At 36.1% G+C, this 72,089-nt stretch overlaps 6 protein-coding genes across 6 annotated transcripts; 4 read left to right on the top strand and 2 right to left on the bottom strand.

Moving 5' to 3' along the window:
• The first annotated feature begins 1,320 nt into the window (after window positions 1–1,320).
• LOC122587871 lies at window positions 1,321–2,238 on the top strand. The gene has a single exon (XM_043760031.1). The coding sequence runs from the start codon at window positions 1,321–1,323 to the stop codon at window positions 2,236–2,238; it is 918 nt and encodes a 305-aa protein (XP_043615966.1).
• Window positions 2,239–6,196: 3,958 nt separating this feature from the next.
• LOC122587872 (receptor kinase-like protein Xa21) lies at window positions 6,197–9,499 on the bottom strand. The gene is made up of 3 exons (XM_043760032.1): window positions 6,859–9,499; window positions 6,385–6,771; window positions 6,197–6,299 (listed from the first exon to the last, which is right to left on the bottom strand). The coding sequence occupies exons 1-3, from the start codon at window positions 9,497–9,499 to the stop codon at window positions 6,250–6,252; spliced, it is 3,078 nt and encodes a 1,025-aa protein (XP_043615967.1). The 3' UTR covers window positions 6,197–6,249.
• A 10,435-nt stretch (window positions 9,500–19,934) lies between these two features.
• Window positions 19,935–31,037, top strand: LOC122587873 (mitogen-activated protein kinase kinae kinase MCK1-like). Its single transcript, XM_043760033.1, has 3 exons — window positions 19,935–20,418; window positions 30,405–30,679; window positions 30,846–31,037. The coding sequence occupies exons 1-3, from the start codon at window positions 19,935–19,937 to the stop codon at window positions 31,035–31,037; spliced, it is 951 nt and encodes a 316-aa protein (XP_043615968.1).
• Window positions 31,038–33,273: 2,236 nt separating this feature from the next.
• LOC122589829 (pentatricopeptide repeat-containing protein At1g62930, chloroplastic-like) lies at window positions 33,274–35,091 on the top strand. Its single transcript, XM_043762150.1, has one exon. It carries the CDS (start codon window positions 33,366–33,368, stop codon window positions 34,980–34,982), a length of 1,617 nt encoding a protein of 538 aa, XP_043618085.1. The 5' UTR covers window positions 33,274–33,365; the 3' UTR covers window positions 34,983–35,091.
• Window positions 35,092–41,890: 6,799 nt separating this feature from the next.
• LOC122587875 (protein FAR1-RELATED SEQUENCE 5-like) lies at window positions 41,891–43,204 on the top strand. The gene has a single exon (XM_043760034.1). It carries the CDS (start codon window positions 41,891–41,893, stop codon window positions 43,202–43,204), a length of 1,314 nt encoding a protein of 437 aa, XP_043615969.1.
• Window positions 43,205–47,107: 3,903 nt separating this feature from the next.
• LOC122587876 lies at window positions 47,108–48,387 on the bottom strand. Its single transcript, XM_043760035.1, has 2 exons — window positions 47,765–48,387; window positions 47,108–47,447 (listed from the first exon to the last, which is right to left on the bottom strand). Exons 1-2 carry the CDS (start codon window positions 48,385–48,387, stop codon window positions 47,108–47,110), a joined length of 963 nt encoding a protein of 320 aa, XP_043615970.1.
• Between the last annotated feature and the right edge of the window lie 23,702 nt (window positions 48,388–72,089).

The following is a 72,089-nucleotide window of genomic DNA, read 5'->3' on the forward strand; positions in this document are numbered from 1 at the left end:
TAGTACGTATAAATAGATAATATAATTTCGAATGGGCCCTAAAACACAATTGAGCCGAAAGTTATAACCAACACAAAGTCCAAAAAAACCGAAAAAACATATAAAAATGTCCAAAGGTCATAGAAAAAGGCTGTTTCAGGGCTTAAAGGTCGACCCAAACCGCCGGAGGCCATTTGCAACTTGATGCGTCTTGTTTCTACGGTTGTTTTGACTGGTTATACGCCCAAAACGAAGCCCTGTAGCTCAAGTTAGCCCATTTTAGTGAGGCACCTTTTGAAGCCTTGTCTTGGGCTTTCAAATACAGCATGGTCTGCTCATCTATACTTGGTCCCGCATCAATACTTTCATGGAAGGTATAGAACTATAGATTTTATGCGGCTTGAAAACTAGCTTCTATTTCAACACCAAATATATAATCAACTTAAGTTAATGATTAACTTGGAACTGTTAATTAACTTGCAGAATACTTAGTTTTAGAAGTTATGAATTAGCCCAGGTACGGATCAGCTTGCATACACGTCAACGTGTAATATACTTTGTTTGATTTGATGATACATTACATGTATCAACAGCAGAAACCATCACAGATACACCCAAAGTAAATTCATGTAATACAAGAAGATATAGTACAAAGATGAAAGACTTACTAGTTAGAAGCTTAATTCAATGTAACTTGTTTTAGTAGCAGAATGTAAGTTAAGGGACTAAATATGACAAGTTAGAATAGTTAGTAACAGAATAGTCAAAGTCAAAGAGGCGGTTACTGTTCTTCTTATTTTATATATGTAATTTGTATTTCATTTAGATATATCAAGAAATATTCAGAATTTCTCAATTTCTCACTCTCTCAAATCCACAAATTTAGTTTTCTTATATGGTATCAGAGCAAATCCGATCACCGGAATCGCCATAGATTCAGGCCAACATCTCGATTCATCTTCTTCAAGCTCAATTTTTTTTTTTGGATCAAATTCTCATCTAAAAACCCTAATTTCCTCAATCACAAAATTCCTTCATAATTCACCACAATTACTGATTCTATTACAAGAATCTTTCAATTCAATCACTCCGATTGAAACCCTAAGTAGCAATTTTCATTGAATTTGCTTCATTTTCAAAACCCTAATTTCATCAATTTTCATCATTTTTCATCACAATGCCAGAAGTAGTACCAGATTCAACATTTGTCAATGTTACTGTTGGTGATAACATTGAATCAATTCATCATCCTCTGTATCTGCATCAAAATGACCATCCAGGCTCATTTTGATTGCAAAGAAACTAACTGGTTCTGAGAACTTTAGCACATAGAAAAGATCTATGGTCATTGCTTTAAGTGCGAAGAATAAACTGAAGATTGTTACTGGAGAATATAAGGAACCAGAGTCCACATCCAATCTCAAGCCAATGTGGGACAGAACAAATGATATGGTAATCTCATGGATACTCAATACTATTTCTGATTCTATCAGTAATACTTTGAGCTTTGTTAATACTGCATCTGCTTTGTGGAAAGAGCTGAATGAACACTATGCACAGTTAGATGGCCATAGGATCTATCAAGTAACTGTAGATGTAACACAACTTAAGCAGAGTAACACTAGTGTTGAGGTGTATTATCATAGGCTAAAAGGATTTTGGGATGAGTTAGATGCATTAGAAGCACCTTATGCTTGCACTTGCAACTGTATTTGTGAAAATGGCAAGACTAATGGTGAGAGGGAACAGAGAAAAAGGTTAGTTCAATTCTTGATGGGACTTGATGAATGTTATTCAAACATTCGTGGTCAAATTCTGCTCATTCAACCCTTACCTACAGTTGCTAAGGCATATAGTATGATTAGGCAAGAAGAGAAACAGAGGGAAGGTATTCTGCCTAAACCTCCCACCATTCCAACAGCTTTAACTGCCAACACTCACAAATACACCCCAAACACAACCTATAAGAAACCTACCTACTCTGCAAAACCAAATGAAAGGAAATCACCCTTTAGAAAAGGTATTTTTTGTGATAAATGTCAAAAAGAAGGTCATGTGAAGAAAGAGTGTTACCAAATTGTTGGTTACCCCCCTGGTCACCCACTGTATGGAAAGTTCAAACCTTACACCTCACCAAAACCTTCTGTGCACTCTACCTTCTGTGCACTCCTCTGCTCCATTCCATTGACAATTCTGGATCAATGCACTCACAAGAACCAGCTCTGCATAGCAGAATGGACCAGTTGCAAAACCAACTGAACCAACTAATGCTGATGATGCAACATTCATCACAAGGTCAACATAACTCTTCTCCTATTTATCCTATCTTAACTAACTTGCTTCATTCTTTTATATCTGCATGCACATATCATTGTGTAATGGCCTGTATTTCTGATCTCAAAGATGCATGGGTACATGATAGTGGTGCTACTGACCATATTTGTAATACCCTTTCCAAATTCAAGACTATCAAGACTTGTCCACAACCTATATCAGTTGGTTTGCCTAATGGACAAACTGTCTTAGGTACTCAAATTGGCATAGTGGAACTCCAACCACACATTGTTCTTCACAATGTCTTTTATATTCCTCAATTTGCCTACAATCTCATATCTATTAGGCATCTTACAGCATCCACAAAATCCAGTGTCACTTTTACTCATGACACTTGTTATTTGCAGGCCCATGACAAGATGATCCCTATTGGTTCAATTCTACATGGGCTCTACATCTACACTCCTCCTATCTCTTACTGCAACTCCACAATGCTCAACAACAGTTCCACTTCTCATCTTTGGCATGCAAGGCTTGGCCATCCTTCTTTTCATGTTTTGAAGAAAATAACTTGTGTTTCTCCTTTTATACAATGTAATGATGTCAATAAGTGTTCTATCTGTCCTTTATCTAAACAACAACACTTGTCCTTTCCTCTAAGTACATCATATGCTACTGCTATGTTTGATTTGATACATGTAGATGTATGGGGACCATATAAACATGCCACTATCAATCAATGCAAATACTTTCTTACCATAGTAGATGATTATTCAAGGGCAACCTGGGTATACTTGTTACCTGCCAAGACTCATGTCTCTTCCACTCTCAAACTATTTTCTACCTATGTCATTACTCAATTCAAATCTAAATTGAAGATAATTCGTAGTGATAATGGGACAGAATTCACAAATTTTGACCTCACCTCTTTCTTTCAACATCATGGGATCATTCATCAAACCTCATGCCCCTACACACCCCAACAAAATGCCAGGGTGGAAAGAAAACATAAACACCTCCTAGAAGTGGCAAGATCAATCCAATTTCAAGCCAATTTTCCTATTCATCTCTGGGGTTACTCAATTCTTGCAGCCACATACCTTATTAACAGATTACCAAGCAGCATACTTAATTTCAAAAGTCCCTATGAACTGCTTTACAAAGAACAACCTCCCCTGTCTCATCTTAAAATCATTGGGTGTCAATGCTTTGCCTCTACAAATACCACTGATAAGTTTGCTCCTAGGGCAGTTCCATGTATTTTACTTGGCTATCCACACAACCAAAAAGATATATTCTTTATAACATGGATACCAAAACTACTTTTGTCAATAGGAATGTCACCTTCAATGAATCTATTTTTCCATTCCATGAAAAACCCTCCAGAACTTCTGCAACCAACACATTTAACTTCTCCCCTATTTACCTTCCACCACCTCCTCCCATAGCTTCACCACCAAGTTCTCCATCAACTTCCACACACACACACACACTTCTGATCACCCTCCTTCTACTACAGAATCCTCCAATGAACCCTCACCCACAGAAACTTCTCCACCCACTTCATCACATCTATCCACTACTCAACCAACTTCCCCAATCCTTAGACAATCCAAAAGAACCAAAACTGTCTCAACCAAACTTCAAGGATACTCATACCAACTTCCCAAAGCTAACATCAATTCTATTTTCTCCAAATATCCTCTCTCAAATTACCTCAACTACACAAATCTTTCCCAACCCACTCTCAATTCTATAAACACAATAGACAAAATCACTGAACCTAAAACTTACCACCAGGCTTCCAAACACCCAAAATGGGTAGAAGCCATGACACAGGAAATCAAGGCCCTGGAAAGCAACCACACCTGGATTCTAACCACCCTTCCTACAGGAAAACACCCAATTGGATGTAAATGGGTTTATAGAATTAAGCACCACTCTGATGGCAGCATTGAAAGATTCAAAGCTAGGTTAGTAGCTCAGGGATTTACACAACAAGAGGGCATTGATTATAAAGAAACCTTTGCCCCTGTGGCAAAAATGGTGACTGTTAGGACCATGTTGGCTATTGCTGTCCAAAGAGGGTGGCACATTGAGCAATTAGATGTAAATAATGCTTTTCTCCATGGTGACTTACATGAGGAGGTGTATATGGCAGTACCCAAAGGATTCTATCAAAATCTGCCACCCAACACTGTTTGTAAGCTTACCAAGTCACTCTATGGTTTAAAGCAGGCAAATAGACAATGGTTTAACAAACTCACAACCTTTCTGTCCACTCTTGGCTTCAAGCAAAGTTATGCTGATACCTCCCTCTTCACATATTCCTACAAGACAGATTTTCTATCCCTTCTAGTGTATGTAGATGACATACTCATATGTGGCACCAATCAGACCCTCATTGATGATGTCAAGGCTCAATTACACAAGGAATTTAGCATTAAAGCTCTTGGTCCTTTACATTATTATCTTGGTATTGAGTTCCTTAGAAACTCTAGTGGATTGGCAATGACTCAAAGGAAGTATGCATTAGATCTTCTTCATCATGCAGGCATTGAGGACCTCAAACCAGCAGTTACTCCCATAGATCCCTCAATCAAACTTACCACCAACACTGGTAATCCTCTACCAGATTCTACCCTGTACAGAACCCTTGTTGGCAAGCTCATTTATCTCACTATCACTAGGCCAGATCTTGCATTTGCTGCCCAGCACTTAAGTCAATTTACACACTCACCAACTACTGATCATATGAAGGCCCTTATGAGAGTTCTAAGGTACATCAAACTCAATCCTGGACAGGGTCTTTTCTTCCCAACCTTAAACAGTCTTGAACTCACAAACTACTATGACAGTGATTGGGCTAACTGCCCCTTCTCAAGAAGATCTGTATCTGGTTTTGCTATCTTCTTAGGTACCAGCCATCACAGATACACCCAAAGTAAATTCATGTAATACAAGAAGATATAGTACAAAGATGAAAGACTTACTAGTTAGAAGCTTAATTCAATGTAACTTGTTTTAGTAGCAGAATGTAAGTTAAGGGACTAAATATGACAAGTTAGAATAGTTAGTAACAGAATAGTCAAAGTCAAAGGGGCGGTTACTGTTCTTCTTATTTTATATATGTAATTTGTATTTCATTTAGATATATCAAGAAATATTCAGAATTTCTCAATTTCTCACTCTCTCAAATCCACAAATTTAGTTTTCTTATATGATTGTCGATACGATAAGCTTGGAAGTACAGATCAACTTAGGTTAGATAGTTCAGAGTACATAGTATCAGCTTAGAAGTGAATCTTATGGAAAAATACCAAAGTTCATAACATCTTATTTTGAGTTTTACCTTTGGTAAATATCCAAGAAAGCTATTAACCCCCTACCTATTTTGAAAAATAGTCAGATCCTTGATAGAAATTTCATTTGCATAAGAAACACACGACTCAGAAGTGAATGCCCGTTTGACAACAACTAAAATTTCACAAAACACCCACTACTTAGAGTTACTGGTGGGAATTTGCTTAATCAAAAACTTTTCAAAAAGTTCACATCAATACTGATAATTTAACTTTGACCTCCAATAATTCTGACATCTCTCACCACAAAATAAAGACTTTCACCCATGTTAGTAGCATGCAACCAACAAGATTACGAAGATACGAGAGTTATTTGTCAACGATGAGTCTTAAATCTAATGTGCTCTATAGGTATAAGCCCCCAACGTACCACTCAAAACAACTTGAAGAAGTTTGTAATCATCATAGAAGAATCCATATTGAAAAACCAACAACATTCTTAAAAAAGGGAATCGAACATTATTATATACTTGTAAAACTGTTAAAGCCACTTAATGTTTTAATTTCAAATAGATAAAAATATACTTATTTATTACAGAATGAAACTCGTACACTTATGTAAAGAGGTAATTAAAGCACATTCACACACACACTAATAAAATAAGTTACACTTATTTAAGTATCGCATTCGTCACTACTCCTTGCAACTTTTTCCAACTTTGCCACGAAAGAATGGCGCGGAACCTGAAAAGGTGAGGACATAGATCAAAATTTCTTACTAATTTAGGTGGTTTTCTAACATGATAAGTAAAAGTAGTGAGCATGGTACCTGAAAGGCTTTGAATAGTATCTAGAATATGCACTAACTCCTGGATAACAATCTTGATATTCATCCTTTGTGATGGGGCATCGACAGAGCATGATACTCCAATCTTCAAAATTGAAGCCAAACACTCATCCAGTTCTCCTATATTGAATAATATTGAATCCGAACACTCATCCGAAGCATTTGCTTCATTACTTGGCATAACAATTGTGCCCTCATCAATAACATCAATTACACGGTTTGGCAAGGCTGCACAAACAAACTTATGAAGGCTAAGCCCTTCATCAAAGATGCTATCTGTGGGTGTTTTCCCAGTCATAACCTCCAATAATAATATTCCAAAACTATAGACATCTCCACTAGTAGTAATCTCACTCCCCACGCCATACTCTGTGATTTATAACAAGAAATTAATTACTTAATAAAAGATAATAATTGCAAAGTAACATTGAGCATATAGAAATGCATTAACTTTACCAGGAGGCGCATATCCAATCGTTCCTTTAACACCGGTCGAGCTATGTTGGTTTGAACTTGTTCCCAAAAATCTTGTCAAACCAAAGTCTCCAACATGGGCCACCATATCATTATCAAGTAGAATATTGCTTGGCTTCAAGTCTCCGTGAGCAATGCTTATCAAACACTGGTTATGAAGATAATCAATTGCAGATGCGACATCGAGGAGAATATTTACTCTTTGAATTAGGTTGAGTCTAGATGCACTTGCACGTGCATGCACCCAATTATGTAAACTACCATTTGGCATGAACTCGTAAACCAAAGCCTTAAAATCATTGCCTTGAAAGTCAATACTTGAACATGAAGTTATTATCTTCAACAAATTTCGATGTCGAATATTTCGCCATGCTTCACACTCTGCTATAAAGCTTTTGTGAGCTCCTCGAATTAGAAGATGAAGAACTTTGACTGCGATAAATTTGTCTTCATGCTCAAGGATTCCCTTATAAACGGAGCTAAACCCACCCTTGCCAATTAAATTGGCTTCGGAGAAGCCATCGGTGGCCTTATGAAGTTGATTATATGAAAGCTTTAAGAATCTTTCATCATTTGATGATTGAGACAATTGTCTATTGTTTTTTTTCTTACGCCAAGCATACATAAAAAATAATGCGCCAAGAAACATTAATGTACCTAAAATGACTATGAACAGGTAGAACCTAGGTTCACGTTTCTTTGTCTCCTTGCATTTGGGTAACCGAAGTTCAACCAAGCCCCCACAAAGCCTACTATTCCCCAAAACAGAGAAAGCACTTGCATTGGAAAACACTCCTACAACAGGTACATCACCCTCAAAATCATTAAAAGATAAATTCAGAAATTGTAACGGAAGACTTTCTAAGACTTCATGATCAATTCGGCCTGATAAGTTATTCTCAGAAATATCGAGTACCTCCAATCCTCTCAACAAACGTAATGATGATGGTATCATGCCTTGAAGAAAGTTCCCTTTGAGGGATAAGAATGTAAGACTTGTACAACCAGCAAGCCCATCCGGAATATTACCTGATATATCATTATTAGATATATCTAGTGCACTCAGCATTTTGAGGTCTCCAAACTCAATTGGGAGTGAACCAGATAAGTTGTTATTAGAAAGGTCTAATGTTTTAGAAAGAGAGGGAAGTCGGAGAAGTTGTTTGGGTATTGTGCCACTAAGTCTGTTGTCATGTATGTACAACTCTGATAGCTTTTGACAACCTCCTAAGCTTGTTGGAATATGACCTTCTAGTCTATTGGAACCTAAAAGAAGTTTAATCAATGAAGATAAGTTCCCAATTGCTTCTGGTATCATGCCAGAAATTTGGTTTTCATCTAATTCAAAAACCCCTAGGTTTTGGAGTCTACCAATGGTAGAGGGGATTTTTCCGGAGAATTGATTAGCTCCTAAAGATAACTGTTCCAAGCCAAGAAGATTACCTATACTTGAAGGGATGTCTCCATATAACTGATTTCCTCCTAAACGTAGCCTATAAAGTTGATGAGAAAGATTACCGATTGATGTTGGAACCACTCCATGAAAGTTGCATTCTGTAAGAACCAACATCTCTAAGACGCTGCCGTTTTTCAAAGTATTGATAAACTTCATGTCATCCGCTTCTCCACCTCCAAAGTTATTACCATATAAGGCTATTCTGCGAATATCTCTTAGTTTTGCAAAGTCAACATTAAATTTCCCAATGAAATTGTTGCCACCTATTTCAAGTGTATCTAATTTGGAACAATTAGAGATAGAATCTGGAAAAAGTCCAGTCAGTTTGTTTTTTGATATCTGAAACCATACAAGATTAGGGAGTAATTCACCTATATCTGAAGGAAGGCTACCAGTAAGGTCATTCCCAGGGAAGGATAAAATTTGTAAAAGCGAGAGATTGTAAACGAATTGAGGGACGTTTCCATATAAGTTGCATTCACCAAAGCCAACTTGCATCAAGTTTTTCCAATGACCCAATGTCTCTGGAATGATCCCTCCAAATGGATTTCCTCCGGCAGAGAACGATTGCATCAAAGTAAGATTCCCCAAGGAAGGTGGGATTCCACCTGTTAGCCTATTTTTCGTAATTGAAAGATTTGTAAGTTTCGAGAGGAAACTTATCTCCTCGGGGATGCTTCCAACTAGCATATTGCTACCAAGTAAAAGCGTTTCAAGGTTACGAGACAAGTTAGTTGGAATGGTTCCACTAAAATTGTTTACGCCAAGATTGAGGACACGTAGCCTCAATAGACGGCCAAATTCTTGTGGAATGGTTCCTTGAAAGCTGTTATTTTGGAAAATAAGATGACGGAGGAAGCTGAGGTTCCCTATATGAGGGGAAAGGGAGCCTTCTAGACCGGTCGAGTTGAGTTCTAGAACAATTACCCTTTTGTGTCGCTTCCCACATCGAACACCATTCCAAGCACAGAAATGCAAGGAATTGTTCCATGAGGTTAGAGCTCCATATGGATCGCGAATAATCATCGACTTAAATGACAAAAGCGCAGCATGATCGCTTATGTTTCCGGCAGTGGAAGTCGAGTTTGTGGTAGTAGTCAAAGTTATAAAAATAGCATAGAGCATGAAACAAATACAAGAGGAATAAGATGGTTGTGTTGGGTTCATTTTTGGATATGAATTTCGTGTCAATTTGTTGGCTTTTTATCCTAAGATTTTGCATGTTAACGTAGGTGGCATGCTAAGTAGTGATGTGAAATTGTGAATGTCACTCATATATTCCTTTTCACATTGACCAAGACAAATTGAATTGACAAGACTTATAAAGTCTTTTGATGACCCAATAATTAATTAAGTCAAAATTAAGGGATAAGATTAAGAACGGAAATTAATAGATAATATCTGTCATGTTTTAAGATTCATAAGAAAATTTTTAAGCTAGTTTTTAAGAGGATTAATAGGATTAATGATATTCCATTAATTGAAACTCATATATTAATTAAACTAGCAATCCTTTTTGCGTTTTTGAATTTTCAAGTCGCGTATTTTATTTTCATATATTTATTAAAGTTTAGACTCCTATATATGTAAAGAAAATCATTATTATTTAGTTGTGAAACTCATATAATACCGTATGAGTTTCACTACAAGTTAAAACATTGAATAATTTTTATTAATATTTATTATGTAAATAATACGGTATAACAGTTTCAAAGTGATGACATGACTTAATATTTTCAATTAATTCATTATTATGATTGATATATTCTAAATGAATGATTGTAAATCTAGGTATTCATCCAATATATATGAAGGGCTAATTGCTTGAAAAGTGCTCCAACTTTGACACTTTTGTTTTTAGGGGGCTCTAACAAAAAAAAGTTCTATTCGAGGGATTAAAACCGGCTAGAATCACTTTTGTGGGGTTTTTTTTTGCAAGTATCCGGTATTTTGACATATTTTTAATCCCTCTAATTCCTATGTGGATTTTCCATTTACTCTCCATTTATTCGATTATTAATCTTCAATTTCCACGTAGACCTTCCACTATCAAATTAACACCTTTATATATATATATATATATATATATCGATTTTGTTGGATCCGATAGACAAAACACAAAAACCCTACAACCCCCTTTTCGTCTGGAACCCTAAATCGATTGAAACCCCACAACAAATCATCCATTGTCTCTGAAATCCATAGTTTTAGCCCTCTTCAGACGAGCACCAATAGAACCGCCAGGGGTAAGCACATTAACTCTCTTCTTTCCAGCATCAGGAATTGCATCAACATCAATAGCATCAACCAGGGGAGGGGGACGACTGATAACTTCACCGGTTTCACCAGTAAATTCACCAAAACTTCCACCACCAGCAGAGGCATTTGGATTGGGCATTTGAGAAACTTCTTTGGTACCTTTCTTCACGTACTTCAAATATGACATTTCTGCATATAAAAAACAAAAAACGATGAAAAAGCATGCAGGAAAAATATAAAGTTCATATAATGGGAGCATACCATCAAACTTTTCCTCTCCCTCAGCAAGAGCAGAAATAAGGCCAACCCTAAACAAAATCTCGTCTGGATATTGTTAAACAACGAAACCCTCCTCCTCCAAAATATCATAAACCTCACCACAATCATCATTAGGAATTGGATCGCCATAGAAACCTTTTTTCTGAATCCTAAGCCTACTCTTTTCATACAAACACTGACATTGTTGGGGAAAAAGACTATGGTGCATAAACACAAACTCATCTTTCCAGTCACGGATATCGACTCCGCCTTTAATGACACATTCAATACCTGGCCTATTGGCAATGGTAATCCAATCGCCGGCGGCGGAAATATTCAACAACTTTCTAAATAAAGTGACAGACGGATCGACCCCATAAGCATGACAGACAATTTCAAACGCAACAATCCTAGCACAAGCTAATGGGTGCATCATAGAGATATAGAGATATGACATTTATAGTATTTAAGGACTTCAAGGAAAAAACTGGAAAAAGGATATCTCAAATTCCCCATGGTAAAAGATTTAATATATATATTCACAAACCCATTAGGGGGTTTTAGAGCACTTTGAGAATGAGTGGGAAGACGAAAAGATGAATGACGGCCGGGAAAAATTGATCAACAAATGCCCTAAGGGTATCGGCATCAACAACAAATTTAGTGTTCCCAATACCACGCTTCGCCATTTTACCTAGGGTTTTATTAAAGACAAAAGAAGGAAGAAACAGAGGATCGTACCTTTCAAAGGAGATGACTTTCTCTCTCTAGAAGCAGCACAATTTTGATCGGAAGCAAATAATGGTGACAATTAAACCAAAAAAGATATTTATATGCCACTTCAAGGAGAGAGCCGTCGATCACCGTTTGAAGCCTTGAGATACGCGTCCTCTAACTCAAGAAATTAATACTCCAAACCTACCAAGGCAGTTTTCAAAACAACCCCTACACTTTGAACCAGGTAACCAAAAGGAACGAAGAAAAGGGTGGGCTAGGAGTCTAATACGATGATCTTCGCAGAGTCACCCCATTAGACTGGGGGCTTGATGACGTACCCACCCAGACGTAGGCACGCAGGGTACACCTAAAGGATACGTTACACTTTCGGTAAACAAGGAAAAGATACATGCTTATCAAGAATCTTATATCTTAGGAAAGAAGATCATATCAAATCCCCTATTATCGGAAGTGATATACACGACTCATAAAACCCTATGTGGGGAATAAGTCACGAACCCCCTATAAATAGACGGAAGGATGGCTAGAATAATTCATAATCACACATACACATTCTTGGCGTACAAAAGGCATAGCCTTACCGGAAGGGAACCGCCAAATAACAACCACAATCACCCCATTCCTCCTTTCTAGGTCATCGGATCGGCTGTAGTGCATGCCACCAAGCTCTATGATAAACAAGTCACGCAAGAATGCACAGTACACTTGAGGACTTCCATCAACCACTGCTACAAGTCGTTCCTGGCATAATCAGAAGAGGATTTTTAATCCAATCTTCCCAAGGGATTTTCCTTTTCTTGTTTCTGTTATGAAACCACAAAAAAGAATAGTTAATGATATTATCGACGAGGATAAGGTCTCTTTTTTTAGTGGGATTAAACACCATATCGTTTCGAAATCTCCATATGCATCTCCCACCATGTAACGAATATGATGGAGGTAATGACTTGATTCGTTTGCGGTTGAGTAAAGATTCTGTCCACCAACTCAAGTATATCAAGCGGTTCCATGTTCATCGATCGGAATATTGATGTCCAACCACTTGTTTATTGCTGCCCACACCTTCACAGCAACTCTGCAATTTATCAAAACGTGATGAACAGTTTCCAGTCCGTTTCCACATATTATCAAATTATGTAAATAATCAACTAAGTTTATTTTGATATTATCAAATTATCAATTAAGAAAGTATACACAATAAAACAAATTTTTATAATAATATTTTGTTGTAAACCATACGTCTTAACATTCATCATAATTTTTAATATATTTTTTATTGTGTTCTTCGTGTATTACGCTGGTCAATAATTTAGTTTGATATATAAACTAGGGTCCTCTTGCAATTGTTATGATCAGTAATAATTGTCCCCTTCAAAGACCGAAACAACGTCTTTGTTATTCAACACTATATGCTTTTATTTAGTCTGAATGAGGTGACCCCTGCTTCGGGGCCTCGACTCCTGGAGTCAAATACGAGAATTAATGTGCGACGTTGATAAATAAATTGAATGAGTCCAAGTTTCCCTAAGCACGTTAAAGAATGGATAGTTGTCATGTTTTGTTACAAACTAGTAAAATTATACCCCGCGTTGCGGGGATTCAAGTGTCTCGTTGAAGCTGTTGCATTATTCTAGTGTAATTACGTCGAACTTTTAACCGTCTAATTAAAATTCATTATATGATCGATAAGTTTGTTTCAAATATATATTTATTTAAAGGTAAAACCACATAAGGTTATTTCTGCATATTGAGGAGTTTCACTTATTGTGATTAAGTTTTGTTATTGATGATCTGCACTAACTACAAACGATTTTAAAAGTTTATAGTAACGAATATATATATTTTATAAGTGCAATAAGCTAAAAATAATAAATGAATGAAAAAAATTTTGAATAACAATTTTCAATATATTAGTTAAAAACAACAAAGGGAAAAAGTTTGAGAAAAACCAAATAGTGGTACATAATAGCACGTGGCACATGATGGTACGGGTTATGACGATGAAAAAGGTTGCAATATATTAGTTGGAAGCCCAAAAGTAAAAAATGTGAAAAAAAACCCAATAAGTAACCCGTGTTTGAAAACCCGAATGGAATGCGATGTGGCAAAATCCGATTAGTAGTTCAGGATGTGTGGCGGACGGATAGTAACTCGCCACGTAAGCGGTTACTATTCATTACATAATAGTACGTGGTACATAATGGTACGGGATATGACGATGAAAAAGTTGAAATATATTAGTTGGAAACCCAAAAGGAAAAAAAGTGTGAAAAAAACCAATAAGAAACCCGGGTTTGAAAACCCGAACGAAATACGATGTGACAAAATCCGGTTAGTAGTTCAAGATGTGTGGTAGACGAATAGGAACTCGCCACGTTGGCGATTACTATTCATTAGTTAGTTACTGTTCATGTTTCAAAAGTTGTATTAATATATAGATACAATTTGAGAAAGATTTATAAGAGAAATGAGAAATAAATATTTGCTAACAAGGTTTATTAACTCATTTGATATAAATAAATACCAATAAAATTATTTATTATCTTTTTTTATTTGTTCTATCTCCTTGTGTTATGGTCCATATAAGTTGGTAAGCTTTGTTAATAATTTTTGTTTATCATTCAAGTATTTTTTAATACAATTACCAATCCCACTTAGGATGTTGGTATTGCATGAATGGCAGGCGTGGTGTGAGAATACATGAACACTGTCGCCGTAAAAAAAAAAGTGTAATGTGGTGTGAGTTTGAGGGGTTCTACCCCGTGCGTGATGAAGTGAGGAGTGACTTTTCTTTATTATTATTTTCTTTATTATTTATTTTTTTGCCCTTTTCTTCTTTTACGTTTATTTATTTATTATAAGCTATAGTATGGTGTGAGTGGTGAATAAAAGGAGTTTTGCATTAAAAAAATTAGAAAAATGGAATGAGAGGTGAGTGAATGATGGATGAGGTGGCATAAAGAGAATGGTAGAGAGTGAATGATAAAATTGTGGTGTGGTATGATATGCCAACACTGTTAGGTGGGTTGGTCATAAGGTTTTCCATGTTCCTTATCTGGAGGTGTTGGGTTTCAGACTTAGGGTGTGCAATTTTATTTATTTATTTAAAAATGTGTGGATCATATGCTCGCAACAGTGGATTTAAATTACGCTGTCTTAACTGGGTCCACGCTAGAGAGCCTATCACCCTTAATACTTAGTAGGAGAGAAACCCCTGACTAAACTGCCCGAAATTACGACATTTAGTTGGGGTAAAACATTGTCTCTCTGCAGGACTTAAACATGTTTTACTTGATGACTTTATTTGTGAATATCTTCTAAATGTCTTTCCCATGTCTTGAACTCGATACCTCCAGCATGTAAAGCTGGCGATTAACCACTGAGCTATAATGAGAAGTACTATGGTGGTAAATTATATCTATACAAAAAACCAAGTTGTTTTTTACAACTTTCTATGCATAATATACAACTATACATACATGTAACTATCACTTCTTTATCTTTTAACCCCCTACCACACACTTTTTAAACAATATTAGTCCCTGTTAAATATGTTGCAACAATAGTCCTTACTGTTAAAAAGTCATTAGAAAACTCCAACAAGAGCTAACAGTCGTTAAGTTTTATTTGGGTGTTTAACGGAAATCACAATAACGACTGCAAATCAAGTCCTTTTTCTAACAGGGATTTAGGTATATTTCTCCAACGGGTGTTAATAATCGTTATATGCTATTTTAGTGTCTTATGAGAGTTACAAAAGCTGCTACAAATCAGATCCATTTTTTCGTTGGATTGTGGTTTTTGTGTGAAATTAGTATTGTCTATCGGTCTCCCAGTTTAACAAAAAAAGCATATTTGCCTTCATTTGTTGTAACTTAAATTGTCGTTATTTAAGTTGTTTTGGCTTTTTATAAGTTATTGTACAAAGTTAATTTGGTATCTGTGTTCATTTGAATTTTATTTTCTACATTGATTTATATGGTACTTTCCATTTCTTTTTGTATTTTACGTATAATATTATAATTTTAGTGAGTTTTCACTTTTTTTTAGTTGCTAAATGATTAGCATTCGTATTTTTTATTCTTTCAACTACTCATAGAATTGATCATGTAAATGATTACTGTATGTTACTGTTACACGACAATACATTTCTAAACAGACATTTAAATAAGAAACAAACGAATATATCTTCCGCATATATTTGGTCTGAAAGCAATGTTATGTATCTCGGGGCAAAACCCAGGTAAAAAAACTAGTTACTAACTTATACTAACAATACTAAAAAAAATAATAATAATTCAACTACCAATCTTTTTTGTGTTTTCGAAGTTTTCAGTTTGCTTTTTCATTTTACACCTTTATGGATTGAAAGTGTTCCATTACATCTCAAATGAGTACATGTTAAAAGATTCGTTTCTAGCTTTTAGTATGAAAGTGATATTTATACAACAAAATTTAGTTATCTTCAACAAAAATACAAATTGTATTACATAATGCAAGATTTGTTGTAGATGGCTAAAATTTGTAGTAACAATATCAATTCCCTTTTAGTATATTTGGGTGTCTCGGTTGGGGCAAACATGTCTCGGTTGGACCTCGGAAACCGATTATTGATTTTTTGACTTTCAAAAAAGAAGGCTAATATTCTTGTTTAGTCGGTGTTAGGTTCTTTGGGAACGTATTACATGTCACTTTTTCAAATGCCAACCTTGGTTAATAAGAAACTTGAATCATTCATGAAGAAGTAAAAAAAAAATACATTGGTGGCCATTGCTATTAAACATTGTGCCATTGTGGTGGTCTCGGATTGTTTCTCTTGATGTTTTCAATAAGGGGCTCTTACTCAAATAGAGCTGGCGGTATGTTATTAAGCCAAATTCATCGTGGGTTAGAGTGTTAAAGAATCTTCATAGACCGTCTTCGTTCTGGTCTTGGACTACCGATGGCAATTTCAAATATGATTTGGTATCATGTCTTAAAATTGGCCATGGAAGTAAAATCAATGGAATGTGATTCCACTCCATGGGCTTTCTATTAGCATTGGTAATTATGGGAGGATGACTTCTTTTAGGCACGATATATGATTTGGTCATACTCCGTTGCAAACACATTTCCCTCGCCTTTATAGTGTGGAACAACAAAATGTATGGTTCGTTGGAACAGTGGTCATTTCATTTTGCAATGGCTTAGACCAGTTAGGGGATGTAGAGAATTGTGGATCGACGGGACTTAATTCGGTTTTAAACAACTTTAATTTGGTAGATCGTGACGACAATGGCAGTGGTCTTTGTAGGATTCGTTTGGATATTCTGTAAGGGAAACTCGTATTCTCATTGATGACCACCTTCTTCCGAATAGTTCGTCCATTACTAGATGGTGTAATCACGCATCTAGTAATCATGTACTAAGGAAGGTAAATATTTTGGTTTGGAGAGTTTTATTAGATTTTATGGCTAGGGCCGTCTCATGGTTTTCAAATGTTCTATTTTATATTAAAATAGGCTTCATATTTTAACAATTTCTAAAACGTAAGACATGATTGTTCATACTAATAAAGTCATTCAGTGATTCAGGTTTGAATCATGTAGAGGAAGCAGAATTTTATCCCAACTAAATGTTGTGCCTTCGGACGGTTTAGTTAAAGGTTTCTCATCCTACTAGGTATTGAAGGTGAGGGGGCTCTACTCTAACGTGGACCTAGTTAAGACAAATAAGCTAGATCCCCTGTTGCAAGTAAATGATCCACACTTTAAAAAAAAAAATGATTGTTCATACTATTTTTGTTTATGTAAAATGATAAGAAAATTATTTCATAATCATGATAAATTAATAATCATGATAAATTAAAAATAAAGTAAGAATATTATAATAATGATAAATAAAAAAATAATAATAAATACCCTTGACAATTTATTAGAAGCAATAGGAAAGGACTATGTAATTAAATAAAAATGACCGTAGCTAAGTTAGATTCGAAAGTATGTGCTTAAGAATTGAAAGAAAAAAATTATTACTAATAGGTTAATTTAAATATAACATTTTGTAATATCCTTTTCTGTTTATTTATATGAAAAATAGTATATCCTCCTAACAAATTAGCCTAAAAATCCTCCTAATAGCTTTAGATGGTGACATGTGTATACCATTAATTCTTTTTTCTAATTCACATGTCACAATCCTATTAGTTAGGGGGATTTTTAAGCTAATAACTTAAAAGGATTGATCATTACCCTATTTATATATACAGTTGAAAAATTTTAGGCCCATATAAAACATTAGACCCTACTCGTTTTGAGCGAGTTGCACATGCCCAAATCTTGCCTTGCTTATCCCTTCTCGTTTCAATCTTTCTAATAAAGGTATTATACCTACGTTGATGTGTCCAGTTTAATTGCTAGAATGAGGTTAGACAATTTTCTAAACATGTTTTTTCCAAGTGTATAGTTGCGGACAAATTGTGGAGATTAATTTTCATGACTCGACAACTCTTTTGTTGCATGGGACAACTTGGGCGATGTCTTTCGACCAATTGACAACATGCATAATATCAAGTCAACAAAGAAAATGTGCATTTGTAGGAATTATTTTTTACCATCGAGGTGTTAGCTTAGTGGGTCAGGGGGTTTACCACAATATGGTTTCTTCCTGAGGGTCTCATGTTCGAATCTTACTACATGCAAATGTGCTGAGGCGGTCTTAGCAATGCTATACTCGTCTAATACATGAGAAGGAAACCCTATAGGGCATTGTCAGGAGTCGAATCGACGCGGACGTATCCACGTGTGTGTGTGGAGGAAGGGTGTTAGCCATTTATCCGTTGTTATCTTTAAAAAAAAGCATTAGTTTTTGTATGATTTTGTTTGCTATTTCAAAGCATCGCAATTAGTAAGTTTTTTCGCCCAGTTACAAGCACTCGAATTTCTTGTTTGATATCATTGTGGCTCAAATTAGTGGGTGCATGAAGCTTGGTGTCTCGCAAGATGAGTGGTTTAAAAACCCGCTTCTTTTTGTGTAAGTTAATTTGTTTCGTTCCTTGGAGATTATTTGAGATTTCATCAAAAACACTTCAGAATGAATACTAGTAGCTCGGTTTCTGTCAATGAGAGTTTTTCTCATGTATTGTCTTGTAATTGACACGAGGTTTTTGACCCTTTGTGCAATAGCTTGCAGTTCAAGCCTTTAAGACGTATGAACCTACTATTATCATTTATTTTTCTAGATGAATATAACATCAAAAAAGTATTCCAAAATTAGATGTAATGCATATTTATATATAAATAAAAATTATAAGTTTTTAACTAACCAAAACCGAACCAAAAAAATGATTCAAAGTTTCTATCTAACCGAACTATTTGCAGCCTATCAGGAAAGAGCCTCGTCGTACGACTTCTTATTTGCCTCACCTATTTGTCGACATGGATAGGTTGCGAAACCGTTTCAGATTTGTTCTTACTTCCAACTAGTTCGGAGTGACTTAATTAAGACCATAGTTTCTCACGTCACCGTAAAGACAATGATTCCCAAACGAAATCGATTTTAGGTATTCTCCGCGTTATCTACCTTGATGAACCTCACGAGCCCGAACCACTTTCCAAGTTTCAAGAGACGATTAGAGATAAAACCGAAGATTTGTTGCCTCTCCATGCTCTAGGCATCTCCGCCACATTTCCTATGATGTGACATTTTTAGGGATATTGGTGATATAAAATGACATTGTCATTCGATTATTGTTTTTAGAGTTAGGATATTTGAGTGAATATCCGCTATTCCCGTGCACGACATCAGGATTAAGGTAAGTCGATCCAGATCCGGGACATGCTTTCATCCTTCTTCTCCATCATCTTTGTTTGTGTTTTCTTTGAATTCGGCAACGGATGGATAAACCTTACGAAGAGTAAATATCTAATGATTTGTCTCATATGTGCCTTAAGGACACACACAAAGTGCATTTAATGTACTAGACATTCCTTTGAAAATTTAGATTTACCTTTTTTCATTTTACGAGAAGAATATCTTGAATTACATCTTAGGGGAGAGGAGTGGTGGGTGGCATGTGAAACGGCATGCCATGTCGCTGGGTCAACACCGGCGCTGTTATCACGGCATGAAGCCGGCATGAGAGTCGATGGGCTTTAAGCCCTGGGAGGCATGGGAAGGAATATGACCGTTAGGAGCGTGGGAGGTGAGTCCATTTAATCGTTTTTTATCGTTTCAACATAAAAAAAAAAAAGAAAAATTTCCCTCCACTAGCCGTTGGTAACCAGATTTTTCAAAAACAAAAATATACCCCTTTCATACAACCACTTTCAAAAAACCATTTTCATATATAATTTCATATACACCATCCATGGAACCAAGGAGGGGGAAAAATGTTCGAGGTCCACCGGCACCGACACGAGGCAATTTTCGTGCACCACGAAGAGTAGACACGGCTCAATATCAACCTCAACAAGTCGACCCCTCACAATACTATATTCCCGACCCACCACCGACTACTCAACCTCAACAAGTCGACCGCTCACAATACTATATTCCCGACCCACCACCGACTACTCATCCTCAATATCATTACGCCTCACAATCTCATACGTCGTATTTTCCCCCTCCTCCATGCGCAATGCATCCCCCTCCCCCGCGCGCAATGATTCCTCCTCCAAGTACCCACGTCCAAGATTACGAGTGGTACCAAACGACCGAGATTGATTTGGAGTCGTTCGGTCCATTTGATAGCTCAACGAATCCTCCTCCCCCTACCCGCTCGTGTCCACCGACTCCCCTCCCCACCGATGATGAGCATGACGCCATTCCCGATACACAAGAAGTTCAAATAGGTATTAAACTATGTTTCTAAACTTATATAGGGGTGAGTTATTTTAAAAACTCACAAATAAAAAAGAATGCGAAAACAAATCTGGATCATTCATTTTCTATCAATTTCTCTCTCTTCAATTAAATAATAAAATTCACCTAAATATTTCAAAATGTTTTATCTCACAAACCGTAAATCGTTAGATGAAACAAAAAGCATGGGTAGTCTTAAAATTTCGTCATCTTTCATTAGAGATACAATTCAATATACTTTTGACGACTTTTTAGTTTTCGTTTTTTTTTGTTGTACTTACACTAACTTACACATGTGTAGATTGAACTTACACATGTGTAGGTTGAACAAAAAATTATGATTCGGAACGGGCTTCACCCTTAAGGATATTCATAAACCAAAGCTAGTGGGGGTGATAGGTCATAGAGGGTGATAGGTCATAGGGTGATAGGTCATAGTAGGTGATTAGGTCATACGGGGTGACTGGTGATGGGTGATCTACCTAACAGGCTCCGCCATTAGCCGCTATGGCTCCGCCATGGACTGACAGGCTCCGCCCTTGGCCACCATGGCTCCACCATGGATTGACGGGCTCCGCTCTTAACCTTCATTGTTGTGTACATATGTTCATTTATTAATTTACATGTGAAAACAATGATCCTACACATGTGTAGGTACATGAGTACAAGAAGAAAAAAACGAAAATAAAAAAGTCATCAAAAGTATATCGAATTGCATCTCTAATGAAAGAGGACGAAATTTTAAGACTACCCATGCTTTTTATTTTGTCTAATGATTTACGGTTTGTGAGATAAAGCATTTTGAATGATTTGGGTGAATTTTATTCTTTAATTGAAGAGAGAAAAAGAGAAAAAAAAATGAGTAGTCCAGAATGGTTTTTGAGTTCTTTTTTATTTGTGAGTTCTTAGATAACCCTTCCTATATAAATATATATATATACATAGAGGAGGGGTTATTTGAGAACTCCTAAAAAAAAGGAACTCAAAAACTCCTATACACCCTTGGATTAAAGAAAATGGATGGACAAGATTAAAAATAAAAAAACTCCTCTCAACACTAGAGGGTATTTTTGTCAGCTCTTTTTTTTTCTCTCTCTTACTTTAATATAATTCTATCTAATTCACTAAAAAACTTTTATCTCACAAACCGTAAATCGTTAGACGAAAAGAAAAGCATGGGTACTCTTAGAATTTCATCCTCTTACATTAGAGATGCGATTCGATATACTTTTGACGACTTTTTAAATTTCGTTTTTTTTTCATCACGTTCATCTTACACATGTGTAAGTTGTACTTACCCATAGGCAAGTTGTACTTACCCCTTATACATCCCGCTCTAGGGTTTAGGGTTTAAAGGTTGAGGGTTAGCCGTAACCCTCGGGCTTCAAACCCTAAACCCTAGAGTGTGAACCCTCATCCTTTTTAGGTTTTTAGGGTTTAGCATTTAGGGTTTAGATTTTCCAGGGTTTTTAGAACGTAGCGTACCCCTCAGATTAGCAATTAAGCTTTAGGGTTTAGGGTTTGAAGTTGTAAGGTTGGCCGTTAGGCTAACCCTACAATTTCAAACTCTAAACCCTAAAGCGTACCGTGTACCCGCTCTAGGGTTTACCCTCGGGCTTCAAACCCTAAACCCTAGAGTGGGAACCCTCATCCTTTTTAGGTTTTTAGGGTTTAGCATTTAAGGTTTAGATTTTCCAGGGTTTTTAGAAAGTAGCTTCCCCCTCGGATTAGAAATTAAGCTTTAGGGTTTAGCATTTAGGATTTTACAATGCGTCCTTATCTTTTTTGAACTTTATAAGTAACTTACCCATGTGTAGGTTGTACTTACCCATGGGCAGGTTGTACTTACGCATGAGCAGGTTATACAACTCACTACTTCCAGGTCTTTCCTACACATGTGTAGGTTGTACTTACACATGTGTAGGATGAACGTGATGAAAAAAAAACCGAAATTTAAAAAGTTGTCAAAAGTATATCGAATCGCATCTCTAATGAAAGAGGACGAAATTTCAAGACTACCCATGTTTTTTTTTCCGTCTAACGATTTACGGTTTGTTAGATAAAAGTTTTTTAATGATTTAGATATTTTTTGATTTAATAAGAGGAGAGAGAAAGAGAGTGATGGACAACTTTTTTAATAATGACAAACATGTCCTTCATGATCTTGATGAATGAAGGGCTGAGATTCTCACGTTCTTTTTTTTAGTGGTTCTCAAAATAACTCACCCATATATACATATATATATATTTATTTATTTATTTATTTACGGTTAATATATATATATATATATATATATATGTTAATATTTATTTGTATGTATATATAAATATACTTTATATATTTACGGTTTATATATAAATATATATATATATGTTAATATTTATTTGTAAGTATATATAATATTTACGGTTAATATGTATATTTATATATGTTAAAATTTATTTGTAAGCATATATAATTGTTGATGCACATTGATGTGACAACAGCAACTTAGATTTGATATGTCGTTTAGATTAAGATATTATGTTAATTTATGTCGTATCTATATATGTAATTGATAGATTATGGACTTTATGTTTTGGTAATGATCGATTACATGTTTTGGTGTTATATATATGTGTTATGTATGATGTTTGTTGTGTGATATACAAGTACAAACATAATATGTGTTAGGATTCCATAAGATGAAACACTTAGGAATATAACCAAGTATTACATCTAACGAAGATAAGGTATATCTTCGTTAGGGGCAAACGAAGATAAACTTCGTTTGGTACAAACGAAGATTAACTTCGTTACATGGGCTGGGCAGCTAAGTTCGTAAGAACAAAGCCCAGCAAGCCCAGTTCGAGCTGAAACAATATATACGAATGAATACCCTAATATAAGAACAATTCGATACACACGTACTCCAAACATCTAAGTTCGTTCTATACCTTATAGAAACGAATATAGCATCATACGGCTGATTATTTACTTGATAATTAGCGATATAACCGTTTACTAATCAAACTAGTTATCTCGTGAGGATTCCGCACTCACGACATAATCATAGACGATCTCGAGAGCGATCTGTAGCTATCGAGGGACTCACAAGTGGTTTCAGAGCCAATCGATATCTTATCGAAGGTTCGAGATCGTTTGTTTGATTTTTTTCTCTAAAAACAACCTCCCGATACCCTAACTGTTGCTAAGTTCGTTTTCTCAAACGAATTTAGCAAACGAACTTAACCTCATGTTCGTTTCAATCTCTTCGGACATATAACTGATTAGTGACGATACTTTAGCTTTTAAGCCTGCTTAATCGTAATATAACTGATTAGTTCAGTGATTACAATTTGGGATATATCGGTAGACACAAAATACCAAGGTTTCCTTCAATCTGAACATAAACTATACAATGTTCTTGTGGGAAACATATTCAGATATATGGCTGAGATTGCTTGCTTTTCTGTAATGAATTGATCTAGTCCTTAAATTTTGTGAAAGATCTAGCATTACTATAAGATTTGTTCAATGAATAGACACGAACCTCAACCAATCATGAGCATAAAAGTAAATGTGATATTGTTATGCAAATCAATTGAATGCAAATTAAGGGGCTAATGTGGTCTTTGAGATTCGGACAAGTATGTCCTCGGGGTATCTTTGTATACCTAGCCTACCTAAAGCTTCCAACTTGGGATAGGTTGTCAGAAAGTTCGCTACATGGATCTCATAGAAAATCACGGGTTTCTTAAAAATCATGAAATGCAGAAGCAAATATGTAAAATCACAAAGTAATTCAATTCAGTTATCCACAAAGTGTCTCATGATTGGTTAAGGATGTTCTTGAATATATTGAATATTTTTTATCTTAGTGCTTGTATCGATTACGAAAGTATATCTGATTGTGGGTTACATAAGTTCGCAAACTATTCAAATGGCATATTAGGCTACTCGGGTTACATGGTGACTGTCCTTGGCCAGGGTATGTCGAAAGTGTCATAACTCAAAGGAAACTGGACGTACCGAGTGTTTAAGAGGACAAATATACCGGTAATCGCTGTTGGGTCACGGTTCATAATGTATAATAAGAGAACTATTTCTCACCTGCAGGCTTATGTAACATGCTAACCTAATCTAATCAGCAGTAATCATGCTTAATGTGAATAATGTATAAAGTCAAGTTAATTAGAATTTAGATTAGTTTATTATTCTGCAATTTTTATTCTGTGTTATTTTTCTTTTTATTGAGTCAAAATAGTATTTTTATAAGTTCTTATTGCACGAGAGACCCTATTCAAATTCTGAGTATATGTTTTGCTGAATTCCTTCATGTGAATTTTTAATAAGGTTGTGTGGTTTGTTTACAAAGAAGATTTTCTAATATGGACATTAATTTGTTTAAGTTTAGAAAATGATCTTTTCAAGTGTTATGTGAAATGTCAAAGTTATTTGAAATATCACAATTTTCGCTTGTCACCAAGTTATTAATCGGATTTTGTTTAAATTTGTTTGGTGACATTTTAGGGTTTGACAAGAAATGACTTCCCTTGATCTTTTGTTAGATTTTTAGTTATTTCATATTTGTTAACCCTGATTGAGTGTGATTGTAACTTGAATTTCTGCATTATACTGTTTTGTTCTCAATGCGTTGATGAGTTATGTGGTAAGTGTGCAGTGTTCAGGTTAGGAAGATAAAGTTGGAGTGCTGATTTCTGTTTATACGTTGTTATTCACACGGATGATATCATGACGATAAGATCGATGGTGTGTAGTGATAATATTTGTGATGCAGATTTGAGAATGTGAAGGATGAATACATGAATTTGTTTTTGGAATAGTTATTTATTTATGATTCATGTATTTAATGAAAATAATCAAATTTGATATTAGTTTCTTTTGAATTTCATGCTGTAATTCATGACATCCTTTTGGAAACTTTACTAAGTTCTTCAGTGAATTTTTGTTGGATTGTTCATTGTTTGTTAGTTTTGTAAACGGCATCTAGTATGGGACTTAAGTGTTTCAAGATGGTTTGCCATCATGCATATCTATGATCAAAGGAAGTTCTCGGTGTCATGATTGTTATTGGTAATGAGGTTCATATTTAAATTGATTATTTTCAGTTTTTGTTTATGGATAGTGTTTAAACCATAGGTTTTTCATTCAAGTTTATAATGTTCGGTTATCTACTTACATTATGATTATGAATTTGGGTGATAAGTACGTTTTTAGTACAAGGCATGAACAGGGTTGCTTTCTAACGAGTTTTTGCTATGTACAGATTGTGATAAAGGGTCGTGTTTTGGAAGATTGCTTGTAATGAAAATCTGAAAAAATTTTCAGACACTTGCTGAAATCTGGAATATTTTTCTGATTTTGATTTGTTCTTACGAAGATATCTATTATCTTCGTTCGAAACTGTTTTTGTTCAAACGAAGTTTATCTTCGTTTTGCTAACTTCGTTTGTGAAGTTTAGCCCGACCCATTGTTGGCCCATTGTTATTTCACTATATAAACGGGTTTTTCTTCGTTGTTGCTTCATCAAACGAAAATTACTTTTATTTTCAAGCAAAACCCTAAAACCCAAAACTCTTTTCTTTTCTCTCACTTTAATTCGTTTTCTTGATTCGTTGTACCAACTGTGATCTAAGTAAGTGTTTGATGTTATTTTCTTTCGCGAAAACGATTTAGGTTTTCCATGTATCTTCGATTTGATTCATTTTGATTATCTTTATAAATTCTTGTAATCATTTAGCTGGTTTACTCAAACGAAGTTAGATTTGTGCAAACGAATTTAGATTTTAGTTCCAAACGAATTTAGATGTGTGAACATGGACTTAGATCTTGAACTGAACGAATTTAACTTGGGTAGAAACGAAGTTAATTTTAGATGATGCCTTACGCACTTAGACCTTAGTTGATAAGGTACGAACTTAGCAAAGTTTAACACCCTTAGTTTTATTCAAACGAACTTAGACTTCGTTTATAAGTTACGAACTTAGAAGATAAGTTATAACTTACGAACTTGCATGTACAGTTTAGACTTTACGAACTTAAACTTCGTTAGGTCAACATTTAAGTTTAGTTCTTACGAACTTAAAATCTATTTTCGTTTGGTCATTGCTTACGAATTTAGATTCTATCTTCGTTCTGTATACTTAACGAATTTATGGCTTATTTTCGTTCAGTTTTACTTTGTGCAATTCTGGATTAGGGTTTTTCACATTAGGTTTTTTTCAATTCTGCAATCCATTTATCGTGATTATTTACATTTGTTTTGATATTGTGATTGGTTTTGCAGCAATGGCTCTCGCTCCTCGTCAGTTTGTGAAAAAGCATAATCTTGCACTGAATCTAGATCCCGATCAGCACAATTGTGAGCATTTTCATGAAATGTTCAACTACATTGCTCGCTCGCGAGTATCTTTTGCTTTTTGTGATTCGCCAAGACTGGTTAGGCAGTATATTGATTCTTTCTGGTCCACTACTCATGAAGTCATGGTTGCAGGGCAGAGTTTTGTACGTGCTACTGTTGAAGGCACAACTTTTGATTTCAATGCTGAATCGCTCCGCACTATTTTACATCTAGGAGCAGAACCAGACGTAGAAGAAGAGGAAGACGTTGAGATGACTTACGAGTTCGCACTTCTTCTTCGCTGCTTTCAGAGAATGGGATTTGTTGGACTGGTCAAACTTCCGTTTGACAAAAGTGGTTTTCAAGGACGATGGCGTTATCTAGCATATGCATTGCTCGTCTGTTTAAGCAATCGCAAGGCTGGATTTGATCAACTATCTGCACAGATTGCATCGCAGATGGTTGCTTTGGTATATAATCGTCCTTATCCTTTCTCCCGATACTTTTATCAAGAATTTATTGATCAGATTAATGCTAGGGGGAGAAAGCGATTTCTTTTGTATCCTCGCTTTGTGATGGCTATAGTTAGACATTTTTGTCTTGACCTAGAATATGACCAAGGTCCTCGCTACGTTCTTCATGCTTGGCCTTCGCGTCTTTTTGCTGATCTTGAAGCCAATACGAGTAATGTGGCTGGTCTCCATGATCCACCACTTTTTGGTCATCTGATTAATCCAAACTATCGATCTCGTCTTGAGAACGATATGTTTGTGGATGATGTTGATGAAGATTCTGAGTCTGGTGATTCTGAAAGTTCGGATGATTCTGTTGATGGTTCTGATGATGACTCCGGGGATGAGTCTGCTGGTTCGGATGTTGGAAATGATGGAGATGATGTTGATAGTTCCGACGGTTCTGCTGCTTCAATTGCGACAGATACAGATGATTCTACTGCTGCTGAACGTCGAACTAAGATGATTCATGATGTTGCGGTTGCGTCTGAAAGTGATCATTCGCATCAGTCGTTTGTTCAAGAGGGTGTTGCGTTCCATAGAGAACGTCGAAGCAAGACTTGTCATGCTGTTCCAGCAATTTCAGATTCCGCTAACTCCATTCCTGCTGCTGAGATTGATCCAGACGTTGCAGCTCAGCATGATTCTGAATTACGTGAGATTTTTGCGGATATGGAAGATCCGGTAAACAGAGCAAGTTCGGTTAGTCCGGTGAAGAGGCAAGGGAGTGTTGAACTTCAATATACCAGAATTAAGCGTAGACGTGTTGTTGAAGCTTCTTCTGTAGCAATGCCTGATCCTCCAAGACCAACTGCTGCTGTTGCTCCTGTTGTTTCACAAGCACCAGTGTTACGTCCTCTGGTGGCTCCTTTCTTATCTTACCGACTTCCTTCCGATTCGTCGCTTGGTTGTCGTGTTGATCTTTTGGAGACCAGAGTTCGCACTTTGGAGTCTGATCTCACTGATACTCGCGCCGCTTTAACCTTTTTGATCAACTGGGTCAAGAATCAAGGGGGAGAAGTTCCTGAAGAGGTCGTCTGCAGATTGTTAGCGGTTCAACCAAGACGTCAGAATGACGATGATGATGCTGATAATGCTGGTAATAGGAATGTTTCTCGCCCAGTTGAAGATAGAGGGAATGGTGCAGAGATCGAGGGGGAGACAGGAGGTGATACTTCTCAGCAAGGTGCTTCTGGTTCTGGTCCTTCTAGTGCTCCTCGTGATTCAGGTTTCTAATTTTGATTATGATAAAGATTTTTAGATAGAATGTATAATTGATTGTGTGTAATAAGTTATGACATTTGTGTAATGAAAATGTAATATATCTTATTTCAATACAAGTACATTTCATCTTTATTATAATTGTCATGATTATTATTTCTATTCTGGTGTTCATTTTGTGTAAATTTAAATAGATGATCCAGATTATACAGATTTATTCTTTGATCGTGATGAGCTCGAGGAAGGCGAATTTGTTCCTGAACCAAATCTAGACATATTCAAGAAGCCTTATGGGTTTGATGAAGTGTGGGACTCAATTCCTGAAGATCCGTTGATTGAAGAGAATAGAGTGTTGGATCAGAAGAGAGCAGATGTTCGAGAAAGAATGCTTCAAGTTCCATTCAGCAGCCAAACTCAAGTTCTACATTTTATTGTGTATGCTAAGAATGGTGATGTATCAATTCCATCTGACTATGAGATTAATGTGACAAGACTATTTAATCCAAATGATTTTCCAGTTCCTCTTAGAGATGATGATTCATTACATATTGTTGATCGACGTGTTCCCGAGAAAAGAGTTAATGATTGGATAGTACATAGAGAAACGTGGAAACCAAATTTGTTTTGGACTCATATCTCAGACAAAGATGCTGCAAAGTACAAGACAATTATCTGGAGTTGGTTTTAGCTGATATTGTTGGTAAGAATCTCAAGAATGGTTTCTGGTTGAGGAAGAACATGAAAGATTCTGATAAACCACAGTTTAAGATTGAGCCAAGATCGAAGAAAATAGTGATTAAGCCAGATAAAACAGTTGAGTATGTTCAACATGATATTAAGTGCATGATCAAGGTCCCTGCCAAGAAATGGGCACAAGATGTCTTGGACAAGATGGATAATTGGGAAATTGATCGAAATTCTGGTGAAGCCAAGATGTATGCAGATTCAAAGAAGAAGATTTTGTTGAGAAGAGTTTATGATCCGATGCAGCTGGTGAACTTCTCAAGAAATGATCTGAGAAAGTTATACGATACAGAGTGTTCGTTCTTGCCATTTTGGAAGCATGAAGAAAGTAGATATCGTAAGATACTTCAACTCTGCTTACATGAAGATATTCATGCAAATAGCAAAAGATTGTTGTTTGATGAATGATCAGATTTTGAAGACTAACAAATCGAAGGTGCTGCTGTCAAGGGGGAGTTTGTTGATGCACGTTGATGTGACAACAGCAACTTAGATTTGATATGTCGTTTAGATTAAGATATTATGTTAATTTATGTCGTATCTATATATGTAATTGATAGATTATGGACTTTATGTTTTGGTAATGATCGATTACATGTTTTGGTGTTATATATATGTGTTATGTATGATGTTTGTTGTGTGATATACAAGTACAAACATAATATGTGTTAGGATTCCATAAGATGAAACACTTAGGAATATAACCAAGTATTACATCTAACGAAGATAAGGTATATCTTCGTTAGGGGCAAACGAAGATAAACTTCGTTTGGTACAAACGAAGATTAACTTCGTTACATGGGCTGGGCAGCTAAGTTCGTAAGAACAAAGCCCAGCAAGCCCAGTTCGAGCTGAAACATATATATACGAATGAATACCCTAATATAAGAACAATTCGATACACACGTACTCCAGACATCTAAGTTCGTTCTATACCTTATAGAAACGAATATAGCATCATACGGCTGATTATTTACTTGATAATTAGCGATATCACCGTTTACTAATCAAACTAGTTATCTCGTGAGGATTCCGCACTCACGACATAATCAGAGACGATCTCGAGAGCGATCTGTAGCTATCGAGGGACTCACAATAATATTTACGGTTAATATGTATATATATATGTTAATATTTATTTGTATGTATATATAGTGGAAGAAGTTGCACCGAAAAGAAAGTATACAAGACGGGCTGACAAAAAGAAATGGATGCAAGAAGAAGAGGTAGCGTTGGCACAAACGTGGATTCATATTTCTACATGTAGAGTAGTCGGTAATGAACAAGGACGGGATAAGTTTTGGGAGCGAATTTTAGAGCATTTCTCGAAGGAGTTGGATGGTACAACTCGAACAAAGGATAGCCTCAACACCAAGTGGAGCAACATGTGTACGGCAATATCAACGTTCAATGGATGCTTCATCCAAGCGGTATTTATAAATTTATATATTTTATTTACGTTTATTTATATATTTATAAATTTATATATCGTTTATTTAACTGTTAGTATTTAATATTATAAGTTTATTTTGTTAATTGTTAGTATTTAATATTATAAGTTTATTTTGTTAATTGTTAGTATTTGTTAATTGTTAGGATGGTGTAAGGAATAGTGGATGTGATGATATAAATATGATGACTGAGGTGTTGAAGGACTACAAAACAAGAACCGGGAAGGAGTTCACGAGTATTGCAGCTTGGAAGGTTGTGAAAGATGAAGCAAAGTGGAAGGAAACAGTTCAAGTTGGGCAAACATCTTCGGCCCATTCGGATAAGCGTAGAAAGTAACAATGACGATGCCACTGTGTTGCCGGATTTGAATGAGTCAAGCACTCCTAGTAGTCGGCCAAGAAAGGGCCGAAAGAATGTGGGGCCGTCGTCGTCAAAGGGGGGAGGTTATTTTTCAGCTTTTACGAAGGAGTACGCGGAGAAGAAAAGGCAAAATATGGAGGAAGCGAACATGAAGAAGCAAGCATTGTTGGACTTACAACTCGAGCATTAAAGTACCAAGACCAAGAGGAGTGACTACAAGTTTTTCAACACCCCACACGCAACATTCGATCCAAAAAGCAGAGAGTGGGCGATTGAGCAAAAGCGGGAGATTGCGGCGAAGTATGGATGGGAGTTTAATGAGTGATTATTATGTTGTTTAATCTATTGTTTATGTTGTTTATGTGTCGAACATTTTAATTTTTATTTGTCTAAATTTGTAATGAACTTTGTTTAATTTTAATATGTATGGTTTATGTTTTAATTTTAACAAAATATTGAAAATATGTTTTTATTAAAAAAGAAAAAGTTTGATTAAAGTAAATGAAAAAGAAAAAATTTTTTTGGGAGGGATAGAAAAGTCATGAATGCCATTAAAAATAGTTGGGAGGGATGTTTGAGAGGGATGAAAAGGAAAATTGAGTTGGATAAAAATGATTAATGGAATTTGAGAGGGATGAAGAATTCAACCACACCACTCCCTTCCCCATTATATGTCATTAAGGTGTGGATATCACAACTCTTATTTATCTTAACCAATCACATGTTTTCACCTTAATGCTACCTTTTATTAACCTTACAACTCTCACTTAAAAGCATCAAAAATTGCTCTAACCCATAGTACATTATACATATTTATTTAATTTTCAAACTATAATTCCATTAAGACCAAATTAAAAACATTACATAATTTAAAATTACTAAAAAAACCACTAATTTTTATATGTTTCTAAACCTGGAAAAAAAATAAAAATATTACATTAATTATGTGTTGAATTGTGATATTTGGTTTTGAAATATTGAATTGTGATATTTGCCGCTTTCGAAATGGCTTGTTCTTTTTATTTTTTTTATTAAGGATAGTTTGGTTGTGGTATATTGCGCCAAAGATATTTCTCGCAAGTGAAAATCAACTGGGTTGGATCAGTAATTGGAGCCTTTGTTTTTGTAGAAAGAAATCATGAGTTCGATCCCCATATCCAGCAAGACTGAAGGTACTTTTCCACCTTTGGTAGAACCTGGAAGTAGTCTCTCAACCTTTGGTAAGGGTAAGACTGTCTACATCTCAACCTCCAACATATATCGTTTTATACAGTATTTGAGAACCAAAACCTTTAGAATACGACATTGAAAGTTACTTACTATTTACTATTTCTAGCAAAAGGATATAAAAGTAGCTAAGAAAATGCTCAAAATTCCTTACAAGGTGACTCCATGGCCAAAGGCCAACATCGACGGGCTCAACATAGCCGTACGAATCCTTTAAGCGCCACATGTTACAAATTTGCAATTACATTTTGCCGGTGGGTGATCAGAAAGAAATATTTAGACTAGTTGATCGTTAAAAAATAATTATGATGTATAACAACAAAATTCAAATTAATTTTATTGGGTTGTAATTATTTGAAAATTAAAATTTTCGTGAAAACTAGAAAATTAGTCAAAACACACTGTGATATGAATTTGACACAATGTGTTTTTAATTTTTTTTTAAAAAAAACACATTGTGTTAAGTTCATATTACAATGTGTTTGAACAATTTTCTGATTTTACGCGCTATCAAAAATACACTGTGATTTAAAATTTAACACAATGTGTTTTCAGATTATACAATAAAAACACATTGTGTTTTCCAAAAAAAAAAAAAAAATTAAAAACACATTGTGTTAAATTCAGATCACAATGTGTTTTTGTCAGTGTGATAGTTTTCAAAAAAAATTTAGTTTTTAAATGAATATTTCACTAATTTTATAATATATTATCATTATAGTTTATGGATGTACTCGTATATATTTTCGTTCCTTAAACATTTATATTGATATTGATTTTGTAGCTAAAGGAGAGTGATTAGACACCATGAATTTCACACCATGAATTTCATACAAAAGTGAATAAAATAACTTCTTTTTCTTGTCTATAATGAATGTTTAAGTACCTTTCCCACAACTCACTGATATTAAAATGGTTTTCACTAGGCTTACTAATAAAGATTGCAGCACCTTTATCCTCATTCCCTACCTTTTTTCCAATAAAAACTACATTCCTTCGCATCTTAGATTTTGTTCTAGCAGCAGTAATGTCCCCAAAGTCACTGATCTCGAAGATGCCCTCCAAGTGTTTGATGAAATGCTTCACAGACAGCCTCTGCCTTCCATTATCCAGTTTAATAAGCTAATTACTAGTATTGTCAAAACAAAACATTATTCAACTGCCATTTTACGTTATCATCAATTAAACTTAATGGGTATTTCGAGTGATCTCTATGCAATAAACATCTCCATGAATTGTTATTGCCGTCTTAATCAAGTGAATAATGGTTTTGCATTACTAGCCACCATTTTTAAGCTCGGCCATCGTCCCGATTCTACCACGTACAATACTCTTTTAAATGGACTTGGTCTCGCTGGCCGTGTTTTTGAAGCTGTTAAGTTATTCAAAAAACTGTTTAAAGAGAAAGTTTATGAGCCTGATCATATTATGTATGGAACCATTATTAATGGCCTTTGTAAAGTAGGTCACACGACTACGGCTATTGACTTGCTCAATTTCATGGAAAACAGCTCGTGTAAACCTAGGGTAGAACATTATAGTACAATCATGGATGGCCTGTGTAAAGAAAATATGGTGGATCAGGCATTAGAGTTTTTTTCCGGCATGATTGAAAAAGGCATTCGCGCAAACGTTATCACCTACAACACTCTAGTTCAGGGTTTATGTAACTTTGGTGGTCGAGAGAGTGAGGCTGCAAAATTGTTGATGGATATGGAGGCGGAAGGTATTTCACCGGGGGTGGATACTTTCAATACCTTGGTGAATGCATTTTGCAAGCAAGGATCCGTGAATGATGCAGAGCTTGCTGTGCAGGCAATGGTACAAAGAGGTCTACATCCAAATGTAATCACTTATAGTGCACTAATTAATGGGTATTGTTTATGTGGCGAATTAGATGAAGCAAGGAAAGTTCTTGATGACATGGTGGAGAAGGATCTTGTACCCAACATTATCACCTATAACGGCCTTATAAATGGGTACATCAAGAAGAAGAGAATCCATGAGGCCATGAGTCTTTTTCAAGAAATCATAGACAAAGGTTTGGTTCCTAGTTTGGTGACTTGCAGTAGTCTATTAAAAGGTTTGTTTCAAACGGGGAATCCCTCAGCCGCAATAAAACTCTTTGATGAGATGAAAGTCAAGGGCCTGAAACCAACTAAAATTACTTATGGTATATTGTTCTATGGGATGTGTAAAAGCTCCCTATGTTCTGATGCATTAGCCCTCTTTCGTTCGCTGGGAGACAGTGAGTTAATGAAAGATGTCAGTTTATATAATATCTTAATTGGTGGTTTTAGCAAATCGGGGAAGCCTAAGATGTCAATGGATTTGTTTGATGAACTTTGTTTGAAAGGATTGAAACCAAATGTTAAGACCTATACATCAATGATAAGTGTGTTTTGCCAACAAGAGTTATTCAACAAAGCAAAAGCATTGCCTTCAAAGATGGAAGATGATGGTTGTTTGCCCGATAGTGTCACATACAACGTTATTGTTCAAGAGTTCTTGAAGAAAAATGAGTGTCAAGATGCAGAGATGCTTCTGGAAGAAATGATCAACAGAGGTTTCTTTCCTGATTCTACTACTCTTGAGATGTTACTACAGGTAATCCCAGACGAAGGAGAAGCTTCTTCTATGCGGACTATGATTCAGAGGTTAACACGTTCTGAAAGAAAAAATGCAGTTTCTTGAATTATTAACACTAACGCGCAAGATGGTTACAAAATGGTACAATCTTTGATAGTAGCTGAGATGATAAATTCTATAATGCAAGTGTCTAAAAATTTTAATGGAATTTAAGTTTGATCCAACAACAATAATATGCGAACCCAATGTTAGAAAATTAAAGATTGAGAAAGTGGTAGTAAGGCAACAATCCTCAGACCTCAGTTGAGTAAGCTCATGAAGTTTCATAAATTTTAATGGTGAGGATTTCTAGGGATAAATCTAAATGAGATGGATAGCAGTTCGTCAAAACTGATAAACTTCCATAGGATCACTAGGTAAATCAGTTTGATTGAACTCTTAGTGAAAAGATTGTACCCGAATAATAACACACACGGTGGTGACACGTGTGCTCTGCCATATTAAAGGATTATGAGCTTTCAGTAATGGCTCAAAGGTAAAACAAATCAAACAAGAATTTTAGGCCCAAAAGGCCTCATATCTTTTATAATGATACATAGAGTAATAAAAATGAAAATTACAAAAAAGTTTAGGAAGATAAAAAACAAAGGTAAAACAAATGAAGCAAGAATTTTAGGCCGAAAAGGCATCATATCTTTTATAATGATACATAGAGTCTAATAAAAATGAAAATTACAAAAAAGTTTAGGAAGATAAAAAACATAAATATTAAATTATGTGTTATGTGAACATGTTCAATTACATAGTTACATGTATGTATACGCGAATAAACAAAAGTAAATGTTGAAAACATGTTAAAGCACTCGTAAAATCAATTACAAAATGTATGAACAATTTTATTAATCTGAAAGGCGTCGTAACAAAAATTTGCTTTAGGCTTCCTATTACGTTGAGCCCGTTCGGTGAGCTTTTGTAAAATACAAAAAAATGAGGGATAATTGACCTCATCACATGCAAAGACCGGAGGTCCTTTTCTACCATTTAGGTATATACTAGAAACAACGTACCTCTTTATCTAAATAGAGGTAGAGTATGTTTACATCCTAACCTCCGTCGTATATACAATGTTGAGGTATTATGGCACAAAACCCATAAAAGACGTCAGTGGATTTTTAAGGGTTTTTTTTATATATGTAAAAAACTGCGATATATGACCATTAGTCCACCTTTCGAACCAACCATATGAACTGCACTTCTTTTTTTTTTTTACATATCATCATTTATTTAATGTACGTATATGATTATGTATGTGTACATGGCAATGACTATACATGTAAACGCATTGTATTAATACACTATAAGCTTCCTGGATCAATTATAAACCCGCCATAATGAGCCGGTAAAATTTCAAGTTCATCCTAAATTGACTGCGCTAGACCAAAATATTATTACTAGTGCAAAATTTTGATGATCAGGTTGTCAAAATTCCAACAGTTGTTTACTTCCAAAATTTATGGCCCAACAGTTGTTTGACTCGAGTTGACTGACCTTCTTTTATAAAATAGAACTAATTGCATTTTTGGTCCATGTGATATCACACTTTTTGCAGGTTTGGTCCAAACTTTTCAAAACTCGCATTTTTGATCCAATAAGTGTGCTTTCTTCGCAGAAATGGTCCATTCTGAAACGTCCATCCAATTTAAGACGTTAATGTACCCATGTGCGTGTCACGTGAGGGGTAGTTTTGACATTTAATTTCTACCCAGCCCCTTTATAAGCAACTTGCAGCCCCCTTTTCCCCATTTTTCTCTTCAAATATATCACCAATACCCTAAATGTTTCCACCAAAACACAAAATCAAAAAATTAAGAAAAAACAATAATATGCTTTGTAGTTGTGGGGCTCTATCTTCAATTCGAACTTCGTGGACCACGAATAACCCAAGAAGAAGATTTTATTGTTGTGCTAAAAATGTAACATATTTAAATCATCTTTGTTGAGTATTAATTTTATTAAATATTTGACCTAATTGTTTGATTTATTCCTCTGGTAATCACGAATAGGGGACATCATGTGGGTTTATTACATGGTTCGATCCACCAATGTTTCGAAGAGCTATTAAAATCATTCCGGGTTTGTTGAGTTCAAAGAATAAGTTCAAAGAAGCTGCTAGAGTGAAAGAGATGGAAGCAAGAAAATACAAGTTGTTATTGATAAGTTGGGTGTTCTTTGTTGTATGGTTTAAGTTTGTATATTAAGTTGTAATGTGTTTTTGTTGGTGTAAACAAGTTCTTTGTTGGTGTTTTTCTAATCAATTTATTTCTTGGAGGGGGTTTTGGTGCACTAGGGGAACTCTTTTTTCTAAAAGCATAAACCTTTGTTTGGTTTGTTTCTACATACACTTCTAAAATCTTACTTGCTTACATAAGTGATAAAAAACCTAACATCATCATCATTATGTAAAGCATGCAGTCCATTACGTAAATTACTATCAGGCTTTTTGAAAATGGTACCACTTTGGAATCCCTTTTGTGTACCCTAACGCTTGAAGAATGACATTGATTTCAATAACAGAAAATTGACCCCCATCTACACAATCAACATAATTTACCTTACCATCCACGTATTGCCATTCTGAAGTATCGATAAACACACCCCCATGATGTAATTCCAATGAAAACAAATTAGGGTTTTTTCCTGGAAAAAAAAATTCATATAGCAAAACCTAAAAAAACTGATTTACATGTGTTACAATATAATCAAGTATCAATCAACTGAAAAAAACCATATAAAAAAATTTTAAAAAGAATATGAACTCACCATATAATGCATCAATGTAGTCTTCCTTATCCTTGTTTTTTCTAATAAACCACGATGATTGAACCATTATTATACTTAATTACGATTCCAGAATATAAACCTTCGATCACGATTATGTATATTCAGTATATTATGGATACCATTTTTCAGTTTTTTGGGTTTATTGTTGATTGGATACCATAGGGATTAGAAATGCAAATGAAAAAGGGTTTGGATCTGAAAAATAAGGGTGGAAGTTGCTTATAAAGGGGTTGGGTAGGAATTAAATGCCAAAACTACCCTCACGTAACACACACATGGGTACGTTAACGTCTTAAATTGGATGGACGTTTAAGAGTGGACCATTTCTGCGAAGAAAGCACACTTATTGGACCAAAATGCGAGTTTTGAAAAGTTTGGACCAAACCTGCAAAAAATGTGATATCACAAGGACCAAAAATGCAATTAGTTCTATAACATATAAAAAAGTTCATCTTTCTGTTTTTACTGTTATTTTTCATTACATTAAATTGCATTGCTGATCATGGAGGATCATACTTCTGCCAATAACAGTAAGTCACCGACTATCTATTCTCTTCTCTTTATTTCTTTTTTTTTTTAATTAATTACTTTCCATCATCATACTAATAAATCTTTATCTGATTGCCACTTTGACTTTACTTAATCAACTCCATTTCTTCAATTTGTTTAAAATAGTTAACCTTTAGGAGATTATGTAGGAGGAGCTTTTGTAATAGTTATTGTGAAAGACCTTCCAAGACATACTCACAATACGATCGAACCAAAAAACACACACACATACATTTGATTGGCCTAAAGAGGCACGGACCCTACCTTCGGGGAACGGGGAATCGCCAACAAATAACCAAAACACCCATCATTTCGCTCTCAACCTCACTCCTTTTGGTGCACAATCAAATACACTTAACATCTTCATCTTTTTTTAAAAATTTCACATACACTTTCACAAATGGATCAAGGCAAAACAAACGAGCAATGAGATCGACTCGGGGAAGAGGCGACCATGTATATCGCGGTCGAGTTCAACAAACAACACCTCAATCTTAACCCGTTTACCGGCAACAAACGACACCTCAAATTCCACACGGCCGCCGGCAACAAATGATGCATGAATCCCAACTCGTTTTTCGTCGACGCATGATGCATGAGGAGTCACCAAATATGTATTACTCGACCGGGCCTCAAATGTACGAGATGGGCAATGTCAATATCAATCCGTTTTGGTCGCCACGTGACTCACAACCCGAGCTGGATGATGATGACGATGACTTAATAGGACTTGATGCCGTTCCTGAAACACAAGATGATTGGGAGCAGGAACAGGAATTGAAGAAATAGAAATCGAAGAACTTGTGCGTCCCACACGGACCAAAAAACTGGATAGGATGCCTTGGGCTCAAGAAGAAGAAGAGGCACTAGCAAAGGGTTGGATTAAAGTGTTCGTAGATAAGGTTGTAGGCGACCGTCAAACGAAGATGGGATTTTGGAGGCGAATTATATGACACTTTCACGAACTTATACAGGGTACCACACACACCAAAGATCAAGTGAACTCGAAAAGAAATGTTATGAATCCGTTAATTCAAGCATTGAACGGATATCATCAAGCGGCGGTATATATATTTATATATATATAGTTTTCGGTTTAAATTTTATATATATAATTTTCTATTTTCATAAATATATATATATATATTGTATGAAGCAAAGTGGGTGCAACGATCTTAATATCCAAGCGAAAGCAGTGGAAAATTTTTAGAAACAACACAAGAAAACGTTCACACATATTAACGTGTGGAACATTGTGAAAGATAATCAAAAGTGGCAAGAGCAACGGTATATTGGCGGCGGCGAGTCATCAAGCTCAAATTTGAAAAGAATATCTTCCGACTCTAACAATACTCCAACACCACCATCTAGGGGCGAAGAAATGGAATTCAACGTCTCTTTGCTGTGGCTCAATGAAGATCCTGCTCCATCCCGACAATCAAGGGACAAAAAGAAGGTTAGCAGTGAACAATCAAGCCGTAGTTTGGTACGTGATATCTTTGTCGAGCTATACGGTGGAGAAGGCCAATCTATTGAAGGCACAGTTGGAGGTTCAAAAGAAGAAAGACGAGGAGTATTTCAGGTTTCATGAGGGCGATGAGTACAACCGTGATATGAAGTTCGTTATGGATCCTCAGTCCTCACGATAATATTCCCACTCGGCATTCAAGGAGTTCATCATCAACCGCAAACGCGAGATATGCCAGAAAGGCGGTTGGCCATGTAGTTTGTAGGTTCCATTTAATATGTTTTAGGTTTTAATGTTTTATGTTTAATTTGTCACAGAACTTTTATATTTATATAATGTTTTATTATGTTTTATATTTTAATATGTTTTAATGTTTTATGTTTTATTTATGTTTTAAATAAAATGGAAATTTTAGTGAGTGGTGGGATGCGAACAAAATAATAGAATGAGAGGTGAGTGAGTGGATGAGATGACAAAAGATGAGTTGTTGGAAGTGATTGGTAAAATATGACATGGAAGCTCCAATGCCAACGGCCTTAATACCATGGAAAACGATAAACTGCTATTGTGATAATATACTTTTAACCTGCATATTTATGACAAATCATTTATGGAATCCATTAATTAATAAATCAGTCCAAAATGTTTTGGACCAACACAATCTGACCCTATACTCTAGCTGTCTAATCCGCATGTTTGGCAACATTTTAGTTAGACTACTTTGTTGATTATTTTATTTAAGTCAAGTAGTTATAGATTTTCATATATTGTTTATGTGCATACAGAGATTAGTCTATGGTGCTAAAGTTATAGTAGCAATTGCAAATAGGTTTGATCAATTCATTACAGATGCAATAAGAGATACTGGGTTTTATCAAATGGCTAGCTTGGAAATCAAAAAAACTGATAGCAGCGGAGCCATTATTGCGGAACAAGTATTTGAAAACACCAAAGCCAAGTTTTCTATGTAATAATCCGATTTCTAAAATCTGTATTATTTCTCCATTGGATTAGGGGAAGTACGTGTCCAAATTGTTTAAGGGGTTAAAAGTCGATACCAAATTATTTGAGGGGGCCAAGTTCAATCTATGAAAACGTATATATAAACTAAACTTTTGGGTGGCCGAGGTCCTCCCACGACCCTTCATAGTTCCGCCTACACTTTAGATTATATAATTTACAATTCATTTCTAACTTCTCTGCATCACATGATGCTGCTAAAGATATAAATATGTTTTAAGGAATTAATATGAAATATGATTGGTTTATATTATAACATTTTTGTTTAATCCGGATCATGCTCATATACTTTTTGGCACATGTTTCTTTGAAACTACACTGGTCATACCTACAATTTAAAAATTACGCGAGACATACCTATCATTGTCAAAACTTACACTGACCATACCTAACCCTAACGAAATGTGACGGACCATTAAAATGGGGTCACATGCCAGTCACGTGAGAGGGTAAAACAGTCTTTTCCCACTATTTCTTCTTCTTCATATGGTCAAACCCAGATCTATATCTATATCAATATATATATATATATATAGGAAATATTAGCTACATGATCATGTAGCCTACTAACTACAATAAATCAATAAAAAGACATTCTTACCCTTAAAAATAAATTAGTTTTCAATCATCCTAACTTAACGCACAACAAATATCTTCGTTGATTTTCCCTCTAATTTTTACATGTTTTCCCTCCAATTTTTTTATTAACATTTCACCCTTATTAATTTCTAATTATCCTAAAGTAGTGCACAATCAAAATTTTTGTAGATTTTCCGTCTAAATTTTACACATTTTCCCACCAGTTTGTTTGATTAACTTTTTATCTATCACTCCACATTTTCTTAAAATATCTAAGAGCACATAAACATCAAATATTTGTTTACTAATTGTTTCTTCGTTATGTCAATGGGTGAACAAGATCAATATTTTGGAAGTTTTGCCACTACAATTTCATCTACGTCAGATCCATTAAGCAACAACGAATATCTACAAGGTTAATCATATTTTTTTGTACTTCTATTATAATTTGTTATACGAAGTTTAATAAATTATTCGATAATATTAGTCTAGAGTTTTTATGTTCGTAATTGTTTACTAGACTTATATGTAATGTATTTTAGTTTCACCATGTTAAATGTTATCAGATAAAAATAATTATGAAGGTGAACATACACTAATAGATGAAATCGACAATAACTTTTATCTTGTGCAAGATGGAGAAGAAAAGGAGTCAATGAGTTTTTCTAATGAGTCTGCTAACAGGTACTCTTTTATTGGAAGAATCTTTGATAATCTAGATGTGGCATATGATTTTTATAACGAATACGGTCTATCAAGAGGTTTTGGTATTAGAAGGAATCAATCCTATAAACACAAGGTAACGAACATAGTTTACACGAGTATATTTGTATGTAACAAACAAGGTTATAAGAATATGAATGATAAACGACGGCTCCGAGATGATATTCAACGTCGTTGTATTACTCGAACCGGGTGTATGGCCATGATACAAGTGACCTGTAGGTCTCATAGCATTTTTCACCGCTCTAAGGAATGTAAAGATGTTGTAACTCTACTCTCGAATTCCGGTATTAAACCTTCTGATATTACTAAAGCTGTGAATGCATTAAGAGGTAGTGAAAAGGACAGGCTTACTCGAGTACAATGTTCTAACATTGTCACCAACGAAAGGAAAATTAATTTAGGAAAAGAGTGCCATGGAATTATTATGCACTTCCAAGAAAAGGCAGAACTAGATCAAGAGTTTTACTTTGCAATGGAATTGAGTACAGATGGTACACTACGAAATGTGTTTTGGGCTGATGGGAGATCAAGATCGTCTTTTTGTCAATTTGGTGATGTCGTTGTTTTTGACACAACTTATAGAACGAACAAATTTAATTTGCCTTTCGCCCCTTTTGTTGGAGTGAATCATCACGGCAAGTCTATTTTGTTTGGAGCTGCATTGTTGGAAAATGAGACTGAGACATCGTTTATATGGTTGTTTAAACAATTTCTTAAATGTATGCATGAATGTCCACCAGTTTCTATCATTACTGACCAAGATTTAGCAATGGGTAAAGCAATTGCCAAGGTTTTTCCAAAAACAAGACATCGTTTTTGCGCTTGGCATATTCAAAAGCATATTTTGGAACATCTCCAACCATTGCAATCTCGATATGATGATTTTGAAGAAACTTTTAATCGATGGCTCAAAAGTCAAAATGTTGAAGATTTTGAAGCAAAATGGGTTGAAGTAAAGAATAAATATGATATTGCTGATGACTCTTGGTTAGGAAACATGTACAGCTTGCGCCATCAGTGGGTTAAGTCATATTTAAAAGACACTTTTTTTGCGGGCATGACAAGTAGTGGTCGATGTGAAAGTATGCATTCGTTTTTTGATGGTTATGTCAACTCTAAAACCATGTTAAACGAGTTTGTATGACAATATGACAAAGCATTAAGTTCACGAAGAGGTGCAGAAGAAGATCAAGATCATAGAACTGTGAATTCAAAGCCTACATTGCATAGTGATCATCCGATTGAAGCAATGGCATCACATACTTATACAAGAAATATTTATGATATCTTCAAAAATGAGTGGAAGAATAGCTTTGATTGTGGTCATGAAACTTTAAACAAAGATTCTTGTTTGGTAAAATATCGGTTTGGACTTTTGAAAGTGAATAAGGAATATTGGAGGATTGTTGAGTATAGAGTAAGTTCAGATTTTTATGCAACTTGTTCCTATGCAAAGTTTGAGACTTATGGAATATTATGCAAGCATATTCTATACATAATGAGGAAGAAGTCGGTAAAAGCCATCCCAGATCACTACATATTGCCAAGGTGGACGATGAAAGCAACATATAAAGATGAAAAAAATGAACCCCGGTGGAGATGTAGTGATACTAATGCTACTGGAGAAGTTACTTTATTAACTTTATGGTCAATTCGATCAAAGTTTAACAAGTTAATAGAAGATAGACGAGATTCTCCCATCGAAATGAAGAAAGTTGAGTCTATCCTTGATGATCTTTTGGATGGACAAAATCAAAGAAAAAAGATGAGAGTCGAGCCGAATACTGATTCTAGTGCCCCTGTTATGACAGAAAGAGACGTATCACAAGAAACTCTAGTTCTTGATCCAAAAATACCTGTCAAGACAAAAGGTCGTCCAAAGGTTGCTACAAGAATAAAGGGGAGCTTGGAAATTTCTATGGACCCGAAAAAGAAGAAAACATGTGGTTATTGTAAGGGAAAAGGTCATAATAGAGGCGGATGTCAACAAAAAAAGGTATGATCATGTTTTGTAATACATAATTGGAAGCTTTTTATTTGAATCTTATAATCATGACTTTATATATGATGCAGATGGATGATGCTCGAAAAGATAATATCATTGAGTTAGCATAAGATTAAATTGGTGGAGTTATTTTTTTGGTTTTGTCATTCTGTTGCTGGCTTTTTACTGCAAGATGTTGCTGAAGTTGTTTGACTTTTTAATACAAGATGTTGCAATTATATATATTTGGTTTATCATGGAGGACAATGCAAAAAATTAGTCATTTATCATCAGTTTTACTATTGTTGCATTATTGTTTTTGCTGTTTAATGTGTAGTCTCTACATTTGTATGCACCACATAATTATCATAAAGTTTGTTCAGTATCAATTTTTTATACACAATATGTTGGTCATTGGAATGTAGTAATAGTAATTTAGGAGGAGAATTTTCTTATGAAACGAGAGTCGTTAACATCCGTTTAATTAGGAAGAAAATTTGGTAAAATAAATGAGAATTTTCTTGATAAAGTCAACGAAGATATGAAACTACGACTAATTTATTTTTAAGGGTAAGAATGTCTTTTTATTGATTTATTGTAGTTAGTAGGCTACATGATCATGTAGCTAATATTTCCCCATATTTATATATTCATCATCCAAAAAAGAAAAGAAAAAAGGAAGCAAATACATATACAAGCAAATATATATCTAGTTAAGATACATATTCACTTCTTATCTATGTTTGTATCTATTTACACAACTCTCTACTCATCCAATACATCCCTTTCAACATCTGAAACTCCCCCAAACTACCCTAGTACCCTCGTTCCCGACATTCCTATCCCCGTCTTCTTCATTCACGTATGATGATGAAGATGAAAAACCCAATAGCATATATATTTCAGCGAAGGATAATACTCCATAAATAAAGAATGAAAGTATAGAAACGTTATCGATTGATCGGTCTAAAGAGCTAGGGATGGCAACGGCTGTTGATGGATAGGGAAGGGGTGGTCGGATCTACTGGTGGCGCTGCCGATAGTGATGGGACTGTTGTGGTGGTGGTGCCTTCAATTTATTCACAAAGAAAACATATTTTTTTTTGAACAATCAAAAGAGCTTTATTAAAAGATAATCTAGCGAGTTGCTAGGAGTTCAACGGGATACAAGTAATTTTTTTTAGTACAGATCAAAACAGAATTCTAAACAAAAGAAAACACTAGATACTGAAGGTGTTCCATTGAGTCCATTCAAAGTGAAGCTTTTCCGATCGGATTCGGTAACCATGAGAAGCTTGTTGACTTGAGTTCTCTAGCTGCAAAACGGATTAAGGGTTGCTTATTTGAAAAAGATAGAGTCATTTCTGCACTTCCATATCACCCATACATAAGCAAGGATAACAAGGCTAATGAGATTCCTCTTTGTTGGTGCTATCAGCGGATGGTCATGGTACTCGAGCAAGTCTTTAATGCAGCCTGGTCTGTTTGGGGGGAGGTTGCACCATGTGAACAGGAAGAACCAAAGAGATTAAGCGAAGGGGCAGTGTAAAAAGAGATGCTCGACAGTTTCCTCAAACTGATTGCATAATCTACATGAACCAGATGCAGTTGAGATGTTCCTTCTTCTTAGTTGATCGGTTGTAGGGATTCTATCCATCTCAAGTCTCCATCCGAGGATGTTGTCCTTTAATGGGGCGAGTTTATTCCATGGGAAGGTCCAGTGGTTTGGTCTATACGTGGTGGATAGCATATGCGATTTCATTGATTTAACGGAGAATGATCCTGAGCTATCTTTGGTCCATGACCATCTATGCATCTTGTTCTTGAGATTAACATTTGAGATTTGGCAGATTAAATCATGGAGCTGCTGAAGTTCAATCAGGTTTGATGGAGGTCTGCTCCAGCCCCACTCCCATTGCGAGAAGCGCCCATGTCCAGTGCAGCGGTCCTTTACAAGGCATCCTTTGAATTTTTCAAGTCTAAAGAGGTCCGGAAAAGAGTCTTTAAATGGTCTGGGAGAAATCCATCAGTCAATCCAGAAGCGAATTTGCTCTCCATTCCCGACGTTACCTACAAAAAGGTCCTCCAAAGCAATATCATAGCGACTAAGATGGGTGTGAAGGTTTGAGATGGACTTCCAAACACCCACCAGGTTAGAGCTAAACGGAATAGGCAACATATTACGTGGAGAATAGTGAATGGATTGCAAGACCCGACTCCAAAGAGAGTGTGGTTCATTGCGGAGGCGCCGCCACCATTTTGACAATAAAGCAAGGTTTTTAGATTCAAGACTTCCCAACCCAAGCCCACCCTCAGAAACAGGAGCAATAACCCTATCCCATGCCACCCAAGGAATTTTTGTAGTCCCATTTAAAGTGCCCCCCCCCCCCCCCAAAATACGCTACGTATCGATTCAAGTTTTGACAAAACACATACCGGGGCCTTGAACAAGAAGAAATAATAAGTCGGGAGACTGTCAAGCACAGAACGAATGAGTGTAACTCTACCACCAATAGAGAGGGTTGAGGCCTTCCATTGTGATAATCGGGATTCAAAAGTTTGAATGATCGGGAGCCAATTTTTGATGTGATTCATATTTGCACCGATAGGTATGCTGAGGTAATCCATGGGAAATTTCCCAATCTTGTAGTTGAGTGTATTGGCTGAGTTGGTTGTATCAAAATCGGTGAGGTTTATAGCAAAAAAACTAGATTTCTGGAGGTTTATTTGAAGGCCAGAGACAAGATAGAAGATTTTCATAATCCTGCTTATGTTTCGCAGATGGTTAATGGACCAGGAACCAAAAACAAGCGCATCATCTGGATATAGTAAGTGGGTTAGGTTTGGCCCAAAGTTCGGTAGATTGATTCTCGAGATTAGGCCTACTTCAGAAGCCCGTTGGAGGATGTTGAAGAATGCTTCCATGGCTATTATGAAAAGAAAGGGGGAGAGTGGATCTCCCTGAGGTATACCTCTCTCGCAATTGAATTCCTTAGTCGGACATCCGTTAACAAGTACCGTTGATCTCGTGGAGTGTAACAGTCCCTTGATCCAGAGCAGCCATCAGCTGGGAAAGGCCATTTGTTCCATGATTGATAACAAAAAGTCCCAGTTCACAATATCAAATGCTTTCTCAAAATCAATTTTCAGACAAAAGGCTTCACGTTTATTTTTCCTTAGCCAAGAAATTATCTCATCTAACATCAATGGGCCATCGAGAATATTCCTATCAGAGAGAAAGACGGATTGGTTTTGGGATATTACTTGTGACAACTTACCTTTTAATTTGTTGGCAAGGGTTTTCGATATCGTCTTCTTGATGCATCCAATCAAAGTGATTGGACGAACATCTTTTAGTTCTCTGACATCTGCCTTTTTGGGAATGAGAGCAATGTGGGAGGAGCTACAGCCGTTACTAATGGTGCCCGAGTGATAAAAATCTATTATGATGTTTAAAAAATCCATCTTGATTTCATCCTAGAATTTCTTGATAAACCCAAAATTGAACCCATCTGGCCCAGGGGCCTTTTCATTTCTACAGTCCCATACAGATTGGGTTATTTCAAATAGGGTGAAAGGGGAGGTAAGACTACTTGCAGAGTCTTGGGTAGGGTTTTGAGCCCACGACATACAAGTTTGGGCCGCACATGGATAGGTTCTTTGAATTTTGCTTTGAAAAAGGAATAGGCAGCTTCTCTTATGGATGGGGGATCCACATACCAGTTGCCATTGATTTCTAGGCCACACAATCGGTTTTTTGCAATACGGCTGTTGATATAACCATGAAAGAAGGCAGAATTTTCGTCACTGTCCTCAATCCATTTTGCTCGAGACTTTTGTTTTAGGTCCATGGTTTTTGCTTTTTCAAAGGTTTGGAGTTTACCAGTGTCAATCCAGAGGGCTTGCTCGGTGTCAGTGAAATCTCTGTGGTCGATGATTTGGTCAAGGCTTTCAAGTTGATCTTGGAGGGATTGGGTTTCCTGGTTTTCTTGAGTGGAGATTTCCCGAATCCAACGTTTTATGTCTGGTTTTAGTTTTTTGAGTTTTGAATTAAGGATTTGGCCGGGCTTGCCAAAGAAAATACCGGTGGACAGGCTGTTTTGAACAACTTGATCAAAACCTGGTTTGAGGGACCAAGATGAAAATAGGCGAAAAGGTGGTGGTCCAAAATCAACATCGGACGTTGTTAAGATCAGGGGCCGATGGTCAGACAATGACCTGGGCAGGGATGTGAATGAGGCAGTAGGCCATTTATTCATGAAACCAGGAAACATCAAGATATGGTCAATCTTGCTACTATTGCTTTCATTGTTAAGCACGTACGTGAAACTGTGGCCATGCATCGTGTATTCCAAAAACCGGTTTGGTGGATGAAGGAGTTGAAAGAGAGGAAAGAAAACATATTATTTTCCAAATTAATGAGACAAATAACGTATCTAATGTTAATTGTTAGTCTATCTTATATATATATATATACACATTAAAGCTGTGTGTATGAGTTAAGTTTTTATCTTACATATCTTATATATATATATGTGTGTACGAATTTGATATAGATTTTGTGAATATAGATTTTCCCTATCATATAATTGAAATGAAATTGAATTTTGTAAATCTGTTGATTTCTTTGTTGATTCCTTTTCGATTTTGATGTTATTGTGAGTTTTAGAAGGAAATGATTGATGATGTTATATATGAGAAAGATGATTGTTGGTATTTTATAATTTTATTTAGTTTTGATAATTGTTGAACATGATGAAGATGACGATATATACATATAAATATAAATACATAATTATTAATTAAAAGCAGATATGGGGAGTTGTTTTGGGGGGTGGGGGGTAAAATAGTCATTTACCCTCTCACGTGAGTGGCATGTGACCCCCTTTTAACGGTCCGTCACGTTCCGTTAGGGTTAGGTATGGTCAGTGTAAGTTTTTGACAATGATAGGTATGTCTCGCATAATTTTTAAATTGTAGGTGTGACCAGTGTAGTTTCGAACAAACCTCAGGTACCATTTGTGTAATTTACCCTTTTTTATATGCAAGTCGTTATATATCCAAGGTGGATTGAATATTCCAATTTGATTTCAATAGGAGGTCCTTGGTATAAACTTTTCCTTTGAGGCAGCTAGAGGTGGTAAAATTATCTGGTGAGGTAGGTTTTGTAATGGTCAAAGGTAGGGACAAGCAATGTGTCAAAAAGTCAAAATGTGGATTAAAATGGGTATTTTTCTATAGATATAAAAAAAATCGTTAATAAAAAATGTATTTTAAGGAAAACTTATATCGATGCCATAATATCTAGATCGGTAGTAAAAAAACTATGTGAACGATATATAAAACTTGATAATAATACGAGATGATTCAATGATGATCGAACAATAAACTGTGATATTCATCTTTATTAACAATAGACCACAATACTTACTAACGTTCAAGAAAATAGAAAAGGGTTTTGAACAAACTCAAGCCCAAAAAGCAATAACGATTACATTGTAAATAACGACACTGACAACGGCTAGAAAAGGGGGCAGAGAATGTTAGGAAACCTAGGAAGATAACTAGGTTGATTATATAGGCGCATCCAAATACTCCTCAGCCCTTGATCTTTTATTCTTTACAGCTTCAGTCCTTAAGATCATCAGAGGAAGCAGTCCAGGTCCTTCAACTTTAACAACATGTCACTAATGGTCCTGCACATAAACATTTTAAGTTATACAATATTTGTAACAATTAAGTTTCTTAATTCAATACCCTCCTACAACTCAATTGTGGAAGGGATCAAATAGTCCAAGGTTGTCACAATGAGTTTTATATTGTAGACAAGATAAGCCTTTGGTGAAAATGTCTGCTACATTGTTTACTGAAGTAGTCTTCACAATCTCAATAACATCCATCATAACCTTTTCTCTAATAAAGAACAAATCCAACTCAAAGTGTTTAGTTTTTTCATGAAAAACAGGGTTGGCTGCAATTTGAATTGCAGCCTTGCTATCACACTTAATCTACACACTTTCATCATTATGAACACCAAGGTCTTTCAAGATTTTCAAAACCCAAATGACCTCACAAGTAACATCAGCAAGGGCTCTGAATTCTGCTTCAGCAGAAGACCTTGAGATTGTGGATTGTTTTTTGCTTTTCCAATAGATTAAGGAACTACCAAGGAAGAGATTGTATCCAGTGATACTCTTCCTGGCAGAAACCTTCTTGGCCCAATCTGAATCCACAAAGGCATTCAGAGTAAGGGAAGTGGTTTTATTAAACAGAACACCTTTACCTGGGGATACTTTGAGATACCTAAGAACCCTAAAGGCAAACTTTAGGTGTGTTTCAAAAGGATCATGCATGAACTGACTTAAAATATGCACAACATAGGCTATGTCAGGTCTAGTAAGAGTAAGGTAGATCAACTTACCCACCAATTTCTGATATTCAGTTATATTAGACAAAGGCTTATCACTCTCATTCCTGCAACAAAGATCAAGATTCTGTTATGTAGGAGTATGGCATGGTTTACATCCAAGCATACCAAATTCAGAAATTAAATCAAGGCAATATTTTCTTTGGGATAAACACATACCATGTTCAGTATCTAAAACTTCAATTCCAAGAAAATACCTGAGTTTTCCTAAATCCTTTGATAGAGAATCTAGTGTTTAGAAACTGTTTGCAGTGTTCAATTTTATCATAGCAATTACTAGTGATGACTATGTCATCCACATAAACAAGAAGAACAACAAAGGCCTTACCAGTAGTCTTAGTGAATAGAGAATAATCACTTTTACTTTGAGTAGAACCAAACTCAATTAAAGAACAAGTAAGTTTCTCATTCCACTTTCTTGGAGCTTGTTTAAGCCCATACAAAGATTTGATTAATCTACAAACCCTAGGGTCAGTATCAGAATGATAACCAGGAGGAGGTAACATATAAACAGTTTCATCAAGGTCTCCATAGAGAAAAGCATTGTTAACATTAAGTTGGAAAATAGGCCATTGATTTTTAACCGCCACAGTAACAAGACACCTAATGGTAACCATTTTCACCGCGGGTGAAAAGGTCTCATCAAAGTCAATTCCCACCCTTTGGGAATACCCTTTAGCCACAAGCCTAGCCTTATACCTATCCACTTCACCTGTTGACTTATACTTTATTTTGTACACCCATTTGCACCCAATAGGTTCTCTATTGGGTGGCAAGTCAGTCAATTCCCAGGTACCATTCTCATATAAGGCCTGCATTTCATTATTCATAACTTCAACCCAAAGAGGGTTCTTACTAGCATCATTGTAAGATGAAGGCTCATGATGACTGTTTAAATTAGATACAAAACAGAAATTTTCAAGGTTCAAATTAGAATAACACACAAAATTGGCAATGTTATGCTTGATTTTATTGTAAAGAACAAAGTCATTTAGGTTTCTGGGAGTCTTATAAATCCTAGTGGATCTTCTAAGATCAACAGGTAGGTCTATCAACCCTTTGAGTTAATTGAGTGGTCTCATTGTTGTTGTTGCCCTTAGAATTGCTTGTATTATCATCAGTGGGTGTTGCAGGTGTGGAATGATCCCTAGCAGCCATAGTTGGGCCACCAGAGGGATCATCATTGTTGCCATCACTCTCTGATATATAAGCTCCCCCTTCATCATTGGGTCTTAGGGCATTATTAGTTGGTTTTTCATTATAAAAAAACATAGGATCAAGAGGTTTAAACAGATTTCTATTTTTTATCAAGTGAAATAGATTTGTGAGAATCATCAACCATCTTTAATGGAAAAACATTTTCATAGAATTTTACATCCCTTGAAAACAGAACAGTTTTGTTATCTAAGCTAAATAATTTATAACCTTTCTTTTCATTTGAATAGCCAATGAGAATGCATTTCTCAGATCTACTAGAAAACTTATCATGATTATTTAAAATTGTAGAAAAACAAAGACAACCAAAAGCCCTTAAATAGGAGAGATTAGGTTCACTTTTGAAAATTAACTCATAGGGTGATTTTCCAGATGATACAACTGAAGGTAACCTGTTGATCAAGTAAATGGCAGTCAGAATGCAATCAGACCATAAAAACAGAGGCAACCCCCGTTTAAACATAGGGGATCTTGCCACATTGAGCAAGTGCGTATGTTTCCTCTCAACCACCCCATTTTGTTGAGGAGTATACACACAAGAAATCTGATGGATCATACCATGCTCATTCATGAAAGAGTTCATTTTTTGATTTGTGAATTCACTCTCATTGTCACTCCTAACAATTTTAATCTTTTTGTTAAACTGATTTTCAATAAGTTTGTAAAAATTGACAAAGTTGTCAAAGGTTTCATCCTTTGATTTCAAGAGGTACACCCAAACCGCCCTTGTGTGGTCATCAACAATAGTGAGAAAGGACTTATATCCTTCTCTACTTTGGACTTTATATGGTCTCCAAAGATCAAGATGAACAAGATCACTCAAGGATTTAGTGTTGTGTTTACTTAAAGGAAAAGAGTCCCTTGTTTGTTTAGCCTTATGGCAAACTTCACAAGGATTTATGACAACATTGTCACCCAAGTTCAATTTGTTTCTTAGGGTCAAAAGAACAGAACCAGAGGGGTGTCCCAGTATGTTATGCCAAACATGTGTAGTCAAGTGACACTTAATATTGATGTGACTATTAAAAGGTTGATTACCTTTAGACAATTTTTTGAAAAAATACAGTCCCCCATTTTGGTTACCATTCCCAATCACTTTCTTTGTTTGTAAGTCCTGTATAACAAATCTGTTTTGATCAAAACTAATGAAAGCTTTACTTTCTCTTGTTAGACTATAAACAGAAAACAAGTTCACACACTACTTAGGCACATAAAGAACACCAAATAAAATAATGTTATCATTCAATCTCAAATCACCAATCTTCATGATCTTGGCTTGGGTCCCATTGGGATGTCCAATAGTAAGACTGATATGTCCATTTATATGCATATTCCCATATTGTTTCTAAGACGTTTTAAGCTTAATTATGTGTAAATTATATGTACATTCGATGCTTTGATGGTGTTGTTAGTGATTTCAGACTTAGAACACGTAAAATGGTTAGAAACAGCTTTTGGAAGACTAGAAGATGCATTAGGATGGTTCGTGGACGCATACGAGTGAAGATGGAATGAAAACTACAAGTTTTGGCTAAAAACAGGGCAGGTGCGTCGCACTATGTAAGGAGGTGCGGAGCATTTTCTATTCAGAAACTTGGAAGAAGTTGGAAAGTAGGGAGGTGCGACGCACCAACCCTGTGGTGCGTCGCATATCGGGCAGCTTCAAATTTGGTAACAAGGCCAGGTGCGCCGCACCTGAAGCTTGGTGCGTCTCACCTGTAGGTCGGTTTGTGAAGACCTCTTGAAAACTCTATAAATACAAGACCATAGCCCTCTCATTCGACACACAATCACTTCTAGTCGACTTTAGGGTTCTTTGGGGTTATTCTCAGCAGCTTTTTCGTCCATCAAGGTCTAAGGGTTGTTTGTGAGCTTCAAGGCATTCGGTTGTCGATTTTCTTAGCGTTTACTTGTTTTCTACACATTGGTACAATATGTTCTTCTATATTTTTACTCTTTGTGTTTTGTTTTTGATTATGAGTAGCTAAATAATTCGTCATCCACTGAGATGAAGTGATACATTGAATAATGGTTGCATAAATCTTTTAAATTCAAGTTGATTTGATTTAACGTTGTGTCGTAATCTTAGCTTATTAATTCTTTGTTATTTAACTCTCAATTACGGATAGTTTTTGCATAACTTTAGTGGTAACTAGGTTGTGTAGAAGTTATTTTGATTGCTTAGTTAGAAGCAATTGTTTCTATGACGGGTACGGTAGGAAGTAATTGATAGTTAATAAGGGTTAACGGGTTAATGGTTGGGTACAATCAATAGACACAATTGTTATCTAAATAACCAAAACAATTAATTGGCTAGGAAAGTTATGAAAAGCGTCTTGGGGTACCGGTCTTAGTAATGGAACTAGTTAACTAAGGGAATTTAATAAAGTAACGAACTTGACGGGTACGGGGTGAGTCTTTGTTAGTTCTCGGTTATAAAATCAACATATTTGAATTGGGTCTTTAAATATATGCAACCTAAATAATGTGTATCTAAAGTCGAAGTGGATGATCTTCTCATCCTATTTGATTTAAAACAAATCTCTTTTCGATAAATTCCACGGAATTTCTAACTCTTTCAATCTAGATAACTTTCAATTTAAAATCAAGATGACGTGGTGTCTTTAAAAACCAAACTCTTTCTAAATTACTTAAAACTCGCTAACTCTTATTAGTCTACGTGGAACGAACCTATACTTACTTTAATCTATATTACATACGAACGGGTCCACTGCCAGATTGTGTGTGGTAAACGATTAGGAGTATTTATAGGATTTTAATTTAACTAGATTTTCATACATCAAAGACCAAGATCAGAAATATCATGCACGTTAATCAAACAGGAATCAGTACATGTCATATGGGTGTTAGCACCAGAGTCAGTGATCCACCCATCTTCATACATGGTAGTCTTATTTTTCACATTAGAGCAAAAAAAGGTTTTCAAAGTTGATATTAAAGAAGCAGTTTGAGTTGAATATAATACCTGCCATATTGGCTGAAGAACCTTCATTCACCAAAGCATTGTTATTAGACCTATAAAAAGACTGTGAAGAAGTTCTTCTACTACACGAATCTCTCCTATAACCAGGAGGATAACCAACCACCTCAAAACATCTATCCAGGGCTTACCATGTTCAAGGTTTTTGTTACTTTCAAAGTTTTTATTATTAAAATTTTTGTTTCCTCCAAACTTTTCTTTCCATTTCCATGAAACTTAGTAGCAAAAACAGTATTCTATGGTTTTAAGAAAGTCTCACTAGAAGGTATATCTCTATGAGACTCTTCTCTAGACATTAGGGCAAAGGCAGCTTTAACTGTAACAACCCTCAATTTCTAATTAGGATTACTTACTTATATTTATCTAGGTATCGATCCCTAGAGGTTTATTAAGAGAAATTGCCTTCTAGACATTCAAAGCATAGTGATAATTGCCCCTTTAGTACAGTGAAATGCCTTAGAAATACCGTAGATGGCTAGCTATCTTAGAAATTGTAAAGTGCCCTATTGTTGCGTGGATCGTAATAAGATGTGATTCGTTATGTCAAGAGTGCGGAATCCTCTTGAGATAACTAGATTGCTATTGCCTTTTGTTAATTAATAAGTAATTAATCAACCCAAGGAGATGCACAAGGCTTGTGGTTCGTGTAGGAAAACACACGAAGGAACAATTAACCTTAGTTCGTCAATTCATGAATAACTATCAAGAATTCGAAAATCATTAACCTAATTTCGTAGATTAGGTCTTGTATTTATACTAATTAAGTATTGGATCGTGTGGGCTTAGGCCTTAATTACGTATTAGGCCCGAAACAATAAACAAACCGATCTGCCTCGTGCTGACGTCAGCATGAGGCTGATCCTTCATGCTGATGACATCAGCACGAAGGACGACCCATTGTTCTTTGTTATACTTCGTTTGGCTCGTACATAACATCCAATCATCGTTTAAGTGTTCTACGACACTTATAAACCTTGATTCTATGTTCTTGTACTTGCAAAACAATATATAACATACAAACACAATACAAAACATAAACAGATATAATATTGAAGTTCAAACGTAATCATTAAATATCAACACAAGTTCTTATTAAATGATTACAAACATAGTTCCTAAAACATAAACGATAATCAAATCTATGTTGCGATTGTCACAACGAATCTGCATCTACAGACTCCCCCTTGACGATTGCAACTAGATTTCTTTAAAGTTTTCAAAACTTGAACTTCAAAGCTATCCGTTAAATAAAAGTCTGATGCTATTCGCATGAATTCTCTCTTGCAAACAATGTGCGAGAATGTTGCGATAGCGTCTTTCTTCAACTCTCCAAAAATCCACAACTTAGCAAGGTGTATCCAAAAGTCTTCTTTGATCACCTCTTCACAAGTTGACAACCTGCAGCGGATCATACATGCGCAGCAACATCTGTTTCTGTGAATCATCAACAAACATTTGTGCTTCGCCTGACTTGATATCTATCTGCCAAAATGTCATCTCTGTCAGCATATCTTGATCCCATCTGATAGCGGGAACCTTTTTAACACATTTAATCCTTCGTTGTTTAAAACGAAATGTGCCATCTGGATTCTTAATCTTCTTCAAGGATGTTGGCTTTATCAACCTTTCTTCTGGCTTCAGACCTCTATCACTGAAATACTTAACTCTTTCATCTCCGAATCTATTCCAGTAGAAATCTGCAAGTCCATTGCTCTGAAGATTAACGAACCAGCGTCTTCCCAAATCTATCATGTCTGAATCACTGAGAGAGTGGAAGTGTCTTTGACTTATTGACATGTACTGGCAACCCTCCTTTCTCTTGATAAAAAACAATTTGATTCTGTGATCATAGAACCAACTTTGTATCACTGAGAAGTACTTGGGTGCATCCTTGTCTGAGACATATTCCCAAAACATTGATGGTTTATACGCATCACGTATCATCAAACCAGAATGTCCTCTATAACCTGGATTAGTCTATTAACAACAAACTCATGATCTTGCTACACTGGAGGTATATTAAATCTTCCAAGATCAACCTCTCGCGTAGCATCTATATTCCAGTATAGATCAAAAATATTATCATGTTCTTCATCAATTATGTTTGCATATACAACAAATCTCAACCTTGCAGCATTCTTAGGTTCATCTGGACTATCTCTGATTGGATTGAGATTGAGATGTTCTACTTCAGCTATTGGTTCCACTTGAATGACTTCGTCTTCATTAAAGACACGATCAAAATCATAAGGTGTCTCAAGGAACCTTTTTCTATCAGCTTCTGAAGTAATGAACTCTCCTTCTTCCAAATCTTCATCATCGATACTTTCTAGATCCTCTTCAGCATCAAGATCGTCCAATGCACCTATCCTTTGAAGCTTATCTGCAATTCAAACGATTTACATATACAAAGATAAAGAACATAAATCATAAGTCAAGATATAATAAAATAGTATAAATACATACAAAAATTAAAATAAATAATACTATATCATAAATATAATGTAAAAATTACATTAATATTTATTTTATAATCTTTATCTATTTTAACTTACCACAATAATATTATATCATAAATATACTGTAACACATACATTCATATTTATCTTATAATTATTACAAAAAAAAAATAAAAATCATTAGCACTAAGGTTCATAATCCGAATCTGAATCCGAATCTGACTCTGACTCTGAAGATGTATGAGTTAACCCTGACTGTTCTTTCATTTGATCCCTAAGTAATCCTGGATCATAATAATTATCATAATCCATAATTTCTGCTCTAGCTCTCATATGAGCTTGTGGATCATATCCCAATTTCTTTTCTAATCTATGCACAATTAAAGGGTGCAAATCTGACTCTGTAGAGACATTGGTCGTAGAATCAGTCTTAGTTGACTCACTATCCTGAGTAGATTTTCCTTTGCTAAGATTTTCTTTTTCTTTATGATTATGAGGATCATTCACTAGCTTTTCTCGAATCTCCCTTTCTATTCTATCAGAATTAGAATCGGAGTTACCTGAATTGGAATCTTCCCCATCATCATTGTTATCTGGATCATCAGGATCTGCATCTGGAGCAGTCATCACAGCTTTGCCTTTATCTTGAGTCCTAGATATACTAGCACCAGCTGTACCAGCAATCTCTGATTCTCTTTTGTCTTGACGACTCCCCCTGAATATCTGCAGTCTCTGTATCTATAGTAGCATCATCAGCAGCATCTTGACCTTGACCTTAATCTCTATTCTCTGGCTCACCAACAGATGGTTGTGCTTGATTAGGACCTTGAGCTGGATCTTGATCTTCATGATCATCATCTCTTGACTTGCTTGCTAGCTCATCATCCTTACAACCACTCTTATCTCCCCCTTGAGCCAAGAATTGGTCAAGTCTAGAACCAAGAGAATGAACAAGAGTTGTCATTACGTCCATCTCTTCTTGATGCTTAGCAGCTTGGAGCTGTAGCTGATTCTCCAAAGCTGTAACCCTCATCTCCAACATCTTCTTCTCTGAAAACAAACGACTCAGTTGCACTTGAACTGGAGCAACTGGACGTAATGTAGAAGCAACATCAGATGTAGAGGCCTGAGGGGGCATCGTAGCTTCAAATGAAGGCATACGAGCACCAAAAGTTCCTGTGGGAGGCATCTATGGTCTTTGCAGAGGAGCCAACAGACATCCCATGATAGTAGAAATAGGAACTGTCGCCTGAATAATAGCAGACGAAGGCCTAGGAGCAACAAGTGTCGGCTCTGGCTCTTGACGAACTGTAGACTCCGGAGCAGTAGGAATCGTAACAGTTGTAGCCTCAGTAACAACTTGTGCGCGAGAACCAATTCCCCTTATTATAAACTTTGGTCTCGACCTTCTCTCCCCAACAGTAACACCAGTAGCAGAAGGAGCAGACACAGAGGCAGGAATCTCAGAGACAGAAGCCCTTAAAGCAACCAATGGAGTATCACCAACAGAAGGTGCATGAGACCTCTCCATGGCTTTAGAATAAGCAGCGAATTCTCTATCAACTTCAGCTTGAGATCTTGCATGTCTTCTTCTTCGCTTCATCTTCTGAATCCTCAACAACATTAACCGGGACCTCAGAAGGACCAACATCAACATAAACTGGAGTAGAGGTAGAAGTAGAAACTCCAGTAGATGGTGGTACAAGATTTGTAGGATCATCAATATCCTCCACGAGAGCATCCATAACCGAATCATGCTCTAGATCACCAGCATACAGAGGAACATCATTGAGTCCCTCAAACTGATCAGCTCGTTCTTTATGAAGATCTTCTTGAGCCTGATCATCACCAGCAGCAGCAGCAACGGGTTCTTCATCTTCCCAACCTTGTTGAGGTGCAACATAGTTAGGATTAATCAAATGTCTGAACAGAGGTGGATTATCAACCTCAATCGGAACATTTCTTCCTGACACGTGCTTCATACTTTCAACAAATGCCTTATAAGTAAGACGACCTAAATTGAATGTAGGACCGTCAAGTGGCAATTCAGCTGCAAAGTGACGAATTATGATCATCACAAATCTTGGAAACAAATAAAACTTCTTGTCGGTAGCAAATGATCTCATTTGCCTTTCAAATGTATCAAAGATGTACTGAGAAAAGCTGTATGGCTTGTTCAGCACCAAAGCAACCAACTGAGATGCATTCTGGATGTTCATCTGATCATGACCCGTACTCCGATGACTTAGACCTCAACAAATAGTAAGCAAGGAGCTTCCATTTGCCGCGAAGATTCTTCCTAACGTATGGGTGTGTAATGTTACTAGTATAGCCCATATGACGTAGAGCACCGTCACAGAATTCTTCTGTAAACTCAGTAGGACCTTGCTCCATGTCATCAACACCTACGCGTAAAATAGTCCTTAAGTCTCTAACTGAGAACGAAATAGAACGTCCCCCAACAGTAGTTCGAATGTACAAATGAGCACCCATCTGCACTGATCGAGCTGAGTTCCAAAACTCCCGAATGAGACTTATTACCAACGGAGGGTTCTCGGTCAACGCAAAGTTAATGCGACAACGTGCAAGAAACTGGAGAACACCGTGAAACTCTGCAGTGCACCCCATCTGCATGATGCTAAGATCGAGTACAGCATTGTGTTCCTTAGCGAATACACGAGCGTTATCACCTTGTCCAGCCATACCTGCACAAAAACAGACAAAAATGACAAGAAAAACAAAAGTTAGAATAAACAAAACCAAAACTTAGGGTTTTGGCTCGTCTGCTTCGTGATGACGTCATCACGAGGAGAATTTCCTTCGCCGTGACGTCAGCACGAGCCAAGCATGAAACCCAGAAATACGAAGTAAAAACATCTCCATATGATGTTAAAATTGATCAAAAACATCATCGTGGACTTGTTTATGGTTCGTGGATGCCCAGAAAACAAAATCGAAACTAATTCGATGAACACGAAGTTGGTTCGTGTTCTTCGTGTGAATAGTGACCGAAGCACAAATTTCTTTGACTAATCTTGATTAAACACTTGTTTACTTAAAGTTTTGTTAGATTTAACATGTTTAAACATCAATTAATCCAATTTTAAGTCCAATTGAAGTCCAAATCATCAAAAATCAAAGATTTAATCCATGGTTCGTCCTAGTTACTGTTCACGCGAAGAGGATTCAAAATTTGGACATTATAACGACATGAAATCGTTAGTCCTTATAGTCAAAACATCAATAATCAATCAAAAATCGTGAAAGTACCAACAAATCTAAGTAACAAACACGAAAAGAGGATGAAATCGATCGAAAATAGATACGAATGAATAGTCGCACGAAGGAGAGGAAGTTCGTGTGGTAATTTAGGGTTTAATTTCGGATAAAAGTAATTAATTAATGTTAAACCTGTATTTATATTCGAATCACTATAGGCCGGACCGAAGACTAACTTTGTGGGCTTCGTGATGACGTCAGCGCCAGGCATGCTGACGTCAGCACGAGGTGATTTCGGATTTTTAATTTTTAAACCACATAAGCTTCATTCCTTAGCCAAATTTCGCGAATTTTCCAGAAATTTAAACAAGGAAAAATTCCAGAAATTCCAGAAACATAAACCTGTAGATACTCGTTACTAAGAACCTGTATCTACTCGAATAATGTATCAAATAAATAATGTATCAAATAAATCATCCGTACTAACTTGTCATCACAATAATGTATCAAATAAATCTTACATTATTATCTTGACATAAAATCGATCATTTCTTCATTGATGTTTAACTCAACAATGCAAATCATTTTAATGTAAGTTTGCATTACAATACATCAAAATATCATATCAACAACCTATCACATTACATCTTAGGTTGTGATCTTGATAATACAATGGTAACCTATCACTCTAAGTCTTAGGTTAAATACAAGACAATCCATCCTTGTAACACAGTTCTTGTAATTTCTGAGAGGCTTTTATTGGCCGTCGTAATACAATTCCAATAAGCAAGCGAAAACAATTTTGCCTTTAATCACAATCTGAAATTTTTGATGCCAACTACATTTAAAATGGGTTTATTATCTGTAACCTGCACACTTAACAAACTTCATCAATACATTAAAAACAACAATAAAAATATCATAAATATGCAAAACAACCAAGATCTTAACCTAGTGTGAGTCCCTCGATAGCTATAGATCGCTCTCGAGATCGTCTATGATTATGTCGTGAGTGCGGAATCCTCACGAGATAACTAGTTTGATTAGTAAATAGGTATATCGCTAATTATCAAATAAATAATCAGCCGTATTGTACTATCTTCGTTTCTATAAGCTATAGAACGAACTTAGTTCTCTGCAGTACTTGTATGTCGAACGTCTATATGTCTGTATATCAGGGTATTCGTTCGTATATATATGTTTCAGGTCGAACTGGGCTTGCTGGGCTTTGTTCTTACGAATTTAGCTGCCAGCCCATGTAACGAAGTTAATCTTCGTTTGTACAAACGAAGTTTATCTTCGTTTGCCTCTAACGAAGATATATCTTATCTTCGTTAGATGTAATACTTAGTTATATTCCTAAGTGTTTCATCTTAAGGAATCCTAACACATATTATGTTTGTACTTGTATATCACACAACAAAACATCATACATAACACACACATATATATATAACTCCAAAACATGTAATCGATCATTACCAAAACATAAAGTTCATAATCTATCAATTACATATATAGATACGACATAAATTAACATAATATCTCAATCTAAACGACATATCAAATCTAAGTTGCTGTTGTCACATCAACGTGCATCAACAAACTCCCCCTTGACAGCAGCACCTTTGATTTCTTAGTCTTCAAAATCTGATCATTCATCAAACAACAATCTTTTGCTATTTGCATGAATATCTTCATGTAAGCAGAGCTGAAGTATCTTACGATATCTACTTTCTTCATGCTTCCAAAATGGCAAAAACGAGCACTCCGTATCGTATAACTTCCTCAGATCATTTCTTGAGAAGTTCACCAACTGCATCGGATCATAAACTCTTCTCAACAAAATCTGCTTCTTTGAATCTGTATACATTTTGGCTTCACCAGAATTTCGATCAATTTCCCAATTATCCATTTTGTCCAAGACATCTTGTGCCCATTTCTTTGCAGGAACCTTGATCATGCATTTAATATCATGTTGAACAAACTCAACTGTTTTATCTGGTTTAACCACTCTTTTCTTCGATCTTGGCTCGATTTTAAACTTTGGTTTATCAGAATCTTTCATGTTCTTCCTTAACCAAAATCTTTTCTAAGATTCTTACCAACACATCAGCTAAGCCATCATCGCTTGGATTGATAATCCAGTTATTTCCAAGCTCATGTAAATCTTCTTCACACAAACTTCTGAAATGTCTCTCACACCATGCTAAGTACTGACAACCCTCTGGTCTTTTAAGCACAAACAACTTCAATTCATCATCATAAAACCAACTCCAGATGATTGTTTTGTACTTTGCAGCATCTTTATCTGAGATATGAGTCCAATACAAATTCGGTTTCCACGTTTCCCTAAGTACTATCCAATCATTTACTCTTTTCTCGGGAACACGTCGATCAACAATATGTAATGAATCATCATCTCTGAGAGGAACTGGAAAATCATTTGAATTGAATGGTCTCGTCACATTAATCTCATATTCAGATGGAATCACATCACCATTCTTAGCATACACAACACAATGTAGAATTTGAGTTAGGCTACTGAATGGGACTTGAAGCATTCTTTCTCTAACATCTGATCTCTGCTGATCCAACACTCTATTTTCTTCAATCAACGGATCTTCAGGAATTGAGTCCCACACTTCATCAAACCCATAAGGCTTCTTGAATATATCTAGATTTGGTTCAGGGACAAATTCGCCTTCCTCGAGTTCATCGCCATCAAAGAATAAATCTGTATAATCTGGATCATCTATTTAAATTTACACAAAATGACACCAGAATAATAGAATAATCATGATAATTATAATAAAGATGAAATGTACTTGTATTAAAATAAGATAAATTACATTTTCATTACATAAAATGTCATAACTTATTACACACAAACAATTATACATTCTATCTAATAATCTTTATCATAAACAAAATTAGAAACCTGAATCACGAGGAGCACCAGAAGGACCAGCACCAGAACCAGAAGCACCTTGCTGAGAAGTATCTCCTCCTGTCTCCCCCTCGATCGCTGCACCCTTTCCTCTATCTTCAACTGGGCGAGAAACATTCCTTTCAGCAGCATTATCAGCATCATCATCGTCATTTTGACGTCGTGGTTGAACCTCTGACAATCTGCAAACTTCTTCAGGAACTTCTCCCCCTTGATTCTTGACCCAGTTGATCAAAAATGTTAAGGCAGCACGAGTAGCAGTGAGATCTGACTCCAAAGTGCGAACTCTGGTCTCCAAAAGATCAACTCGATGACCAAGAACAGGAACAACAGCAGCAGTCAGTCTTGGAGAATCAGGCATTGCTACAGAAGAAGAATCAACACGTCGACGCTTAATTCTGGTATACTGAAGATCAATACTCCCTTGCCTCTTTGCTGGACTAACCGAACTTGCTCTGTTCACAGGGTCGTCATATCTTCAAAGATCTCTCGCAATTCAGAATCATGCTGAGCTGCAACATCGGGATCAATCTCAGCAGTAGAAATGAGTTAGCAGAATCTGAAATTGCTGGAGTTGCGTGACAAGCTTTGCTTCTGCGTTCTCTATGAAACAAACACCCGCTTGATCAAACGACTGATGCGAATGATCGCTTTCAGAAGCAGCCGCAATATCATGTATCATCTTAGTTCGACGTTCAGCAGCAGTAGAATCATCTGTGTCTGTCGCAGTTTAGCAGCAGAACCGTCGGAACTAGCAACATCATCTCCATCATTTCCAACATCCAAACCAGCAGACTCATCCCCGGAGTCATCATCAGAACCATCCGAACTTTCAGAATCACCAGATACGAATCGTCATCAACATCATCCACAAACATATCATTCTCAAGACGAGATCGATATAGTTGGATAATCAGGTGACCAAAAAGTGGTGGATCATGGAGACCAGCCACATTACCCGTATTTGCCTCTAGATCAGCAAAAGACGCGAAGGCCAAGCATGAAGAACGTAGCGAGGACCTTGGTCATATTCTAACGCGGGACAAAAAGTCTAACTATAGCCATCACAAATCGAGGATACAGAAGAAATCGCTTTCTCCCCCTAGCATTAATCTGATCAACAAACTCTTGATAAAAATATCGGGAGAAAGGATAAGGGCGATTATATACCAACGCAACCATCTGCGACGCAATCTGTGCAGATAGTTGATCAAAGCCAGCCTTGCGATTGCTCAAACAGACAAGCAATGCATACGCCAGATACCTCCATCTTCCTGAAAACCACTCTTGTCAAAAGGAAGTTTGACCTGGCCAACAAACCCCATTCTCTGAAAGCAGCGAAGAAGGAGTTCGAACTCGTAAGTCATTTCAACATCGTCCTCTTCTTACGTCTGGTTCTGCTCCTAGATGCAAAATAGTGCGGAGCGATCAGCATTAAAATCAAATGTTGTGCCTTCAACAGTTGCTCGTACAAAACTTTGGCCATCAACCATAACTTCATGAGCAGTAGACCAGAAAGAATCAATATACAGCTTAATCAGTCTCGGCGAATCACAAAAAGCAAAGGATAATCGTGAGCGAGCAATGTAGTTGAAATTTCATGAAAATGTTCACAATTATGCTGATCTGGATCTAGGTTCAGTGCAAGATTGTGTTTTTTCACAAATTGACGTGGAGCGAGAGCCATTCTGCAAAACCAACCAAAATATCGAAACAATATAAATAATCACGATAAATGAATTGCCAAGTTGAAAAACCCTAATATGAAAAACCCTAGTCCAGAATTTCGCAAAACAAGTCTGAACGAAGATAACCAACTAATTCGTTAAGTAGATAGAACGAAGATAGAAGCTAAATTCGTAAGCAATAACTAAACGAAAATAGGTCTTAAGTTCGTAAGAATTAAACTAAATTAACACCTAACGAAGTTTAAGTTCGTTAAGACTAAACTGTACATGCAAGTTCGTAAGTTATAAAACTTATCTTCCAAGTTCGTAACCTATAAACGAAGTCTAAGTTCGTTTGAATAAACCTAAGGGTGTTAAGCTAAATTCGTTCCTCATCAACTTGGGTCTAAGTTCGTAAGGCATAAAAGTAACTCCATGTCTACCCAAGGTAAATTCGTTCAATTCAAAATCTAAGTCCATGTGCACACATCTAAATTCGTTTTGAACCAAAGTCGAAATTCGTTCACACAAGTCTAAATCGTTTGATCAAACCAGATGAATGAGTACAAGAATTTATAAACATAATCAACACAAATCAAATCGAAGATACATGGAAACCTAATCATATTCGTGAATGAAAAGAACATTAAAAACTTACTTAGATCTCAGTTTGGACAATGAATCAAGAAAACGAATTAAAGTGAGAAAAGAGAAAAGAAGTTTGTGTTTTAGGGTTTATTTTGCTCGAAAAAAAAAGTATTTTTCGTTTGATAACAGAATAACGAGAAAAAAAACCCTTTATATATGGAACTAACAATGGGCCAACTATGGATCGGGCATAACTTCACAAACGAAGTTAGACAAACGAAGATAAACTTCGTTTGAACAAAGGTGTGTCGAACGAAGATAGCAGTTATCTTCGTAAGAACAAATCTGAAAATAATCCGTAGTTCAGCAAAAATTTCAGAGTTTCATCCAAGCAATCTTCCAAAACACAACCCTTTATCACAATCTGTACATAGCAAAAACTCGTTAGATAGCAACCTGTTCATGCCGTGTACTAAAACGTTCTTAGCACCCAGATTCATAATCATAATGTAAGTAAATAACCGAACATTATAATCTTGAATAAAAACATATGGTTTAAACGCTATCCATAAACAAACCTGAAAATAATCAATTGAAACATGAACCTCATTACCAATTTGATGATGACACCGAGAACTTCCTTGGATCATAATATGCATGACAGCAAACCATCGTGAAACACTTAAGTCCCATACTAAATGCCGTCTACAAAACTTAACAAACAATGAACTATCCAACAAAAATTCACTGAAGAACTTAGTAAAGTTTCCAAAAGTATGTCATAAATCACAGCATGAAATTCAAAGGAAACTAATATGAAATTTGATTATTTTCATTAAATACATGAATCAAAATAAATAACTGTTCCAAAAACCAGTTCATGTATTCACCCTTCACATGCTCTAATCTGCATCACAAATATTATCACTACACACCAAGGATCTTATCGTAATGATATCATCCATGTAAATAACAATGCAGTAACAGAAGTCAGCATGCCAACGTTATCTTCTTAACCTGAACACTGCACACTTACCACAAAACTCATCAATGCATTGAGAACAAACAGGATAATGCAGAAAATTCAAGTTATAATCACATTAAATCAGGGTTAACAATATGAAATAACTAAAAAAAAAAAATATATAACAGATCAAGAGAGGTCATTTCTTGTCAAACCCTAAAATGTCACCACACACAAATGAACCAAATCCAATTAATAATTTGGTGACAAATGAAAATCATGAGATTTCAAATGACTTTGACATTTCACATTACACTTGAGAAGATTATTTTCTAAACTTTAAACAAATTAATGTCCCTATTAGAAAATCTTTGTAAACATCTACACACCTCATTAAAAATTCACATGAAGGAATTCAGCAAAACATATACTCAGAATTTGAATAGGATCTCTCGTGCAATAAGAACTTATAAAAAAATACTATTTGACTCAATTAAAAAAGAAAATAACACAGAAAAAAATTGCAGAATAATAAACTAATCTAAATTCTAATTAACTAGACCGTATACATTATTCACATTAAGCATGATTACTGCTGATTAGATCAGTTTAGCATGTTACATAAGCTGCGGGTGAGAAATAATTCTCTTATTATGAGTTCTGAACCGTGACCCACAGCGATTACCGGTATGTTTTTCCTCTTAAACACTCGGTACATCCAGTTTCCATTGAGTTATGACACTTTCGACATACCCTGGCCAAGGACAGTCACCATGTAACCCGAGTAGCCTGATATGCCATATGAATAGTTTGCGAACTTATGTAACCCACATTCAGATATACTTTCGTAATCGATACAAGCACTAAGATAAAAGATATTCAATATTCAAGAACATCCTTAACCAATCATGAGACACTTTGTGGATAACTGAATTGAATTACTTTGTGATTCACATATATGCTTCTGCATTTCATGATTTATAAGGAACCCGTGATTTTCTATGAGATTCATGTAGCGAACTTTCTGACAACCTATCCCAAGTTGGAAGCTTTAGGTAGGCTAGGTATACAAAGATACCCCGAGGACATACTTGTCCGAATCTCAAAGACCACATTAGCCCTTAATTTGCATTCAGTTGATTTGCATAACAATCACATTTTTTATGCTCATGATCGGTAGATTCTTGCCTACTCATGAACAAATCTTATAGTAATGCTAGATCTTTCACAAAATTTAAGGACTAGATCAATTCATTACTGAAAAGCAAGCAATCTCAGCCATATATCTGAATATGTTTCCCACAAGAACATTGTATATTTTAAGTTCAGATTGAAGGAAACCTTGATACTTTGTGTCTACCGATATATCCCAAATTGTGAACACTGAACTAATCAGTTTATTACGATTAAGCAGGCTTAAAAGCTAAAGTATCGTCACTTCTTACATTAGCGCAGTAACCTTACTTAATTTTTTTTTTTTTTTTTTTTTTTTTTTTTTGACACTAGATATATGCACAACTTATACTACAAAGACACGAAAAATACATTTAAGTTCTTTGAGAGAAACTACTCGGCATTCTTCATACCATTGAGTTGAAATAACAACTCAAGACGAGGTCCATCAAAAGCTTTAGTGTATAAATCAGCAGATATATCATCAGTAATAACCTTTTCTAAATGAATAAGCTTTTTCTCAAAACAGTCACGTATGAAGTGATACTTTATATCTATGTGCTTGGTGACTTTAAAGTTTTTCGGATTCTTGGTAATATCTATGGCAGACTTATTATCAATACAAATAGGAGTATTAGAGATATTCATACCATAATCGCGCAGTTGCTGTATCCAAAGCACCTGAGAACAGCAAATCCAGCAGCAATGTACTCTGCTTCACAGGATGACTGTGCAACAGATGTCTGCTTTTTGCACTGCCACGATACAATTCCCCCCCTAAAAGCTGACATCCACCGGACGTTGATTTCCTATCCGAGTTGTCACCACCATAATCCGAATCAGTATAAGCTACAAAGTCAAAAGAACCATACATGGGATACCAAAGACCTAGACGAGGCTTGGCTTTCACATAACGAAGGATTCTTTTTGCAGCTTTCAAGTGAGACTCTTTCGGATTAGCCTGATATCTAGCACACATAGAAACAGCAAAGGTAATATCTGGACGTGAGGCTGTCAGATACATCAAGGATCCAATGATAGCTCGATATTGAGTGGCATCGACAGATGGATCATTAGGCTTATCAGGACACAACCCATGATTAGTCTTAATTGGTGTAACAGCATCCTTAGCATCAGACATGCGAAACCGAGTAAGCAAATCCTTAACATACTTGGTCTGATGTATAAAGAAACCATCTTCAGTTGATCCACCTGTAGACCAAGGAAGAAGGTTAATTCCCCCATAGCACTCATCTCAAATTTAGCCTTCATGCTGTGTTCAAATTCCTTGCACATTTTGTCATCAGATGAACCAAAAATGATGTCATCGACATAAACCTGTACAAGTAAGTAGTCCTTCCCTCCATTTAATAAACAACGTGCTGTCTATAGAACTCTAGTAAAACACTGTCCTTCAAATGTGTGACAATTTTTCATACCACGATCGAGGAGCCTGATGTAAACCATATAAAGCCTTATCGAGACGATATACTTTATTAGGAAAGTCTGGATCCTCAAACCCGGCAGGTTGTTCGACATACACTTCTTCTTTAATATCACCATACAAGAAGGCACTCTTTACATCAAGCTGATACACCTTAATACCTTTATAACTAGCATATGCTAGAAATAATCGAATAGCTTCAAGTCTAGCTACAGGTGCAAATGTCTCATCGTAGTCAAAACCTTCTTGTTGCTCAAACCTCTAACCACCAAGCGAGCCTTATTTCGAGTGACTACACCCTTTCATCACGTTTACAACGAAAAACCCAACGCGTTGTTAAAGGAGATTCACCAGGAGGTAAGTCAACTAACTTCCATACCTCAAGCTTTCGAAACTGAGCCAATTCTTCTTGCATCGCCTCAACCCATGACGGTTCCTTAAGAGCCATTCCAACATTCTTAGGCTCAACCTGAGAGATAAAGCAGTAATACAAGTACCAAGTAATTGCCCCAGTATCCTTAACTTCAGCAAACATACACGACGGTTTCTTAGATTGATTCTCGTGCGAACAGAGGCAGAAGCATCACCAATGATTTGCTTGACTGGATGATCCTTGTGGACTCTGGTTGAGGAACCTTATCGATAGAAAGATCATCACCCAAATTCGTTTGCACATGTTGCTCTGGAGTTTTATAATCTGGAGTTTTAGGCTCGTCCTGAGTGTCACCTTCCGTGTCATCAGTATCATAGAAAGGAGAATCAGGTAGAGGTACATGCAAAGGATCAGTAGGAACTATAGGAGCAGGCTCTAAGGTTGAATCTGCTACTTTGTCCCACTAGATTCTCCAGATTCAGAGGTAGGCTCAACATGGTGAGGGACCGGAAGAAGAACCAGAAACGGTCCACCATCCAGAGGATCATGAAGAGTAACGACATCCTCCACTGTTGGAACACCTGCAAAAGAAACAGGACCACGAAAAGAAGTGAACACCATCATAATCAAAATGATTAGCAGGACCAAGGTGTACAGCAGGTTTGTGACTGACAATTACGACATTTGTACCAAGATCTACTTTGCCAGTCTTCTGATTGTACACTCGCCTAATCGGTGTACTTGGAAACATAACCCAAAAAGAACCCTCCTCAGATTTAGGTTCAAATTTCCCTTGAGGAAGAGTTTTAAGAAAAGTGCACGGAACACCGAAAGGCTCAACATTCTGTAAATTGGGCTTTTTGTTGTGCAATAGTTCATAACTAGTCTTCTTAAACCGTTTCACTGTTAAAACCCGATTCAGAATGTGACAAGCTGTATTCACTGCCTCTCCCCAGAAAGTAATAGGAAGCCCTGAATCAGCAAGCATCGTTGGCTGTCTCAATTAGCGTCCTGTTCTTCCGTTCAGCCACTCCATTCTGTTGTGGCTCATATGGTGCACTGTACTGATGTTGAATTCCTTTGGTCAAGCAAAATACAGTAATAGTATTATTCTTGAACTCAGTGCCATTGTCACTCCTGATTCTCTTAACTTTGACTCCATGGACATTTTCAACTTGCTTGACAAAATCCATAAATCGTTCGGCAGTCTCATCCTTGGTCTTCAGAAAAAATACCCATGAGTACCGCGGATCATCAGTGATCACCAAACAGTAAGACATCCCTCCAATGCTTCTTTGTTCACAGGACAAAGAGATCCATATGAAGTAATTCGAATGGTTTGGAAATGGAGTTGAGTACCTTGGATTTATGCGGATTCTTATGTTGCTTTCCTTTCAAACACGGTACACACTTATCTTCCATCCCAAACTTCTTAACAGGCACACCTTCAACTAACCCAAGACTGATAAGTTCATTCATTTTCCGAAAGTTGATATGTCCCATTCTACGATGCCATAGGAGAGATTCAGACTCATTTGCTTTGCTCAACAAACAAAGGGGCTCCTTTGGATTATCAACACCTAAAATTAAACCATAGATGTCTCTCTTCCTAGGAGCTTTGAGCATAATCCATTCTTTGGAATAACAAAACCCGGCTTCAAGATGTATGCCTCCTTTTCTGTGAAATGAACATTGTTGCCCTTATCACAGATCTGTGAGACACTCATTAGATTGTGAGTAAGTTGTTCCACATAGTTAACTCTTTCTAGAGTTAGTTGTCCATTGACGACATCTCCTTGACCGGTGATGTTGCGCCCTTGGAACCAGCAAAACTAACATATGACCCATTTATACCAGTATAATTGGACAAGAGCTTCTTGTCCCCTGTCATGTGCCTGGAGCATCCACTGTCAAGGTACCACAAATGAATAGGTTTCCTAGGAACTCCCTGCACATCAAATGAGAATATTAGTTATCATGGGGACCCAAACTTCATAGGTTTGGGTCGTCCTTCTCATCCTTGAGAATCAGTTCAGTCCAATATCCATGCTAGAAGCCGTGGGTGAGACTTGATTCTCAACTTGTCTTCTTACTGGAGAAGACTCTGACCGTTCGTTGGAGAAGGTCTTGAGGAATGAAGGCCAAAAGAGGGTCGGACACTTGAATGATTTCGGTCATAAAATGAATTACGACTTGAAGGTATGCGGTGACCAACTTGAACTCCCACTGGGGTAGTGAATCTTGTCCCATAGGAGAAGAACCTTTGGTGGAGATTCACGTTTTGAGGTATAGTAAACAGTTTGAAGAAGTGAACTTTAGTTCATAAACCTGTTATCATTACCCAACCCCCCTTTTACCTCCGGTGACAACCTTTGAAGGAGAACCTGATCTCGAGGTCGATTAGGACATACACTGTAAACATGACCTTTTTCAGGACAAGCAAAAGAGAGGACCTTAGATTGTTTCATTGTATCTACCTTATTATTGGTACTTACAGATACAATATGTCCATGATTTACTGGTTTTACTAGGATCTTATGGGTGTGTTTGTCGGTGATCTCCTAG

Source organism: Erigeron canadensis, chromosome 2, assembly GCF_010389155.1.
Source record: "Erigeron canadensis isolate Cc75 chromosome 2, C_canadensis_v1, whole genome shotgun sequence".
NCBI lineage: Eukaryota > Viridiplantae > Streptophyta > Magnoliopsida > Asterales > Asteraceae > Erigeron > Erigeron canadensis.

What these genes read in the sequence shown, in the direction of transcription:
- LOC122589829 (XM_043762150.1), top strand. Translation starts at nt 33,366, where the DNA reads ATGCTTCACAGACAGCCTCTGCCTTCCATTATCCAGTTTAATAAGCTA.
- LOC122587875 (XM_043760034.1), top strand. Translation starts at nt 41,891, where the DNA reads ATGTTATCAGATAAAAATAATTATGAAGGTGAACATACACTAATAGAT.
- LOC122587876 (XM_043760035.1), bottom strand. Translation starts at nt 48,387, where the DNA reads ATGCATGGCCACAGTTTCACGTACGTGCTTAACAATGAAAGCAATAGT. An exon ending in CTAGAAATCAATGGCAACTG is followed by an intron (nt 47,448 to 47,764) that starts GTATGTGGATCC and finishes TAACGGCTGTAG; the next exon opens with CTCCTCCCACATTGCTCTCA.
- LOC122587873 (XM_043760033.1), top strand. Translation starts at nt 19,935, where the DNA reads ATGGAACCAAGGAGGGGGAAAAATGTTCGAGGTCCACCGGCACCGACA. An exon ending in TACACAAGAAGTTCAAATAG is followed by an intron (nt 20,419 to 30,404) that starts GTATTAAACTAT and finishes ATGTATATATAG; the next exon opens with TGGAAGAAGTTGCACCGAAA. An exon ending in ATGGATGCTTCATCCAAGCG is followed by an intron (nt 30,680 to 30,845) that starts GTATTTATAAAT and finishes GTTAATTGTTAG; the next exon opens with GATGGTGTAAGGAATAGTGG.
- LOC122587872 (XM_043760032.1), bottom strand. Translation starts at nt 9,499, where the DNA reads ATGAACCCAACACAACCATCTTATTCCTCTTGTATTTGTTTCATGCTC. An exon ending in GATTGGATATGCGCCTCCTG is followed by an intron (nt 6,772 to 6,858) that starts GTAAAGTTAATG and finishes TATAAATCACAG; the next exon opens with AGTATGGCGTGGGGAGTGAG. An exon ending in TACTATTCAAAGCCTTTCAG is followed by an intron (nt 6,300 to 6,384) that starts GTACCATGCTCA and finishes TCACCTTTTCAG; the next exon opens with GTTCCGCGCCATTCTTTCGT.
- LOC122587871 (XM_043760031.1), top strand. Translation starts at nt 1,321, where the DNA reads ATGGTCATTGCTTTAAGTGCGAAGAATAAACTGAAGATTGTTACTGGA.